Genomic DNA, 72,089 nt, shown 5'->3' with positions numbered 1-72,089 from the left:
AGTATACTTGACGACACAGAGGTAGGTAGAGCAGTGGCCTACTGTACCGTACTGCTATATATTATATACTGGTGGTCAACAAACTGTGCAAAACTGAAATGCACCACAGGTATGGATGGATAGTATACTTGATGACACAGAGGTAGGTAGAGCAGTGGCCTTCTGTACCGTACTCCTATATATTATATACTGGTGGTCAGCAAAATTATGCACTGTACTCCTACTATATACTACAATGCAGCACAGATATGGAGCGTTTTTCAGGCAGAGAACGTATAATACTGGTGGTCACTGGTCAGCAAAACTCTGCACTGTACTCCTCCTATATAATACTGCTGGTCCCCAGTCCCCACAATAAAGCAGTGTGAGCACAGATATATGCAGCGCGCTGAGCACAGATATGGAGCGTTTTTCAGGCAGAGAACGTATAATACTGGTGGTCACTGGTCAGCAAAACTCTGCACTGTACTCCTCCTATAATACTGCTGGTCCCCAGAATAAAGATATTTGCAGCCCCCTGAAAGTTCTGAAACAAAGTGAGAGGATGCCAGCCACGTCCTCTCACTATCATTTCCAATGCACGAGTGAAAAATGGCGGCGACGCGCGGCTCCTTATATAGAATCCGAATCTCGCGAGAATCCGACAGCGGGATAATGACGTTCGGGCACGCTCGGGTTAACCGAGCAATACTGGAGTATCCGAGTATGCCTCGGACCCGTGTAAAATGGGTGAAGTTCGGGGGGGTTCGGATTCCGGAGCGAAACCTCAGCCGGAGCGTATCAAAAAACTATATGGGTCACAATTCACAATTCCCTACCATGCTCCTGTGTAAGTCTTCTCACGACTTACGTATTTCAAATGTATCCGGTTTCACATAGATCTAAATGAATCTAGCAATAATCAATAATTTAAATGATATGATTCAGATTGGATAGCTGTCCTGCAGAACATACACTGATATAAATATACACATAATTATAATAATATTATATATATGTATCATTCACTGGTCTCCTATGAGACACCTTACCTCCTATTTACATATTAAAGCTATTTGGTTTTCACTGCAAAAAAAAAAAAAGCAGTTACACAGGTTAATTTGCATTTCAATGGCTATCCTCCCTAGTAAGCAGATTCTACAAGTCTTGGAAGGAAAAAAAAAACAAAACCAACTCTTTCTTTCCTTTTTCTATCTGTGTGCAACCCCCCACTTGATGTAAAGTAATTACGCACAGACAAGAAGGACAGAAAAAAAAACTTATCTCACCATTTACTCTCACTTGGCCCAACTGAAACTATTTGTAATTGACTATGGCATGGGTTAAATAAATGCATTGGTAACTCATAAATGGTGCTTGATGTGACAAGGGAAACTGATTGTTCTGAGCAGACTGAAAATCAGCTATTTAGAAAATGACCTTCCTAAAATGGCCACTGCTCCTCCCCCTTCCACATCCATGAGGTTTACACAAGATCGTGGACAGGCCATGTGGTTAGTCCAAAATGGAGGACAGACCATGCGGCTTCCTTTGTCACAAAGAAATCACACATTATACAAGCACCAGAAGTTATTTTAGGCCTGAGTTTAAAAAAAAAACTATATCAAGGCTATGCAGCAACTTTTAAATGTACTTTTAAATCTACTTAACAGATAAACAATCCAATCTGAATCAAACACAATATGACTTATTTGAACTTTGTTTTGCAACAATGTGAGAGGGTATGCAAAGTATCTGTGTCTTTTGTGTATGCTTTTTGGCGCCAAAAAATGTCACAGATTTTTTTAAATAGTTTTTTCCCCTGCGTTTTACGGTTTCTACCAGCACCCCTGCAGACCATACAGAGCAGACATCATCTAATCAGCACACAAGTAGGGTTTTCAGTGTATCCATCGACTAAGAAAAGGTTACGTAGGATACCTTCTTTCCACCCTTTGCTGATAGATTAAGTCTGCTGTGACCTGTTAGGCTGTGAGTATGTGGAAATCGGACGATGCCCCCAATTGTAAATGCTGATTTACATACAGGACTAAAACCAACACTTTAAAAAGACATTTCATACACTTTAAATGGAGCCGCTGCGGCCGCTGTACTTAATCCTCAACCTACGTACTTATTACACCATTACACCAGGAACGTGCAATCTTCTGCAAACCAACACCGGAATATTACCCTTAAAATACCCTACAGCTGGATACCAAACACCACCTTATAACTAGTGATGTGCACCGGACATTTTTCGGGTTTTGTGTTTTGGTTTTGGATTCGGTTCCGCGGCCGTGTTTTGGATTCGGACGCGTTTTGGCAAAACCTCCCTGAAATTTTTTTGTCGGATTCGGGTGTGTTTTGGATTCGGGTGTTTTTTTACAAAAACCCCTCAAAAACAGCTTAAATCATAGAATTTGGGGGTCATTTTGATCCCATAGTATTATTAACCTCAATAACCATAATTTCCACTCATTTTTAGTCTATTCTGAACACCTCACACCTCACAATATTATTTTTAGTCCTAAAATTTGCACCAAGGTCGCTGGATGACTAAGCTAAGCGACCCAAGTGGCCGACACAAACACCTGGCCCATCTAGGAGTGGCACTGCAGTGTCAGACAGGATGGCACTTCAAAAAAATAGTCCCCAAACAGCACATGATGCAAAGAAAAAAAGAGGCGCAATGAGGTAGCTGTGTGACTAAGCTAAGCGACCCAAGTGGCCGACACAAACACCTGGCCCATCTAGGAGTGGCACTGCAGTGTCAGACAGGATGGCACTTCAAAAAAATAGTCCCCAAACAGCACATGATGCAAAGAATAAAAGAGGCGCAATGAGGTAGCTGTGTGACTAAGCTAAGCGACCCAAGTGGCCGACACAAACACCTGGCCCATCTAGGAGTGGCACTGCAGTGTCAGACAGGATGGCACTTCAAAAAAATAGTCCCCAAACAGCACATGATGCAAAGAAAAAAAGAGGCGCAATGAGGTAGCTGTGTGACTAAGCTAAGCGACCCAAGTGGCCGACACAAACACCTGGCCCATCTAGGAGTGGCAATGCAGTGTCAGACAGGTTGGCACTTCAAACAAATAGTCCCCAAACAGCACATGATGCAAAGAAAAAAAGAGGTGCACCAAGGTCGCTGGATGGCTAAGCTAAGCGACACAAGTCAGGCAGGATGGCACTTAAAAAAAATAGTCCCCAAACAGCACATGATGCAAAGAAAAAAAGAGGTGCACCTAGGGCGCTGGATGGCTAATCTAAGCGACACAAGTGGCCGACACAAACACCTGGCCCATCTAGGAGTGGAACTGCAGTGTTAGGCAGGATGGCACTTCAAAAAAATAGTCCCCAAACAGCACATGATGCAAAGAAAAATGAAAGAAAAAAGAGGTGCAAGATGGAATTGTCCTTGGGCCCTCCCACCCACCCTTATGTTGTATAAACAGGACATGCACACTTTAACAAATCCATCATTTCAGCGACAGGGTCTGCCACACAACTGTGACTGAAATGACTGGTTGGTTTGGGCCCCCACCAAAAAAGAAGCAATCAATCTCTCCTTGCACAAACTGGCTCTACAGAGGCAAGATGTCCACCTCCTCCTCATTGTCCGATTCCTCACCCCTTTCACTGTGTACATCCCCCTCCTCACAGATTATTAATTCGTCCCCACTGGAATCCACCATCTCAGGTCCCTGTGTACTTTCTGGAGGCAATTGCTGGTGAATGTCTTCACGGAGGAATTGATTATAATTCATTTTGATGAACATCATCTTCTCCACATTTTCTGGAAGTAACCTCGTACGCCGATTGCTGACAAGGTGAGCGGCTGCACTAAACACTCTTTCGGAGTACACACTGGAGGGTGGGCAACTTAGGTAAAATAAAGCCAGTTTCTGCAAGGGCCTCCAAATTGCCTCTTTTTCCTGCCAGTATACGTACGGACTGTCTGACGTGCTTACTTGGATGCGGTCACTCGTATAATCCTCCACCATTCTTTCAATGGTGAGAGAATCATATGCAGTGACAGTAGACGACATGTCAGTAATCGTTGGCAGGTCCTGCAGTCCGGACCAGATGTCAGCACTCGCTCCAGACTGCCCTGCATCACCACCAGCGGGTGGGCTCGGAATTCTTAGCCTTTTCCTCGCACCCCCAGTTGCGGGAGAATGTGAAGGAGGAGCTGTTGACGGGTCACGTTCCGCTTGACTTGACTATTTTCTCACCAGCAGGTCTTTGAACCTCTGCAGACTTGTGTCTGCCGGAAAGAGAGATCCAACGTAGGTTTTAAATCTAGGATCGAGCACGGTGGCCAAAATGTTCAACAGATTGACCACCCGTGAATCCTGGTTATGCGAATTAAGGGCTCCATCCACAAGTCCCACATGCCTAGCGGAATCGCTCTGTTTTAGCTCCTCCTTCAATGTCTCCCGGCTTCTTCTGCAAAAGCCTGATGAGGGGAATGACCTGACTCAGGCTGGCAGTGTCTGAACTGACTTCACGTGTGGCAAGTTCAAAGGGTTGCAGAACCTTGCACAACGTTGAAATCATTCTCCACTGCGCTTGAGTCAGGTGCATTCCCCCTCCTTTGCCTATATCGTAGGCAGATGTATAGGCTTGAATGGCCTTTTGCTGCTCCTCCATCCTCTGAAGCATATAGAGGGTTGAATTCCACCTCGTTACCACCTCTTGCTTTAGATGATGGCAGTGCATGTTCAGGACTGTTTGCTGGTGCTCCAGTCTTCGGCACGCGGTGGCTGAATGCCGAAAGTGGCCCGCAATTCTTCGGGCCACCGACAGCATCTCTTGCACGCCCCTGTCGTTTTTTAAATAATTCTGCACCACCAAATTCAATGTATGTGCAAAACATGGGACGTGCTGGAATTTTGCCAGATGTAATGCACGCACGCACAATATTGCTGGCGTTGTCCGATGTCACAAATCCCCAGGAGAGTCCATTTGGGGTAAGCCATTCTGCGATGATGTTCCTCAGTTTCCGTAAGAGGTTGTCAGCTGTGTGCCTCTTATGGAAAGCGGTGATACAAAGCGTAGCCTGCCTAGGAACGAGTTGGCGTTTGCGAGATGCTGCTACTGGTGCCGCCGCTGCTGTTCTTGCTGCGGGAGGCAATACATCTACCCAGTGGGCTGTCACAGTCATATAGTCCTGAGTCTGTCCTGCTCCACTTGTCCACATGTCCGTGGTTAAGTGGACATTGGGTACAACTGCATTTTTTAGGACACTGGTGACTCTTTTTCTGAGGTCTGTGTACATTTTCGGTATCGCCTGCCTAGAGAAATGGAACCTAGATGGTATTTGATACCGGGGACACAGTACCTCAATCAAGTCTGTAGTTGCCTGTGAATTAACGGTGGATAACGGAAACACGTTTCTCACCGCCCAGGCTGCCAAGGCCTGAGTTATCCGCTTTGCAGCAGGATGACTGCTGTGATATTTCATCTTCCTCGCAAAGGACTGTTGGACAGTCAATTGCTTACTGGAAGTAGTACAAGTGGTCTTCCGACTTCCCCTCTGGGATGACGATCGACTCCCAGCAGCAACAACAGCAGCGCCAGCAGCAGTAGGCGTTACACTCAAGGATGCATCGGAGGAATCCCAGGCAGGAGAGGACTCGTCAGACTTGACAGTGACATGGCCTGCAGGACTATTGGCTTTCCTGTGTAAGGAGGAAATTGACACTGAGGGAGTTGGTGGTGTGGTTTGCAGGAGCTTGGTTACAAGAGGAAGGGATTTAGTGGTCAGTGGACTGCTTCCGCTGTCATCCAAAGTTTTTGAACTTGTCACTGACTTATGATGAATGCGCTGCAGGTGACGTATAAGGGAGGATGTTCCGAGGTGGTTAACATCCTTACCCCTACTTATTACAGCTTGACAAAGGCAACACACGGCTTGACACCTGTTGTCCGCATTTGTGTTAAAATAATTCCACACCGAAGCGGTGATTTTTTTTGTAATTTGACCAGGCATGTCAATGGCCATATTCGTCCCACGGACAACAGGTGTCTCCCCGGGTGCCTGACTTAAACAAACCACCTCACCATCAGAATCCTCCTTGTCAATTTCCTCCTCAGCGCCAGCAACACCCATATCCTCATCCTGGTGTACTTCAACAGTGACATCTTCAATTTGGCTATCAGGAACTGGACTGCGGGTGCTCCTTCCAGCACTTGCAGCGGGCGTGCAAATGGTGGAAGGCGCCACCTCTTCCCGTCCAGTGTTGGGAAGGTCAGGCATCGCATCCGACACAATTGGACTCTCCTTGGGGATTTGTGATTTAGAAGAACGCACAGTTCTTTGCTGTGCTTTTGCCAGCTTAAGTCTTTTCATTTTACATGAGTGCTTCCATCCTCATGTGAAGCTGAACCACTAGCCATGAACATAGGCCAGGGCCTCAGCCGTTCCTTGCCACTCCGTGTCGTAAATGGCATATTGGCAAGTTTACGCTTCTCCTCAGATGCTTTTAATTTTGATTTTTGGGTCATTTTACTGAACTTTTGTGTTTTGGATTTTACATGCTCTCTACTATGACATTGGGCATCGGCCTTGGCAGACGACGTTGATGGCATTTCATCGTCTCGGCCATGACTAGTGGCAGCAGCTTCAGCACAAGGTGGAAGTGGATCTTGATCTTTCCCTATTTTACCCTCCACATTTTTGTTCTCCATTTTTTAATGTGTGGAATTATATGTCAGTATCAATAGCAATGGCCTACTACTATATATACTGCGCACAACTGAAATGCTCCACAGGTATGGATGGATAGTATACTTGACGACACAGAGGTAGGTAGAGCAGTGGCCTACTGTACCGTACTGCTATATATTATATACTGGTGGTCAGCAAACTGTGCAAAACTGAAATGCACCACAGGTATGGATGGATAGTATACTTGACGACACAGAGGTAGGTAGAGCAGTGGCCTACTGTACCGTACTGCTATATATTATATACTGGTGGTCAGCAAACTGTGCAAAACTGAAATGCACCACAGGTATGGATGGATAGTATACTTGACGACACAGAGGTAGGTAGAGCAGCGGCCTTCTGTACCGTACTGCTATATATTATATACTGGTGGTCAGCAAACTGTGCAAAACTGAAATGCACCACAGGTATGGATGGATAGTATACTTGACGACACAGAGGTAGGTAGAGCAGTGGCCTACTGTACCGTACTGCTATATATTATATACTGGTGGTCAGCAAACTGTGCAAAACTGAAATGCACCACAGGTATGGATGGATAGTATACTTGACGACACAGAGGTAGGTAGAGCAGTGGCCTACTGTACCGTACTGCTATATATTATATACTGGTGGTCAGCAAACTGTGCAAAACTGAAATGCACCACAGGTATGGATGGATAGTATACTTGACGACACAGAGGTAGGTAGAGCAGTGGCCTACTGTACCGTACTGCTATATATTATATACTGGTGGTCAGCAAACTGTGCAAAACTGAAATGCACCACAGGTATGGATGGATAGTATACTTGACGACACAGAGGTAGGTAGAGCAGTGGCCTACTGTACCGTACTGCTATATATTATATACTGGTGGTCAGCAAACTGTGCAAAACTGAAATGCACCACAGGTATGGATGGATAGTATACTTGACGACACAGAGGTAGGTAGAGCAGTGGCCTACTGTACCGTACTGCTATATATTATATACTGGTGGTCAGCAAACTGTGCAAAACTGAAATGCACCACAGGTATGGATGGATAGTATACTTGACGACACAGAGGTAGGTAGAGCAGCGGCCTTCTGTACCGTACTCCTATATATTATATACTGGTGGTCAGCAAAATTATGCACTGTACTCCTACTATTTACAACAATGCAGCACAGATATGGAGCGTTTTTCAGGCAGACAACGTATAATACTGGTGGTCACTGGTCAGCAAAACTCTGCACTGTACTCCTCCTATATAATACTGCTGGTCCCCAGTCCCCACAATAAAGCAGTGTGAGCACAGATATATGCAGCACACTGAGCACAGATATGGAGCGTTTTTCAGGCAGAGAACGTATAATACTGGTGGTCACTGGTCAGCAAAACTCTGCACTGTACTCCTCCTATAATACTGCTGGTCCCCAGAATAAAGATATTTGCAGCCCCCTGAAAGTTCTGAAACAAAGTGAGAGGACGCCAGCCACGTCCTCTCACTATCATTTCCAATGCACGAGTGAAAAATGGCGGTGACGCGCGGCTCCTTATATAGAATCCGAATCTCGCGAGAATCCGACAGCGGGATAATGATGTCAGGGCGCGCTCGGGTTAACCGAGCAATACTGGAGTATCCGAGTATGCCTCGGACCCGTGTAAAATGGGTGAAGTTCGGGGGGGTTCGGATTCCGAGGAACCGAACCCGCTCATCACTACTTATAACCTTGTTCTGTCCCCTTCTATCCTGTAAAGGTGAATCCCTTTGTTCTGATACCATTTAAACTGTTGTAACTTGCTTATGTGGTGCAGGGAGACTATGTGTATATTGTGCACTATTTGGATTAATTTTGATAGCTTTTCCATGCGTCCACAAACTCTACTGTAAATACTCATACCACGCGCTAATGCACAGGACCGCGGGAGCGACCATACGCAAACTGCGAATATGCGCACGCACGGCAGAACAAGTACACACACGGAGGCCATCTGTGTGTAGTTTGTACGTGATGTGTGTACTGCAATATTTTTCGACTTTGACATAGCGGGGCTGATACAGAGCGCCCCCAGTAGTAGCGGCGTTGATGCACGACACCCCCAGTAGTAGCAGCGCTGATACAGAGCGCCCCCAGTAGTAGCGGTGCTGATGCACGACGCCCCCAGTAGTAGCGGTGCTGATACAGAGCGCCCCCAGTAGTAGCGGCGCTGATACAGAGCGCCCCCAGTAGTAGCAGTGCTGATACATGACGCCCCCAATAGTAGCGGTGCTGATGCACGACGCCCCCAGTAGTAGCGGTAACGATGTACGACGCCCCCAGTAGTAGCAGTGCTGATGCACGACGCCCCCCAGTAGTAGCGGTAATGATGTACGATGCCCCAAGTAGTAGCAGTGCTAATACATGACGCCCCCAGTAGTAGCGGTAATGATGTACGACGCCCCCAGTAGTAGCGGTGCTGATGCACGACGCCCCTAGTAGTAGCAGTGCTGATACATGACGCCCCCAGTAGTAGCAGCGCTGATACATGACGCCCCCAGTAGTAGCGGTAACGATGTACGACGCCCCCAGTAGTAGCAGTGCTAATACATGACGCCCCCAGTAGTAGCGGTAATGATGTACGATGCCCCCAGTAGTAGCAGTGCTAATACATGACGCCCCCAGTAGTAGCGGTAATGATGTACGACGCCCCCAGTAGTAGCAGCGCTGATACATGATGCCCCCAGTAGTAGCGGTAATGATGTACGATGCCCCCAGTAGTAGCAGTGCTAATACATGACGCCCCCAGTAGTAGCGGCGCTGATGTACGACGCCCCCAGTAGTAGCAGCGCTGATACATGACGCCCCCAGTAGTAGCGGTAATGATGTACGATGCCCCCAGTAGTAGCAGTGCTAATACATGACGCCCCCAGTAGTAGCGGCGCTGATGCACGACGCCCCCAGTAGTAGCAGCGCTGATACATGACGCCTCCAGTAGTAGCAGTGCTGATACATGACGCCCCCAGTAGTAGCGGTGCTGATGTACGACGCCCCCAGTAGTAGCAGCGCTGATACATGACGCCCCCAGTAGTAGCGGTACTGATGTACGACGCCCCCAGTAGTAGCTGCGCTGATACATGACGCCCCCAGTAGTAGCAGTGCTGATACATGACGCCCCCAGTAGTAGCAGTGCTGATACATGACGCCCCCAGTAGTAGCGGTACTGATACATGACGCCCCCAGTAGTAGCAGTGCTGATACATGACGCCCCCAGTAGTAGCAGTGCTGATACATGACGCCCCCAGTAGTAGCAGTGCTGATACATGACGCCCCCAGTAGTAGCAGTGCTGATACATGACGCCCCCAGTAGTAGCAGTGCTGATACATGACGCCCCCAGTAGTAGCAGCGCTGATACATGACGCCCCCAGTAGTAGCGGTACTGATGTACGACGCCCCCAGTAGTAGCAGCGCTGATACATGACGCCCCCAGTAGTAGCAGTGCTGATACATGACGCCCCCAGTAGTAGCAGTGCTGATACATGACGCCCCCAGTAGTAGCGGTACTGATGTACGACGCCCCCAGTAGTAGCAGCGCTGATACATGACGCCCCCAGTAGTAGCAGTGCTGATACATGACGCCCCCAGTAGTAGCAGTGCTGATACATGACGCCCCCAGTAGTAGCAGTGCTGATACATGACGCCCCCAGTAGTAGCAGTGCTGATACATGACGCCCCCAGTAGTAGCGGTGCTGATAGTAGTAGCGCCACTAATGCATAACATACCCAGCAATATATTATTATATTATTATGCCCCACGAGCCCGCACCCCTCCCACACACGCACACATATGCATACTCACTCAGAAAAACACACACACACACACACACACACACACACACACACACACACACACACACACACACACACACACTTTCTCATGCACTCTCCCCACACTTACCTACACTGTCTGGATGGCTGGATCTGGAGCAGCATGTCCTCCTCTACAGCAGTCTTGTGGTCCTGTTTAGCCCCGCCCCCTCAGTCCATTTAGCTCCGCCCCCTGAGTCCGTGTAGCTCAGGCCCCTTTCAAATGCCTAATGCCTGACGCTGTGTTGAGGGCGGGGGAGAGAGAGGAGGCTTGTTCATGCTGCCGACGCCGCTGCAGTGTGATAGGCGCAGCAGCAACAGCAAGGGATCTCAGCACAGGGATGCAGAGCAGGGACAGCGCCTCTCCCTCCTGGCGCCTACCTGCCCTGCATCCCTTTGCTGAGCGGCTTGCGCCGGGCCTGGGCCCAGTACTAACACTCAGGCCTGGTGTCTGTATTGTCTCACAGGCCTAGTGCCTGCCTAACTGATGACAACTAATTTTGGCCCAATGCCAAGATCACTATAAACAAAGGGGCCCAGTACTTCTAGCTAACCCTCAGGCCCAGGGTTTTCGGAGCCCAGGGCAAGATGAAGAGTGGCGCGCTCCCCCCCCCCAAAAAAAAACAAAACAAAAAAACACACACACACACAAAAAGAAGTATGTGCGCGCGCCAAAAGATGGGCGTGGTCACGCTCCGGAAGGGGTGTGACCACACACCAGAAGGGGTGTGGCCACTGCAAATGGGGCATGCCAACATGACTATCACCTATCCCCTGTGTCGCCTCTCAGCACACTATCACCTACCCCTTGTGTCGTCTCTCAGCACACCTTCATTCAATTTTTGCACAGTACGCATGCAGAGTCCCCTTTTTACACAGTGCCAGATACACAATTGCCCCACAGTGCCAGATACACAGTGCCCCACAGTGCCAGATACACAGTGCCCCACAGTGTCAGATCCACAGTGCCAGATACAGTGCCCCACAGTGCCAGATACATATTGCCCCATAGTGCCAGATACAATGCCCCACAGTGCCAGATACAATGCCCCACAGTGCCAGATACATGGCCCACTGTGCCAGATACAATGCCCCACAGTGCCAGTTACAATGCCCCACAGTGCCAGATACATGCCCCACAGTGCCAGATACAATGCCCCACGGTGCCAGATACATGCCCCACAGTGCCAGTTACATGTCCCATAGTGCCAGTTACATTGCCCCACAGTGCCAGTTACATGCCCCACAGTGCCAGTTACAATGCCTTACAGTGCCAGATACAATGCCCCAGAGTGCCAGATACAATGCCCCACAGTGCCAGATACATGCCCCACAGTGCCAGTTACAATGCCCCACAGTGCCAGTTACATGCCCCACAATGGGATCCGGTCTGAAGATCGACAGTGTCTAGGTCGACAATGTTTAGGTCGACCACTATAGGTCGACAGTCACTAGGTCGACATGGATGGAAGGTCGACAGGGTTTCTAGGTCGACATGTGCTAGGTCGACAGGTCTAAAGGTCGACATGAGTTTTTCAAATTTTTTTCTTTTTTTGAATTTTTTCATACTTAACGATCCACGTGGACTACGATTGGAACGGTAAAGTGTGCCGAGCGAAGCGGTAGCGGAGCGAAGGCACCATGCCCGAAGCTATGCGAGGGGACGCGGTGCACTAATTTGGGATCCCGGTCACTCTACGAAGAAAACGACACAAAAAAAAAAATCCTCATCTCGACCTTTAGACCTGTCGACCTAGCACATGTCGACCTAGAAACCCTGTCGACCTTCCATCCATGTCGACCTAGTGACTGTCGACCTATAGTGGTCGACCTAAACATTGTCGACCTAGACACTGTCGATTTGATGAACCCCCCCCCCCACAGTACCAGTTACAATGCCCCACAGTGCCAAATACAAGACCCCCCCCCCCCCCACCGCTTACTTCAGCCAGGATCCCGTCGGGCCGTCAGTCACCGCTGCCCTCTGCTATGTGAGGCGCCTCTCCTGCCCCTCAACGCTCCAGGTCTCCGTCGGCGGCTATCTTAAATGTGGCGCCGGTTCGTTAGCCAATCAGAGCTCGCGGACCGGCAGCCAATCAGGAGCTGGTCCGCAAGCTCTGATTGGCTAACACCGCCGGAGACCAGACAGACCCACAGCGCCACTGGCAGCGCGGCTGGCAGCGAGCACATTGAGGGGCAGGAGAGACGCTGCGCTCTCCTCCCCTCACATTGCAGCGGGACGGGGGCAGGTGGGCATGATGCCCTGGCCGCCGGCGGCACCCCCCTCTGCTGGGCCTGCCAAGGCGCCCAGGGCATGTGCCCCACTCACCCTACCTTAGTTACGCCTCTGCTCAGGCCTATTGCCTGTATGTACCCACAGGCCTATTGCCTGGCAACCCAGTGGTCTAGGGAGGATTTATGGTACGGTTGTGAGGGCCCAGGGCTGCCTACCAGACTCGATGGGAGAGGCTGCAGCGGGGAGCTTGATTAGCTCTTTTCTTCCCATACGCCGGTCTTCTTCCGCCGCTGGTTCCTCCATTTCCAGGCTTCTTAGCCCGTCGCTGGTTCTTTCCTCTCCGTAGCCGCTTCTTCTCTCTTCGCCTCCGAGTCTTCTGTCTTCTTCTCCTGGAGGTCTTCATTCTTCGGCGCCCGGTGCCCGACTGAGTTCCATCGCTTCTCAGCGTCTAATATTAGACGCTGGGAGGGGGCAGAGCTATGACGTGGCGGTTTCCCATTGTCTCGCTGTGGCGAGCTCCGATTGGCTCGCCGCGGCGGCTTCTCTTTGGACGCCAACCCGCGAGCGCAGGACTTGAATCCTTGAATCCTGATTGGAGGAACTTGAATCCTCTCAGATCCAAGTTCCTCTGTAGCTGCGCTCCGCTGCGGCTGCACTGCCCAGATAACGTCGTCGCTGACCGATGCAGGCTTGGGGAGGTGATAACCCCCACGGCTGCCATGTTCACACTGCTTTCACAATTTGATGTCTTATAGTACTGTGACGGGCTGCTGCATTTGAGTGAGATACAGTGCTGGATTAAACCCTGTGGAGACCCACAGGCAGTCGAATTCTTGGGGCCCCCCCTCGCAAATTATCTCTAATACGTTTGATCTGGAAACTGTAATGTGAATCTGATGTCTATGGTTTATGTACCTTAAGTTGTTAATGGATACATTACATTAATACAGTATTTTCTCTCTAGAGTCTTTAATATAAAGTTTTCGTTTCTTTGAGTTGATTAATTTTTTTCTATCTTTTGGAAACAAATTAGGAAAGCTTGATTGTCATTTTCTTTCAAGATCAAATCAATACTATTTTGATTGGTTGTCGCATATATGGTGCGGAGCCCACAGGCTGGTGCCTCCTCTGCCTATTAGTTATCCGGAACTGGTGAGATGAGGCGTTTCTTACTAAAAGACCCCTGCTAATCAAGATTCTAATGCATATATGAAATGTGAGTACCACGGGGCTGTTTCTGAATTGGGAACCAATTAAAAAATGCTAGTAACTTTGTATCAAGAATAAACCATGTTGTAATGTAATTGGTGCAAATACATTTATAATTTTTTGCAAGCAGGGTAAATACAGGCTGCTTTAGCATGTAGTCCACAAATGCTGGGCAGCTTTAGGGGGGTATTCAATTGATGTCAGATCCTTTCTGACGGAGAGGATCCGACATCTCAGTATTCAAATAGTGGCCAAATCCGAGTGGATTTGGCCGTTCTCGACAACGTCAATCCGACTTTTTTTTTAAGTCGGATTGACATTGTCAGAAAAGGGGCTAAAACCTGTCGAATTTGGCCGCGAATCCGACAAAATACGTGGATCCGTGGCTAATATGCCGATCCACATGTTTTCTGACAAGTCGGAATTGCCGACCTGTTGGAAAAATGGCAGCCCAATTGAATCGGTCGGAACACTATCCAACCTAAAAAAGTTGGAAACTGCCATCTTTCCGACAAGACGGCAGTTCCGACTGCCCCCTTATTCTTACACTACAATTCAGATTTGAGTTTGGAAACACCTTTTTCGTACCTAAACCTCTCTGCACGTTACATCTGCCCCAACTGCAGTGCAACCCGGTTTTATCCACATGCAAAGTTACATGCTTTCCGCCCCCCTTTACTACCCACTTTTGTACAATTTGAGGTCTTGCCTTTTTGTGTTAACAACGACATTTTGGCGTTGCGGAGCCTGTCGGAGGTGGATCACCTAAAGTATTTTCACTTCAAAGATTGAAACTGATACTTTGTAAGTGGCTACAGTACATGAGTAAATCTGAGGCATTTTACATGAGTCACTTCTGAATGTAGCTGCCACTAGGGAAAGTGAAACTCCAGTCTGCACAGAGGCGGAACTACCGCCAGTGCAACCAGTGCGTTGCACTGGGGCCCGCCTCTGTCCAGGGGCCCAAAGCATGTAATGAGTCAAACTGACTCATTACATGCCGCTGTGAGAGGAGAGGAGCGCACTGCAGCGGCACGGGGGAGAAGGAGGAGGAGGGAGGTGGAGGAGGGAGCCGCAGCAGCGCTTTGTTACTGGTTGAGGCGCTGCTGCTGCTGCTGCCCCTCTGCTTCACTATAGGCTGTCTTCCGAGAACAGCCTATAGTGAAGCAGAGGGGCAGCAGCGCCTCAACCAATAACACAGCGCTGCTGTGGCTCCCTCCTCCACCTCCCTCCTCCTCCTTCTCTCCTGCCCGGGAATCGTCAGAAGCTGCACCGAGGAGCCTGAGCCAGCGGAGAGGGTAAGTATAATTCTTCTTTCTTTCTTTCTTTCTTTCTTTCTTTCTTTCTTTCTTTCTTTCTTTCTTTCTTGGGACTGTCTGCCACAATGTGTAAAAAGAGGGAATCTGCCTGCCGCAATGTGTAAAAATGGGGAATCTGCCTGCCGCAATGTGTAAAAAGGGGGAATCTGCCTGCCGCAATGTGTAAAAATGGTAAATCTGCCTGCCGCAATGTGTAAAAAGGGGGAATCTGCCTGCCGCAATGTGTAAAAATGGGAATCTGCTTGCCGCAATGTGTAAAAAGGGGGAATCTGCCTGATGTAATGTGTAAAAAGGGGGAATCTGCCTGATGTAATGTGTATAAAGGGTGAATCTTTGCCGTAATGTGTAAAAAGGGGGAATCTGCCTGACGTGATGTGTAAAAAGGGGGAATCTGCCTGCCGCAATGTGTAAAAAGGGGGATCTGCCTACCGTAATGTGTAAAAAGGGGGACGGTGTCTGCCGTAATGTGTAACAAGGGCACGCTGTCTGCCGTAATGTGTAAAAAAGGGACGCTGTCTGCCGTTATGTGTAAAAAGGGCACGCTGTCTGCCGTTATGTGTAAAAAGTGTACGCTGTCTGCCGCTATGTTTAACAAGGGCACGCTATCTGCCGTTATGTGTAAAAAGTGCACGCTGTCTGCCGTAATGTGTAAAAAGGGGGACGTTGTCTGCCGTAATGTGTAAAAAGGGGACGCTGTCTGCCGTAATGTGTAAAAAGAGGAATCTGTCGGCCGTAAGGTGTAAAAGGGTCTCTACCTGGTGTAGTGGTGCTACTGTGCGGCGTAATTTGAATAATGGAGACTACTGTGCACCGTTTTATGAATTGGTATTATTTTGTGGCCATACCCCTTCCCCACGAAGCCACGCCACTATGTATTTTTGCATGCAGGGGTGGGGCTCCGATGCCGTTTCTTGCACACAGTGCCAAAATGTCTAGTTACGGCACTGTTGCTAGGTATCCATTTCTCTGGCCCTGAGCAGGTCCCCCTCACCAGATCCTCTCCAGGGGTGAGGGGGTGGACTTGGATGGGATGGGGGGGGGGGGGGGGGGGGCAAACATTTTGTCGCACCTGGGCCCACCGCTCGCTAGTTCCGCCACTGAGTCTGCAACTTCTGATTCATCTGCTATGGCTCTGTGATTTATTTATGTGTTATCTCCTAATCACTGTACAATTTAATTGCTTATTTATTCACATGTGCAGTGCATATTACAGTAAAAAAGAATATGCAGATGCACACTCTAAGTACTAAGAACTCTACCAATCAGAATAGTTATAATAAACCCTTCAATTAGGTTTTTAGCATTATTTTGGCCAAACATATGGGCCCACCTACTAAGGTCAGGTGACCTCATCAGGGGGGTCCCTAATATTCCTAAGGTTGATGTCCAGAGCAAGGGACCCCTCCGAGCCAGCACAACCCAAACAATCCAAGGCATCACACTAGTGAAAAGAAGCAGTTAAAGTGTTAGGTGTTAGATTATTAACCTTCCCTTGACCCACTGGCGTTTCTATAATGGGTGCAGTGTGTGCGGTGCACACGGGCCCCTGAGTCCAGAGGGGGCCCCCACCGCACACACTGCACCCATTTTTAAAATACTCACCCCTCCGAAGTCCAGCGCCGGCATCCACAGCGCTATTAGAACTAGAGATGAGCGGATTCGGTTTTACTCGGTTTTACTCGGTTCTCAAAACCGAATCTTATTGGCTATCCAAAACACGTGACATCCGTGAGCCAATAAGATTCGGTTTTGAGAACCGAGTAAAACCGAGTAAAACCGAATCCGCTCATCTCTAATTAGAACACAGTGAAAATGGCTCAGCGGCCAATTTCACAGAGTTCTGCGCATGAACATTAGAGAAATCTCAGGGAAAATGGCCGCCACGCCATTTTCCCGGAGATTTGTGCATGCGCAGTAGAGTCTGTTCCCTCTATTGCTCAGACTCTACAGCGCTCCGAGCAGACAGCAGGGGGCTCGAACGGAGGAGGCTGAACACAGGCCTCATCCTCTCTTAAAACGCCCATGCCTTGACCTACCTTGACACAGCCTATCTCACCAATTACCACACTATTTCTCTCCTCTTTGCTCCCAAATTCCTTTAGTGTACAACTGCCTGTCTTGCTTTCTATCCTCCCAACCCCTACTTCAATCTCTGCAATCAGACTTCTGTCCTTAATACTTCATAGAGCCTACACTCACAAAGTGATCAAGGATCTACTTATAACACAATCTAAGCATCACTTCCCCATTCTTACCCTCCTGGGCTTTTTTTGCTTAATTGACACCCCTGCTCATCTTCCCTACTCTGCTATCGCACGGGACCAACTGTCTCTACTATCTCCTCATCGATGTAGAAATGCCACCATAGCTTTGACATGTCCAAAATGGATTGTCATCTTCCCCCTTCCTGAGTACCCACCTCTCAAATGTGACTTCATCAACATCACCACAAGTCCCACAGTCTCCCAAGCCTACTGTCTTGGTGTTGCACTTGACCGTTTTCGTTACTCCTCACATTCAGGTTCCTGTCACCTACAGCTTCAAAATATAATAGGATTATGCTATATTTATTACACAACTCAAAACTCTTCATCTACCACCTAGACTATGCAGCCTCCACCTATCTGGCATTCACTTCACCCATCTAATTCTGTTTCTATCCATCCTAAATGTTCCTCTATCACTGCTACTCCCCGCAAACAACTCTTAAACTCCTCTAGATATCCTCCAGAATCCAATGAAAATGACTTACTTTCACCTGCAAAACCATCAAAAATAGCAACCTTTTATAAAGCTCAAATCGAATCTCTCATGCGTTCTTAGATCAGCATGTGACAGCAGCACCCAGGCTGTCTCTGATACACATCTTTCACTCCTACTACATCACTTTTCCTGTGCAGCTATCCAACTATCTGTCTGCAAATCTTTACACGCTCCCTGAAAATGATGATTAGAGCCACCTCTTTATTAGAGACTACCCTGCATCCAAGTATATGTGACCAGGGCCCAGGGCCGGCCCAAGCCTACATTTTTTGGTAAGCGAATATAGATTTTTGTGGCCCCCCCCCCCCCCAGTCTAAAAATAAGAATTTACTTACCGATAATTCTATTTCTCGGAGTCCGTAGTGGATGCTGGGGTTCCTGAAAGGACCATGGGGAATAGCGGCTCCGCAGGAGACAGGGCACAAAAAGTAAAGCTTTTCCAGATCAGGTGGTGTGCACTGGCTCCTCCCCCTATGACCCTCCTCCAGACTCCAGTTAGGTACTGTGCCCGGACGAGCGTACACAATAAGGGAGGATTTTGAATCCCGGGTAAGACTCATACCAGCCACACCAATCACACCGTACAACTTGTGATCTAAACCCAGTTAACAGTATGATAACAAAAGGAGCCTCTGAAAGACGGCTTCCTACAACAATAACCCGATTTTTGTAACAATAACTATGTACAAGTATTGCAGAATAATCCGCACTTGGGATGGGCGCCCAGCATCCACTACGGACTCCGAGAAATAGAATTATCGGTAAGTAAATTCTTATTTTCTCTATCGTCCTAGTGGATGCTGGGGTTCCTGAAAGGACCATGGGGATTATACCAAAGCTCCCAAACGGGCGGGAGAGTGCGGATGACTCTGCAGCACCGAATGAGAGAACTCCAGGTCCTCTTTTGCCAGGGTATCAAATTTGTAAAATTTTACAAACGTGTTCTCCCCCGACCACGTAGCTGCTCGGCAGAGTTATAATGCCGAGACCCCTCGGGCAGCCGCCCAAGATGAGCCCACCTTCCTTGTGGAATGGGCATTTACATATTTTTTGCTGTGGCAAGCCTGCCACAGAATGTGCAAGCTGAATTGTACTACAAATCCAACGAGCAATAGTCTGCTTAGAAGCAGGAGCACCCAGCTTGTTGGGTGCATACAGGATAAACAGCAAGTCAGATTTCCTGACTCCAGCCGACCTGGAAACTATATTTTCAGGGCCCTGACAACATCCAGCAACTTGGAGTCCTCCAAGTCCCTAGTAGCCGCAGGCACCACAATAAGCTGGTTCAGGTGAAACGCTGACACCACCTTAGGGAGAAACTGGGGACGAGTCCACAGCTTTGCTCTGTCCGAATGGACAATCAGATATGGCTTTGTGAGATAAAGCCGCCAATTCTGACACTCGCCTGGCCGAGGCCAGGACCAACAGCATGGTCACTTTCCATGTGAGATATATCAAATCCACAGATTTGAGTTGTTTAAAACAATGTGATTTTAGGAATCCCAAACTACGTTGAGATCGCCCAGTGCCACTGGAGACATCAAAAAGGGGTTGTATATGCAGTACTCCCTTAACAACTTCCGGACTTCAGGAACTGAAGCCAATTTCTTTCTGGAAGAAAATCGACCGGTCGAAATTTGAACCTTAATGGACCCCAATTTGAGACCCATATACACTCCTGCTTGCAGGAAATGTAGGAATTAACCTAGTTGAAATTCTTCCGTGGAGCCTTCCTGGCCTCACACCATGGAACATATTTTCACCTAAGCGGTGATAATGTTGTGCGGTCACCTCCTTCCTGGCTCTGACCAGGGTAGGGATGACCTCTTCCGGAATGCCTTTTTCCCTTAGGATCCGGCGTTCACCCGCCCTGGCGTCAACGCAGCTGCGGTAAGTCATGGAACAGACATGATTCTTGCTGAATCAAGATCCTTTCTAGTATCTCTTGAAGTTCCGGGTACCAAGTTCTTCTTGGCCTAAACCGGAACCACGAGTATAGTTCTTACTCCTCTCCTTCCTATCATTCTCCATACACTGGGTATGAAAGGCAGAGGAGGGAACACATACACCGACTGGTACACCCACGGTGTTACCAGAGCGTCCCAGCTATTGCCTGAGGGTCTCTAGACCTGGCGCTTCATGTGGGACGCCATCATAACCACCTTTGGTCTTTCCCAACGGTTTACAAACATGTGGAAACTTCCAGATGAAGTTCCCACTTTTCCGGGTGGAATTCATTTATGCTGAGGAAATCTTCCTAGTTGTCCACTCCCGGAATGAACACTGCTGACAGTGTTATCACATGATCTTTCGCCCAGCGAAGAATCCTTGCTGTCATTGCCCTCCTGCTTCTTGTGCCGCCCCGTCTGTTTACGTGGGCGACTGCCATGATGATGTCCTACTGGATCAGCACCGGTTGACTTTGAAGCAGAGGTCTTCCTAGGCTCAGAGCATCGTAAATTGCCCTTAGCTCCAGTATATTCATGTGGAGAGAAATCTCCAGACTTGACCACACTTCCTTGGAAATTTCTTCCTTGTGTGACTGTTCCCCAGCCTCTCAGGCTGGCATCCGTGGTCACCAGAACACAGTCCTGAATGCTGAATGTGCTGCCCTCTAGAAGATGAGCACTCTGCAGCCCCCACAGAAGAGACACCCTTGTCCTTGGAGACAGGGTTATCCGCTGATGCATCTGAAGATGCGATCCGGACCATTCGTCCAGCAAATCCCCCTGAAAAGTTTTTGCGTGAGATCTGCCGAATGGAATCGCTTCGTAAGAAGCCACCATTTTTCCCAGGACTCCTGTGCATTGATGCACTGATACTTGGCCTGGATTTAGGAGGTTTCTGACTAGGTCGGATAACTCCCTGGCTTTCCCCTCCAGGAGAAATACCTCTTTCTGGACTATGCCCAGAATCATTCCTAGGAACAGCAGACGTATCATCGGAAAACAGCTGCGATTTTTGGAATATTTAGAATCCACTCGTGCTGTCGTAGAACTACTTTAGATAGTTCTTTTCCGACCTCCAACTGTTCTCTGGAAACTTGTCCCTTTCAGGATATCGTCCAAGTAAGGGATAATTTAGATGCCTTTCTTCTTTTAAGAATCATCTTTTCGGCCATTACCTTGGTAAAGGCCCGGGGTGCCGTGGATAATTCAACGGCAGCGTCTGAAACTGATATTGACAGTTCTGTATCACGAACCAGAGGTACCCTTGTTGAGAAGGGCAAATTTGGACATGGAGGTAATCCTTGATGTCCAGGGACACCATATAGTCCCCTTTTTTCCGGTTCTCTATCACTGCTCTGAGTGACTCCATCTTGATTTGAACCTTTTTATGTAAGTGTTCAAAGATTTCAGATTTAGACTATGTCTCACCAAGCCGTCTGGCTTCAGTACCACAATATAGTGTGGAGGACTAATACCCTTTTCCTTGTTGTAGGAGGGGTACTTTGATTATCACCTGCTGGAAATACAGCTTGTGAATTTTTTCCCAATACTGCCTCCTTGTCGGAGGGAGCCGTTGGTAAAGCAGGCTTCAGGAACCTGCGAGGAAAAAATGTCTCGACTCTCCAATCTGTACCCCTGGGATAATACTTGTATGATCTAGGGGTCAACTTGCGAGTGATCCCACTGCGCGCTGAGACTCTTGAGACTACCCCCCCACTGGTGGAGGGCTTCTTTTCCTGGGAAGGGGCTGCCTGCTGCAGTCTACTTCCCTTTCCTCTATGTCTGGGCAGATATGACTGGCCTTTTGCCCGCTTGCCCACATGGGAACGGAAGGATTGAGGCTGAAAAGACAGTGTCTTTTTCTGCTGAGATGTAACTTGGGGTAAAAAAGGTTGGATTTCCCAGCTGTGGCCGTGGCCCCCAGGTCCGACGGACCGACCCCAAATAACTCCTTCCCTTTATACGGCAATACTTCCATGTGCCGTATGGGATCTGTATCACCTGACCACTGTCGTGTCCATGACATCTTCTGGGAGATATGGACAACGCACTTATCTTGATGCCAGAGTGCAAATATCCCTCTGTGCATCTCGCATACATATATATAGAATGCATCCTATTAAATGCTCTATATCAATAAAATATTTTTAGTCAGGGAATTCGACCAAGCGAACCCAGCACTGCATCTCCAGGCTGATGGCGATCGCTGGTCGCAGTATAACCACCGTCTGTGTGTATATACTTTTTAGGATATTTTTCCAGCTGCCTATCAGCTGGCTCCTTGAGGGCGGCCGTATTTGGAGACGGTAACGCCACTTGATAAGCGTGTGAGCGCCTTATCCACCCTAATGGGTGTTTCCCAACGCGCCCTAACTTCTGGCGGGAAAAGGTATAACGCCAATATTTGCTATCGGGGTAAACCCACGCATCATCACACACTTCATTTTATTTTATCTGATTCAGGAAAAACTACAGGTAGTTTTTTCACTTCCACATAATACCCTTTTTTGTGGTACTTGTAGTATCAGAAATATGTAACAGCTCCTTCATTGCCCTTAACGTGTGGCCCTAATGAGGAATACGTTTGTTTATTCACCGTCGACACTGGATTCAGTGTCTGTGTCTGTGTCGACCGACTGAGGTAAATGGGCGTTTTTTATAAAAAAACCCTGACGGTGTTTCTGAGACGCCTGGACCGTTACTAATTGTTTGTCGGCCGTCTCATGTCGTCAACCGACCTTGCAGCGTGTTGACATTCTCACGTAATTCCCTAAATAAGCCATCCATTCCGGTGTCGACTCCCTAGAGAGTGACATCACCATTACAGGCAATTTCTCCGCCTCCTCCAGCATCGTCCTCATACATGTCGACACACACGTACCGACACACAGCACACACACCTGGAATGCTCTGACAGAGGACAGGACCCCACTAGCCCTTTGGAGAGACAGAGGGAGAGTTTGCCAGCACACACCAAAAAACGCTATAATTACATAGGGACAACCTTATATAAGTGTTTCTCCCTAATAGCATCTTTATATATATATTTATATCGCCAATTTGTGCCCCCCCTCTCTGTTTAAACCCTGTTTCTGTAGTGCAGTGCAGGGGAGAGCCTGGGAGCCTTCTCTCCAGCCTTTCTGTGAGAGAAAAAATGGCGCTGTGTGCTGAGGAGATAGGCCCCGCCCCTTTTACGGCGGGCTCGTCTCCCGCTCTTTAGTGAAGTTTGGCAGGGGTTAAATATCTCCATATAGCCTCTGGGGGCTATATGTGAGGTATTTTTAGCCAGTATATAGGTTTACATTTGCCTCCCAGGGCGCCCCCCCCCAGCGCCCTGCACCCTCAGTGACAGCGTGTGAAGTGTGCTGAGAGGAAAATGGCGCACAGCTGCAGTGCTGTGCGCTACCTTTAGAAGACTGTCAGAGTCTTCAGCCGCCGATTCTGGACCTCTTCTAACTTCAGCATCTGCAAGGGGGCCGGCGGCGCGGCTCCGGTGACCATCCAGGCTGTACCTGTGATCGTCCCTCTGGAGCTAATGTCCAGTAGCCAAGAAGCCAATCCATCCTGCACGCAGGTGAGTTCACTTCTTCTCCCCTCAGTCCCTCGTTGCAGTGATCCTGTTGCCAGCAGGACTCACTGTAAAATAAAAAACCTAAGCTAAACTTTCTCTAAGCAGCTCTTTAGGAGAGCCACCTAGATTGCACCCTTCTCGGCCGGGCACAAAAATCTAACTGGAGTCTGGAGGAGGGTCATAGGGGGAGGAGCCAGTGCACACCACCTGATCTGGAAAAGCTTTACTTTTTGTGCCCTGTCTCCTGCGGAGCCGCTATTCCCCATGGTCCTTTCAGGAACCCCAGCATCCACTAGGACGATAGAGAAATAGGGTTAGTGCACGCCGAAGGCGCGCGTAAAAAGTAAGGGCCTCCTTGTTCACGGGGAAGGAGCGTGGCCACAGAATAGTACCAATTCACATTACACCACACAGTAGTGTCTGCAGGTCACATTACACCACACAGTAGTGTCTGCAGGTCACATTACACCACACAGTAGTGTTTGCAGGTCACATTACACCGCACAGTGGTGTCTGCAGGTCACATTACACCGCACAGTAGTGTCTGCAGGTCACATTACACCGCACAGTGGTGTCTGCAGGTCTCATTACACCGCACGGTAGTGTCTGCAGGTCACATTACACCGCACAGTAGTGTCTGCAGGTCACATTACACCGCACAGTAGTGTCTGCAGGTCGCATTACACCGCACAGTGGTGTCTGCACTCTGCAGGTCTCATTACACTGCACGGTAGTGTCTGCAGGTCACATTACACCGCACGGTAGTGTCTGCAGGTCACATTACACCGCACAGTGGTGTCTGCAGGTCACATTACACCGCACGGTAGTGTCTGCAGGTCACATTACACCGCACAGTAGTGTCTGCAGGTCACATTACACCACACAGTAGTGTTTGCAGGTCACATTACACCGCACAGTGGTGTCTGCAGGTCACATTACACCGCACAGTAGTGTCTGCAGGTCACATTACACCGCACAGTGGTGTCTGCAGGTCTCATTACACCGCACGGTAGTGTCTGCAGGTCACATTACACCGCACAGTAGTGTCTGCAGGTCACATTACACCGCACAGTGGTGTCTGCAGGTCTCATTACACTGCACGGTAGTGTCTGCAGGTCACATTACACCGCACGGTAGCGTCTGCAGGTCACATTACACCGCACAGTAGCGTCTGCAGGTCACATTACACCACACAGTAGTGTACGTCAGTCACATGACACCGCACAGTAGTGTCTGCAGGTCACATTACACCGCACAGTAGTGTACGTCAGTCACATGACACCGCACAGTAGTTCCCCTTATTCCATGTTAGAGCCCATTACACAAATTACACCACAGTAGAGCAGAGCCCCTTATACACATTGCACCAGGTACAGCCCCTTATACATAATATTAATTTTAAACATGCCCCAGCTGGCTGGCTTATAATAATAAGAGGAGATTACCATTGGTATTATAACCCAGCCAGCAAGGACATGTTTAAAATTGATATTAGTCAGTTTGGTGCACTCCTCTTGGTATTATAAACCAGCAGCAGGGACAATTTTAAACTCAATATGGAGCCACACCATACTGAATAAATATTAATTTTAAACATGTCCCTAGTGATGGCAGGTTTATACTGTATCAGTACATTACTGCAGTCAGTCAGTGTGAGTGTGACACTGACTCCAGAGCTCGGACGGCGGCAGCAGTTACAGAATACCTAAATTAGAAAAAGCTCCCCTCTTCTTGGAGTCCCTGGACTGGAGCTTGAGCGCGGCGGCGGGGCAGCGGGCTATCCGCGCAAACATCATCATGTCTACCCCTCTGCTCAGTCCCGCTCCTCCACTCCAGCCTCCGCCCTCCAGGCACGACAGTGGCGGGGCCGGCGTCCTGCCCCTGCACTACTTTTTGTGCATATTGTAATTAGCGATGGAGCATCATGGCGTCACGCCGCTCATTACATATGCATGATGCGGCGCCGACTTCACAGGGGGAAGGGGAGGCCGCATCTGAAGCAGGCAGCAGCAGCTCACAGAGCTTGCTGGCTCTCTCTAGTGCAAATCACGGCAGAGCACCCTCTATGTGCGGCGCCTTACTCAGCCGCGTACTTTGCTTATCTGTAGGGCCGGCCCTGCCAGGGCCAGTGCTAGGGTGTTCAGCGCCCCGCTGCAAATGATAAATTTAAGCCCTCCCACACTTTACAAAGGGACAGCGCACATAATGCCCCCTGTAACAATGGCGCTTTCACACGTAACACCCCCTGTAGCAGTGACGCATACACACGTAACGCCCCCTGTAGCAGTTATGCTTACACACGTAATGCCCCCTGTAGTGGTGACGCTTACACACGTCACGCCCCCTGTAGTGGTGACGCTTACACACGTCACGCCCCCTGTAGTGGTGACGCTTACACACATAACGCCCCCTGTAGTGGTGACGCTTACACACATAACACCCCCTGTAGCAGTGATGCTTATACATGTAACATCCTCTGTAGCAGTGATGCTTACACACGTAACACCCCCTGTACCAGTGGCGCTTGCACATGTAACGCCCCCTGTAGCAGTAACGCTTAGACACGTAATGCCCCCTGTAGCAGTGACGCTTACACACGTAACGCCCCCCTGTAGCAGTGACGCTTACACACATAACATCCCCTGTAGCAGTGATGCTTACACGTGTAACACCCTCTGTAGCAGTGATGCTTACACACGTAACGCCCCCTGTAGTAGTGCCGCTTACACACGTAACGCCCCCTGTAGCAGTGCCACAACATACACACAGATGCACACACTACATACACATATACATACACATACATACTGTACATACATTATACACATACAGTACACAGTCACATATCACATACACATACAGTACATATCACAGTTTCACTCACTCACTCTCTTTCCAGACACTTACCTAAGGAAGTCTGGCTGTCTGGAGCTGTAGCAGCTCATCCTCCTATGCAGCTTGGTCCCGTGTAGCTCCGACCCCTTATTCCAGTGTGCGCCCCTTTTAGGTCCCACACTGCTGCACTGTCACAGGGGATGGAGGGGAGAGGAGGCTGCCGCTGCCTGTCATAGAGTGTGACAGGTGCAGCAGCAGCAGGGGGCCATCAGCTCAGCACTGGGATGCAGAGCAGGGAGAGCACCTTTCCACCCTGGTGCCTACCTGCTTTGCATCCCTTTGCTGAGCGGCTAGTGCCGGGCCTGTATGTGACCCACACTCAGGGGTGGATTTAACAGTAACGGCCGCCCCCCCCCCCCCCCCCCACACCTGCATAATTGTATTATTTTTGTTGATTGATGATAGCCAATTTAATAGAGTAGTAAAAAGAGCCACTATGACATTTTTTAATTTTTTTTATTATGTATACATATTTACGAAGTGGGACAGTTTACAGGGGCAGCCTGTGCATGTCCTATCCATTTACACTCAGTACAGTAGAAATATTTTGAAGTTAGTGGTACTTTTGGGCTGACAGTACCAACACAAGTATCCAAGTGCCGCCCCTAAGCACATGCCTCACGTTCCTTATGGGAAATTCGCTACTGCCCGCACTGCTTGGCATATCCCACTAGAGGCAGTGAAGGGATTAATGGCAGTTTTAGAAGCTGATGTGGGAGGCTTGCCTGCACGCTGTGTTGTTGGCAGAGCAAGCCTTGAGGGTTCAAAAAGTCTGCCATGGGTTATGAGGGATGGAGAGTGAGGTAGGGGCAGATAGGGAGTGGGGGTGGAGAGTGGGATAGGGGCAGATAGGTAGTGGGGGTGGAGCGTGGGATAGGGTCAAATAGGGACTGGGGGAGGAGAGTGGGGTAGGGGCAGATAGGGACTGGGGGAGAGAGGGCGGGAGGGTTGGGGGGAGAATGCGGGCAGGGGGTTGGGGTCAATGGGGACTGGGAAGAGAGTGGAGTGGTAGGGGCAGATAGGGACAGTGGAGAGAGAGATGTAGATTTTTTAAATTTAGTATTACATGTCTGTATATACAGTATAAAAGGCTAATGCTGCACCTCACCTCTGTGGTGCCGCTGGAGGACGCTGGAGGGCGCCCGACGAAACACCATTCGGGACACCCACACCCCTATTTACACTGCACTCCCCACCATGTACCTTGCACCACCATCCTCTTCCATATTCTGCACCCCCACCATATATTACCCCTATATGCACACTGTACCTCCATACCCCTAGCGACGGGATGGTGCGAAAAATCCAAACGCACGGGCGTTCACAAGGAGATTGACAGGAAGAGGCCGTTTGTGGGTGGCAACTGACCGTTTTCCAGGAGTGTCCGAAAAAACGCAGGTGGGACCAAGTGTTTGATGGGCGGGTGTCTGACGTCAAATCCGGTCCCAAACAGCCTGATGTGATCGCAGCGGCTGAGTAAATTCTGGGCTGAGCAGAGACTGCAGAAATTGATGTTTGTGCAGCTCTGCTACAGAAGCGAACGCACACTTGCACAGCAAAAATACACTCCCCCTGTAGGTGGCGACTGTCTGATCGCAGGGCAGTAGAAAACGCAGCCCAGTGATCAGATCTGAATTACCCCCTGAGAAGGGTTCCTGAGATATAAAACAATTTTTTGGTTTACATTGTGTTTTATTCTTATACTACTGTAATTGCTGTTACATGATATCTGCTTTCTGAATTAGTATAGAGTTTTAGCTGTTCTCAGAGGATTGTCCTAAGCCTACTCCCAGGGAACAGAACCACTGAGGGTCGGGTGGAGGCACTCTATTACAAGTCTAAGTTACTATTATTTAGAAGATATCAGAGTTTAACTTTGCCCAGTTACATATTCATTTTGTCTACCTTGTATGTCTGTTTTATGAATGCCCTGATTCAGGGACGTGCGGTCACGTCACTGCCCTGATTACCCCACTGTCCAGCGTGGCAGAGCACAGAGGAACCTTAGAGAAATGCTGTTGAAAGCTGTTGTAATGTAAAGTGGATTTAAATGACAAAGTGTGGAGTTGCATTTATATCGCCACCTGCTGTTTCATGTTGGAATTTTGACGACAAAAAGAAATAAAATTACCTTTAGCTTGAGCTCTGGGATACTCCCCCCCCCCATCCCTCATAAACCTTAAAAAATAAACCGTGCCCTAAGTCCTAGAGGATGCTGGGGTCCACATTAGTAACATGGGGTATAGACGGGTCCACTAGGAGCCATTGGCACTTTTAAGAGTTTGAGAGTGTTGGCTGGCTCCTCCCTTTATGCCCCTCCTACCAGACTCAGTTTAGAAAATGTGCCCGGAGGAGCCGGTCACACCTAGGGGAGCTCTACAGAGATTCTCTGGAAAAGTTTAGTTTTAGAGTTTTTTATTTTACAGGGAGACTTCTGGCAACAGCCTCCCTGCTTCGTGGGACTAAGGGGGGGAGTAGTGTCCGCCCTGTGGGGTCTGAGCCACTGTCTTCGCTGACAGGACACTGAGCTCCTGAGGGAATCGAATGTGCCCCGCCACAGGGGATCGCTCATCACAGCAGCATGCCGCCACCCCCTTACAGAGCCAGAAGATCAGTGGCGAGTCAGTCACCGGCCCCCCTAGCAAGTGGGGAGTCGGTGTGAAAATGGCGGCAACAGGGTATGGAGCGCAGTACTAACTATGCTCCGGGGCTCAGCAGCACATAGTGCAGCGCTGTGAGGGGCGCCCTGAGCCAGCGCCTACACCCTACACTGACCACTAAGCCTGTCAGGGTCCCAGGATCTCTGCCAGCATGATTCCTCAGGCCAGTATAATCTCCAGAAGAACGGGAAGACAGCGCCATTAAGGGGGCGGAGCCTCTCCTCATAGCAAACCCAGCAGCGTTCAGCGCCATTTTCCTGCCTGCAGAAACGCTGTCAGTGAAGAGCAGTCCCTCCATATCAACTCCAGCTATCTCTTACGGTACCAGGGGGTTGTAGAAGGAGGGGGAGGCTGTGTACAGGCTGTGTAACCTATTAAGGTACACAGTCAGCGCTGGTTGGGATCTCCCTATACCTTGAAAGCGCTGTGTGTGGGTTGGCTCCAATCTCTGTGTCTCTCTTGCCATTCTTGGGGGTGAAACAATGTCTAGCCTCCCCTGTGTGTGTGTGGAGTGTTTGGGGTCTTCATTTAGCTATGTCCAGGGACTCTGTGTCATATGCTGCAGAGGATATGTCCTCTCAGGATTATCTCATTCCATGTAATCAGGATTGCACTGTTTTAGCGCAGATACCAGCAAGGTTATCTTCTATCAAATTACTTAGCTTTTATGAAACAGTAAATGCGAACCTTGATCAGGGTAAGGAGGTGGATGTAATCTTTTTAGACTTTGCCAAAGCTTTCGACACTGTACCACACATGCGTCTTATCTATAAGCTACAAGAAATAGGGCTAGGGAGCACAATATGCACTTGGGTCAGTAATTTGTTAGATAATAGGGAGCAGCACGTTGTGGTCAATGGATCATTTTCAAAATGGACTAAAGTACTAAGTGGTGTGCCACAAGGGTCTGTACTTGGACCACTTTTGTTCAACATTTTCATCAACGACCTAACAGTAGGTCTAGAGACCATGGTGTCAATTTTCGCAGACGATACCAAATTGTGTAAGGTTATAAATATGGAGGGGGATGCTGAGTCTCTTCAGAACGACTTAACTAAACTGGAAGCATGGGCAGCAAAATGGAGAATGAGATTCAACACAGACAAGTGTAAGGTAATGCACTGTGGGGGCAAGACCAAAAGTAACACCTACATACTAAATGAGGTAATATTAGGGGATTCTGTACTGGAAAAAGACTTAGGGGTTCACATAGATAACAAATTAAGCAGCAGTACCCAAAGTAGGAGTGCAGCAAAGAAGACTAATAAGATATTAGCATGCATAAAATGGGGAATTGATGAAAGGGACGAGAGTATTATACTCCCATTATATAAATCACTAGTGAGGCCATATCTTGAATACTGTGTGCAATTTTGGGCACCATATTACAAAAAAAGTATCCTGGAGCTAGAAAAGGTTCAGAGGCGGGCAACCAAACTAATCAAGGGCATGGAGACGCTGGAATACGAGGAAAGGCTTGCAAGGCTAGGCATGTTTACATTGGAAAAGAGGAGACTAAGAGGGGACATGATCAACATCTACAAATATATAAGGGGTCAATACACAGAGCTTGGGAGGGACCTGTTTTCTATAAGATCAGCACAGTAGACACGTGGTCACTCACTTAGGTTAGAGGAGAGGAGTTTCCGCACATTGAGGCGAAAAGGTTTTTTCACAGTAAGGACAATACGTGTCTGAGAGAGTAGTAATGGCGGACTCAGTCAACACCTTTAAGAATGGGTTAGATAAAATCCTATTGGATAAAGATATTCAGGGTTATGGTGCGTAGGCACGCATTATAGTTAATATAACTAGTCCTAACATAAAAATAACTAGTCCTATAATAAGACTGCATAGGAGACCACAAATAGGTTGAACTCGATGGACAATTGTCTTTTTTCAACCTTAGTTACTATGGCCCTCATTCCGAGTTGTTCGCTCGCTAGCCGCTTTTCGCAGCAGTGCACACGCTAAGCCGCCGCCCTCTGGGAGTGAATCTTAGCTTAGCTGAATTGCGAATGAAGTATTCGCAATATTGCGAAAAGACTTTTCTTTGCAGTTTCTGAGTAGCTCGAGACTTACTCTTCCAGTGCGATCAGTTCAGTGCTTGTCGTTCCTGGTTTGACGTCACAAACACACCCAGCGTTCGCCCAGACACTCCCCCGTTGCTCCAGCCACTCCCGCGTTTTTCCCAGAAACGGCAGCGTTTTTTCACACACTCCCATAAAACGGCCAGTTTCCGCCCAGAAACACCCACTTCCTGTCAATCACACTCCGATCACCAGAACGAAGAAAAACCTCATAATGCCGTGAGTAAAATACCAAACTTCTTAGCAAATTTACTTGGCGCAGCCGCAGTGCAAATATTGCGCATGCGCAGTTAGCGGAAAATCGCACCGATGCGAAGAAAAATAACGAGCGAACAACTCGGAATGAGGGCCTATGTTACTATGTTACTATGTAAATCTATGATTTCTCAGATTTCTACTAGAGCTGCACAGAATGAATCTGCAACTCAGGTTTTACAGAACTCTATGGCAGTTTGGTACGGTTCTGTTACCTCAGGGCCCCCTGTAGGTTCCCACAAATTTGCCCTTGCCCAGATTATGCAAGATGACACGGATACCGATTCTGACACGGCAGACGGTGATGGGGATATGCTCAGGGGGGCCGTATCTCTTGCTAAAGGGGTGCAGTTGATGATAGAGGCTATTAGGGATGTGTTGAATATTGCTGATACAACACCTGAGCAGGTTGAGGAGGCTCACTTCACTGACAATAAGAAAGCCTCGCTAACCTTCCCTGCATCCAATTTTTTTTATTATTTTTGAAAAAGCATGGGAAAACCCGGAGAAAAAAATTCCAGATCCCTCGAAGGATTCTGGTTGCTTTCCCCTTCCCTGAGGAGAATAGAAAAAAAAAGTGAAACCCCACCCATAGTGGACGCATCTGTATCCAGACTCTCGAAAAAGGTGGTTTTACCTGTTCCAGGATCTACCGCCTTAAAGGAGCTGGCTGATCGCAAAATCGATACTACGCACAAATCCATATACACGGCTTCAGGGGCGATACTATGTCCTACAATTGCCTGTGCATGGATTTCCAAAGCTATAGTAAAGTGGTCAGGCACATTACTTGAGGAATTGGATACAATGGATAAAAGTGATGGTGTTTTTACGTAACATTCACGATTCTGCAGGATTTATAGTGGAATCCATGAAGGACCTGGGTTCAATGGCTGCAGGAATTTCTTCAATGTCTGTCTCAGCTCGTCGAGGACAGTGGCTGCGCCAGTGGTCTGCCGACATGGAATCCAGGAGAGGTGTGGAGACCCTACCCTACACAGGTCAAACTCTCTTTGGGGAAGCGCTGGATGCGTGAATCTCCACGGCTACAGCGGGTAAGTCACCATTTTCTTACCTCAGCTGCACCTGCTATGAAGAAAACTTTTTCTTCAGTGGCATCACAGTCCTTTCGGGTTGCTAAAACAAGAAAGGCCAAACTGTCCAACACCTTCTTTAGGTGAGGTCGACCAAAATCCAAGAAACCTGCTGCTGTGGGTTCCCAGTAACAGAAACCAACTTCAGGTCCGCCAAAGTCCTCCGCATGACGGTGGACCGCGCGGCCTGGAGGTAGGGCCAGTGGGGGCGAGACTCAGACATTTAGTCATATCTGGATGTCGTCCGGCCTGGATCCCTGGGTACAAGATATTGTGTCCCAGGGGTACTGTCTGGAATTTCAAGATCTCCCTCCTCACCGATTCTTCATTTCAGGCTTGCCAGCTTTGCCGGCAGACAGGGCTATCCTACAGGGAGCCATCCAGAAGTTGGTGGAGGCACGGGTTATTGTACCAGTTCCTCCCCAGATGCAAAACAAGGGTTACTATTCTAACCTTTTCGTGGTACCGAAACCGGATGGTTCGGTCAGACCCATTCTGAACTTAAAATCACTAAACCCCTTTCTGAGGGATTTCAAGTTCAAAATGGAGTCTCTAAGGGCGGTGATATCAGGTCTGGAGGAGGGGGAATTCCTGGTATCCCTGGATATCAAGGATGTGTACCTCCACATTCCACTTTGACTGCCGCATCAAGCTTATCTCCGATTTGCACTGTTGGACTGTCATTTTCAGTTCCAGGCCCTGCCATTCGGCCTCTCCACAGCACCGAGGGTATTCACCAAGGTGATGGCGGAAATGATGGTCCTCCTCCGCAGACAGGGAGTGAACATAATTCCATATCTGGACGATCTGCTGATAAAGGCATCGTCCAAGGAGAAGCTGTTACGGTCCATAGCTCTCATGACCCAGCTTCTCAGGGAACATGGTTGGATCCTGAATCTTCCAAAATTACATTTGGAACCAACCAGGAGGTTGTCATTTCTGGGAATGATCCTCGACACGGAAGTGCAGAGGGTGTTTCTTCCAGAGGAAAAAGCGTTGGTGATACAAACAATGGTCTAGGATGTCCTGAAGCCAGCCTGGGTGTCGGTTCATCAGTGCATTCGCCTTCTGGGGAAGATGGTGGCCTCTTACGAGGCTCTGCAGTACGGGAGATTTCATGCTCGGTCCTTCCAACTGGATCTCCTGGACAAATGGTCGGTATCTCATCTACACATGCACCAGTGAATACGTCTGTCACCGAAGGCCAGAATCTCACTCCTCTGGTGGCTGCAATTACCTCACCTTCTGGAGGGCCGCAGGTTCGGGATTCAGGACTGGATCCTTCTAACCACGGATGTAAGTTTCCGGGGCTGGGGCACAGTCACTCAAGGGGAAACCTTCAAAGGAAGGTGGTCAAGTCTGGAAGCCGGCCTGCCGATAAACATTCTGGAACTAAGAGCCATCTACAACGGTCTTCTCCAAGCAGCCCATCTTCTGAGAAATCGGGCCATTCAAGTGCAGTTGGACAATGTAACAACAGTGGCTTACATAAACCGACAGGGCGGAACGAAGAGCAGAGCTGCAATGTCAGAGGTAACAAGAATCATCCTTTGGGTGGACAAACATGCGTTGGCGCTGTCGGCAATCTCCATCCGGAGGTGTTCACGGAGGTGACAAATCTTTAGGTGTACCTCAAATAGACATGATGGCCTCTCGTCTCAACACGAAGCTTCAGCGGTATTGTTCCAGGTCAACGGACCCGCAAGCCGTGGCGGTGGACGCCCTAGTGACTCCGTGGGTGTTCCGGTTGGTGTACGTGTTTCCTCCACTTCCACTCATTGAAACAACTCTATAACTCATAAGGAGAACAAGAGTTCAGGCAATCCTCATTGCTCTGGACTGGCCAAGAAGGGCTTGGTACGCAGATCTTCTGGATCTACTGCTAGAAGAGCCAAGGCCTCTTCCTCTTCGGGAGGACCTGCTGCAGCAGGGGCTGTTCACTTATCAAGACATACCGCGGCTACGTTTGAAGGCATGGAAGTTGAACGTCAGATATTAGCTCGGAAGCGTATTCCGAACAAGGTTATTCCTACCCTGATACAGGCTAGGAAAGGAGTAACGTCAAAACATTACCATCGCATTTGGAAAAAGTATGTGTCTTGGTGTGAATCCAAGAAGTTTCCTACGGTGGAGTTTAAACTTGGAAGATTTCTCCTCTTCCTCCAGGAAGGTGTGGATATGGGCCTGAGATTAGGTTCCATAAAGGTCCAGATTTCGGCCCTATCAAGTTTCTTCCAGAAACAGTTGGCTGCCCTCCCTGAGGTTCAGACCTTTTAGAAGGGAGTTCTGCACATCCAACCTCCCTTTGTGCCGCCTACGGCGCTCTGGGATCTTAACGTGGTGTTGCAGTTCCTCCAGTCGGACTGGTTTGAGCCTCTACAGGAGGTTGAGGTCAAGTTTCTCACGTGGAAGGCTGTCACTTTGTTGGCCTTGGCTTCTGCTAGACGTGTGTCGGAGATGGGAGCTTTGTCATGTAAAAGCCCCTACTCAGGGCCGTTTCTTGGGGCAGGCGAGCAGTGCAACCGCACTGGGCGCCCGCCGCGGCATTAGCTGTGGCTCCCTGCTTCTGCCTCCGTAACCCGCTCGGGGGGCGGAGTTTCATGGAATGACGCGGTCACAACGCAACCCCGTCACTCCGCGTACCCCCCCCCCCCCCCGAGCGGAGTACAGAGGGGGATCCAAGTTAGGAAGAGGGAAAGGCCGGCGCGAGGAGCGACCTGTGAGGCGGGCTGAAGAGCGGTAATCGCCTCTGTAAGTATTCTCTCTCTCTCTCTCAATGTGTAAAATGGGGACACCTGCCGTAATGTGTGAAATGGGGACTCTTGCCTGCCGTAGTGTGAGGATTTAATGTATCAAGGGCATTGCGGTGTGGCATAATATGGTGCAGGGGGCATTACTGTGTGGGGCTTAATATGGTAGAATTTTTTTTTCCTGTGGTGGTGGTGATCTGTTGGAGCAGGGTCAAAAACTGGATTGTGAGGTAGTCTTTTCAGACGAGGCCACACCCATTTAGATGAGGTCACGCCCCCTTGTCGGATGCGCGCGCAAGTTTGTTTTTTTAATCTAGGTGTGTGTGGGGGGGGGGGGCACATTTTTTTATGTCCTGGGGGGGCGCATTTTTAAATCTCGCACTGGGAGCCAAATTGGCTAGAAACAGCCCTGCCCCTACTTGATTTCCATGAAGATAGAGCTGAGCTCCGGACGCGTCCGCAGTTCCTTCCGAAGGTTGTGTCAGCATTTCATATCAACCAACCTATTTTGATGCCAGTTGCTACTGACTCCTCAGTTTTATCAAAGTCCTTGGATGTTGTAAGGGCTCTGAAAATCTTTGTGAAGAGGAATGCTCGTCACAGAAAATCGAACTCTCTGTTTGTCCTGTATGATCCCAAGAAACTTGGGTGTCCTGCTTCTAAGCAGACAATCTCTTGCTGGATCAGGTTCACTATCCAGCATGCGTATTCTCAGGGCCGGCGCTACCACTAGGCAGCTTTAGGCAGCTGCCTATGGGCGGAGGCCATTGGAGGGCGGTACCTCATGCTGCCGAAAAATGCTTTCCTTAGCTGCTGAGCTCCTCTTCCTTTACCAGAAGAGCAGGGATGCCGCGGCCGCCCAGAAGCACTGAAGGTGCTCGCGTAAAGTAAGTTTTGTGAAGTACAAATATACATCCCGCCCTGGCACTGCTCCCACCGCGACAACATCCAACCTTCCCGCACCGCACCACACCATAGCAACAGAGTGCCGTAATGTCTCCCTGTATGATACCCTCCCACTGTTAGCATGTTATCCTCTCTGAACACCCCCTCCGTGATTACAACCCGCACACACAGTATCCTCTACCCCCCCCCCCCGCGATTGCATCCCGCTCATATAGTATTACATCCTCTCCCCCCTCGCGATTGCATCCCGCACATATAGTATCACATCTTCTCCCCCCCCCCCCCGCGATTGCATCCCGCACATATAGTATTACATCTCCCCCCCCCCCCCCGCGATTGCATATCACAACACCCCCCCCCCCCCGACACTCCGCTACCCCCCCTAAATCCCCCCCCCCGCGCAATACTTCACGCCCTGTGATCGCATGCCCCGCAGGAAGGGTGAAAGAGTGTACTGTAATATATATATATATATATATATATATATATATTGCTGCTGTGCTTTTAGAGGTCCAATATATGTTGAAAGAAAATCAGGCAGCACTCCACAGACTTACAATGTATAATATTTATATATATATTTATATATATTATATATATGTGTGTATACACACACACACACACACACACACACACAGTATGTGTGTGTGTGTGTGTGTGTGTGTGTGTGTGTGTGTGTGTGTGTGTGTGTATATATATATATATACATATTGCACACTGTAAGAATGAAGGATGCTGATTACTTTGTTTGTAAGTCTGTGGAGTGCTGCCAGATGTTTTTTTTTTTACATATATTGGACCTCTACAAGTCCTAGGAGGGCACACCAGCTCCGTTGCCTTCCAGGAGTTAAAAACCCTTGACATGTGAACAAGTTGGTGGCACTCAGAGACTTTAATTTTAAAGTGCGGCCTGGTTGGCTGGACGTTCTCTGATGACATCATGGCAGGGACGGAGCAGCATTCCCGCTGCACGGACTGGTTGATGCCAGCGCCCGGGGGAGGAAGCCCAGCTGTGGCCGATCAGGTAATCATCTGTATGTATGTGCGGGTATGTATATATATATATATATATATATATATATATATATATATATATTTATATACACAGTGGTCGAAGTGGGGCGATATACGGCGGTATGGTATACCGCCACTTCTTCCACTGACTCGGAAACGAGGAACTGAAAGTGCAGCAGGAGGCGAAGGAAGTGGCCATCCTGCTGCACATGTTGCTCCCCGTCCCTGCGCGGCTGCCGGCGACTGTGTAGAGCGCTGCACTAGCTCACAGCTGTCCGCCGCCAGCCACCCACCATACGCCGCTCACCGCCAGCCACCAGCCGCCCGCCGCCAGCAGCCCACCGCTCATCGCCGCCAGCCACCAGCAACAAATGAGGTAATGTTCTACTGCTGTCACCTCTCTCCCTGTCGTTACCGTCCCTGTCCCCAGGGCCGGATTAACAATGGGGCGGATGGAGCTGCAGCTCCAGGCCCCCCATTGAAAATAGGCCCAGAGGACCCCCAATCCGGCCGGCCGAAGTCCCGACCAACCCAACTACCTGTTTGTCCTGAATCTGCATGAGGCTCCGCCTCCGGATCCCGTCCTAAGCTCCGCCCCTGTACCCGCACAGACAGTGCTGTAGGCGGCCGCGTCGCTGGCAGGAGGAAAAAGCAGCATGTCACACACAGCAACCTCTGTTACTATGTGGCTGGGACTACACATGGTAACTTTGTTTACAGATGATCAAAGTGCCTCCCGCAGCCTGTACGTGGCTGCAAGGCAGTTAGGTCTGGCCCATTTGATGCAGCCTCAATCTCTACTGCTGCCGGGTGGGCAGGGATAAACAGCACCTCCAGACAGTTCTTGCAGCTCTCGGTGGGCGGAGCCAAGTCCCGGCAGCACTCAGCAGTCTTCCAGAGAAGTGTCAGAGTGGGGGATTCAGAGCTCATCCTGGCAATTTGAGAGGAGACCTTGCTCCCTGCTGAGATGGAGAGGGGACAGAAGTCCTGTACAAGTAAGAAAGGACAGGAGTTTGAGAGGAAGGAGACCAGTGTTCGTGATAGGTAAAATAACATGAGCTGTGCAGACTAATGAGTAACAAATGTAGGGGTAATGGGATTGAGGGGGTGCAAGTAACTTTGTACAGTGGGAAAAAATGTGGGATTTCATAAGGAAAAAGTTACTGATGTTGGGCTGGAAGAGGAATGTGACCCTCCAGGCACTCAGGTCCAAACTATCATGTGTGGCACTCCACATTCTCCAGAACCTGCTAAGTTACCCCCACCCCCCATTTGAAATAACTGCCCACCCCTGCACTGGCTGTAAAATAAGCAACAGGAGTGGCCTTGAAGGTAGCAAGCATTAGAAGCTGCAGGCAGTGCATTGGTGCAGGGAGTGCTGTTGCTACAGGGCCCACACTGCCTCTGGGGCCCGCCTTTCCCCCTGCACCCAATCACACATCATAGTGTTGCCCAAACGCCCCTTCCCTCACTGACGACCATCCACCACTCTGTGCCGCATTTGACTGACACCTACTCCCAAATCCCCCCACTGAATCACACTGCAATGAGAGTCCCATACAAGGTGAGCTACATCGGGCAGCATGCCAATGGAACTACTTTTGTGCAAGCTGAAATTGAATCTTGCCCTATGTGTATGTGTGCTATATGTATAAATACAGTATATGTATACTATGCACCATGGCCGCAACTAGGGGGGGGCTAAGGGGGCGTGCGCCCCGGGTTTAGAATTGGAGAGGGTGTAGAGATAGGTACTTTGCCTCCTCTCCTTCCTCTCAGCCCTAAGAGGTTACCTTCTGCGGGGTCCCAGGACCCTCGCTGCAGGTCCCCGCTCCCCAGTACCACCAATGTGGACTCCTGGGAAACCAACCCCCCAGGCAAATAGAAGACTTATGAATGGGGCGGAGTGGCTGTTCACACACTCCTATGTCTGCCCTTGGCCCTGTTCCTCAGGGCCTCCCCCTTGCTGCACGGCCGCTCCACCAGAAAAGGACAGGGCGAGAGGAAGCAGCAGCGGCCGATAATCTGGGCACTGAGGTGAGGTCTCTATACGCCAAAACAGCTGCTGCCCCCCAAAGTATGTTCCAAGGTCCCAACTGGCATACAGGGCTTTGTAGTCATACAGCAGTTGGCCAGTTGGAGTCATATCCCCCCCCCCCTCCCATGTATGTGATACAGTGATTGCATGGCTTACTGTATATCAGGTTTATAACACCAGCCAGTCCTAGGGACTCCTCTCTACAACCAGGATAATCCACATTGTGTCCCCTTTCTCCAGAAAATTGGTACTCTTCCTTAATTGGTCCTAGGTCTTGACTGGCATACTGGGTTTGTATTCCTACAGCAGTTGGCCAGTCAGAGTCCCCCACAATACTGTATCTGAGGCGCATGTTAGTTTTCTTGTGTTCCTATCCATTTTTATAGGGAATGTGTGCTGGATGCACCCCGACGGTGCTGGTTGTCACTTTGCCAACTATTAATTACTGTGTTTTTTACATGGTTCCAAAATGTGTGTGAATGGGGGGGGGGGGGGGGGGGGGCGCCAAATTACTGCCTTGCCCCGGGTGCCAAAAATCCTAGTTTCGGCTTTGCTATGCACTAATGCATGCATGCTATGTATTCTTTATATACTATGTGTATGTATGCATACTGTACTATGGGCCTGATTCAGAGTTTGATGCAGCTCTTGCGCCGCACGCAGATTCCTGATTATCGGGAATCAGCGGCTGCGCAAGATCCATTCTGCACATGTGCACAACAAGCCTTCCAATCTTACCTGCACTTCCCCTCCGCTGCTGCCTGATTGCCAGGCAGTGCATTGAGGGGTTGGGCAAGGGGCTGGGGGGAGGCCAGTGTTCCCCTGCTTTCTGGGAGGTGAGAGCCAGGGGTCTGCGTGAGTTCCTGGCCTCGCAGTCCCTGCATCTATCGGTAAGCTGAGTAAGCTGGAGCTTAGCTGTCCGTCTGCATGGTACATTGCGACCGAGAGTGCTTAAGAACGCAATCATCAGGTGTTTCAGCCCCCCTAGCCATTAGTTCAGAGACCCTCTCACATGATGGTCTTTTTTAAACTACTACACATAACTGGGCACAGGCAGCCTATGGCACTTATTAGGATGATCTATGGGAGCTTTGTATTGTCCCTCCATTTATTTCACCCCTACACCCTGTCCCTACATCCAGGTACCCTCACCCCTACACCCTGTCTCTGCATCCAGGTACCCTCACCCTACACCCTGTCTCTGCATCCAGGTACCCTCACCCTACACCCTGTCTCTGCATCCAGGTACCCTCACCCTACACCCTGTCTCTGCATCCAGGTACCCTCACCCTACACCCTGTCTCTGCATCCAGGTACCCTCACCCTACACCCTGTCTCTGCATCCAGGTACCCTCACCCTACACCCTGTCTCTGCATCCAGGTACCCTCACCCTACACCCTGTCTCTGCATCCAGGTACCCTCACCCTACACCCTGTCTCTGCATCCAGGTACCCTCACCCTACACCCTGTCTCTGCATCCAGGTACCCTCACCCTACACCCTGTCTCTGCATCCAGGTACCCTCACCCTACACCCTGTCTCTGCATCCAGGTACCCTCACCCTACACCCTGTCTCTGCATCCAGGTACCCTCACCCTACACCCTGTCTCTGCATCCAGGTACCCTCACCCTACACCCTGTCTCTGCATCCAGGTACCCTCACCGAACACCCTGTCTCTGCATCCAGGTACCCTCACCCTACACCCTGTCTCTACATCCAGGTACCCTCACCCTACACCCTGTCTCTGCATCCAGGTACCCTCACCCTACACCCTGTCTCTGCATCCAGGTACCCTCACCCTACACCCTGTCTCTGCATCCAGGTACCCTCACCCTACACCCTGTCTCTGCATCCAGGTACCCTCACCCTACACCCTGTCTCTGCATCCAGGTACCCTCACCCTGTCTCTGCATCCAGGTACCCTCACCCTACACCCTGTCTCTGCATCCAGGTACCCTCACCCTACACCCTGTCTCTGCATCCAGGTACCCTCACCCTACACACTGTCTCTGCATCCAGGTACCCTCACCCTACACCCTGTCTCTGCATCCAGGTACCCTCACCCTACACCCTGTCTCTGCATCCAGGTACCCTCACCCTACACCCTGTCTCTGCATCCAGGTACCCTCACCCTACACCCTGTCTCTACATCCAGGTACCCTCACCCTACACCCTGTCTCTGCATCCAGGTACCCTCACCCTACACCCTGTCTCTGCATCCAGGTACCCTCACCCTACACCCTGTCTCTGCATCCAGGTACCCTCACCGAACACCCTGTCTCTGCATCCAGGTACCCTCACCCTACACCCTGTCTCTGCATCCAGGTACCCTCACCCTACACCCTGTCTCTGCATCCAGGTACCCTCACCCTACACCCTGTCTCTGCATCCAGGTACCCTCACCCTACACCCTGTCTCTGCATCCAGGTACCCTCACCCTACACCCTGTCTCTACATCCAGGTACCCTCACCCTACACCCTGTCTCTGCATCCAGGTACCCTCACCCTACACCCTGTCTCTGCATCCAGGTACCCTCACCCTACACCCTGTCTCTGCATCCAGGTACCCTCACCCTACACCCTGTCTCTGCATCCAGGTACCCTCACCCTACACCCTGTCTCTGCATCCAGGTACCCTCACCCTACACCCTGTCTCTGCATCCAGGTACCCTCACCCTACACCCTGTCTCTGTATCCAGGTACCCTTACCCCTACACCCTGTCTCTGCATCCAGGACCATTACCCTTTAATCCTGTCCATGTATCCAGGACCATTACCCTTTAACCCTGTCCATGCATCGAGGGACCGTTACCCTTTCATCCTGTCCATGCATCCAGGGACTGTTACCATTTCACCCTGTCCATGCATCCTGGGACCATTTCCCTTTCACCCTGTCCATGCATCCTGAGACGTTACCCTTTCACCCCGTCCATGCATCCAGGGACCGTTACCCTTTAATCCTGTCCATGCATTCAGGGACCATCATCTCTACAGTCTGTCCTTTCATCCAGAGACCCTCACCCCTACACAGTGTCCCTTCATCCTGAGACCTGCTCACATCCATAGCAGCAACCAGTCTCCACATAGTCATCTCCTCTTAGTCTTACCCCGCACTGCCATGTGTCACACACCCTGGCTGTGATGTCCTCTGTAATTTATATTGGTCGTTGGAGTTCTCTTTATAATATAGCATTTATTGCAATGTTCTTTGTAGTGTGTGGAGATCACTTGGATGCTTGGTGTATTATATAGCACCAAGCATGCAATGCTCTCTGTATCATATGGCAAACCCTGCAATGCTCTCTGTATTAGATGGTGGTCACGGAGATACTCTCTGCGTCATATGGCAGTTATTGATGGCTCTGCATTATATGTTGGTCACAAACTTTTTCATGTTATAGCTCCACCTATTAAGTATTTGAAGGTAGGCACTATTTATAACCTCCATGGAGATAGTCACACCCATGGCACAGGCCACACACCCTATGTAGACCACACCCACACCACACTGGTCTCACCCCCACATCGTTTGTCACACCTCCTGCCGAGGCACACAATAGGCCCTTCATAAATAGCAGCTCCAGGCCCATGTGGACCTTAATCTGGCACTGCCTGTCCCTACTGTCACTCTCTCTCTCCCAGCTGTCACTGTCGTCACTCTCTCTCTCCCTGCTGTCACTATTGTCACTCTCTCTCTCCCTGTCATCACTCTTTCTCCCTGTCGTCACTGTGATCACTCTCTCTCCCTGTTGTCACTCTCTCTGCTGTCATCACTCTTTCTCCCTGTCGTCACTCTTTCTCACTGTCGTCACTCTCTCTCCCTGTTGTCACTCTCTCTCCCTGTCATCACTCTTTCTCCCTGTCGTCACTCTCTCTCCCTGTCGTCACTCTCTCTCCCTGTTGTTACTGTCGTCTCTCCCTGTCGTTACTGTCGTCACTCTCTCTCCCTGTCGTCACTGTCTCTCCCTGTCGTCACTCTCTCTCCCTGTCATTACTGTCGTCTCTCCCTGTCGTCACTCTCTCTCCCTGTCGTCACTCTCTCTCTCTCCCTTTCGTCACTCTCTCTTCCTGTCGTCACTCCCTCTCTCTCCCTGTTGTCACTCTGGCTGTCCCTGCTGTCACAATTTCGGGTCATTCAGTGTGCTACAATGTGAATTTCGGCTCATTCAGTGTGCTACAATGTGAATTTCGGCTCATTCAGTGTGCTACAATGTGAATGTCGGCTCATTCAGTGTGCTACAATGTGAATTTCGGCTCATTCAGTGTGCTACAATGTGAATGTCGGCTCATTCAGTGTGCTACAATGTGAGTTTCGGCTCATTCAGTGTGCTACAAGGTGAATTTCGGCTCATTCAGTGTGCTACAAGGTGAATTTCGGCTCATTCAGTGTGCTACAATGTGAATTTCGGCTCATTCAGTGTGCTACAATGTGAATGTCGGCTCATTCAGTGTGCTACAATGTGAATGTCAGCTCATTCAGTGTGCTACAATGTGAATTTCGGCTCATTCAGTGTGCTACAATGTGAATGTCGGCTCATTCAGTGTGCTACAATGTGAGTTTCGGCTCATTCAGTGTGCTACAAGGTGAATTTCGGCTCGTACCGTATGCTATAAGGTGAAAGGGGCACCAGTACTAGATAGTATTATGGGTTCTACTACATTGGTCATGCCCCCTTTTTGGGTGACCACACCCCCTTTTTGGGTGACCACGCTCCCTTTTCTGGAGCGCATAATTACGTCCTTGACTTTTGCATACCCCCACTTCAAAATTTCCATTTCAACCACTGTGTATATATATATATATATATATATATATATATATATATATATATATAGCCGTTTGTGGTGCGAATCCGCTCATCACTAGGTGCCACCGCTAGACAGCTGTAGTAGAGGCCAGCTACTTATCAGAGTTATATGGCGTGGTATACGGACTGCACTGCAACTTCCTGTCTGTACGCTCCGCCCCTCTCGGTATGCAAAAGTAGGCAGACACTACACTGTCCGCCTACTTCTGTGACAATGCAAGTTGTTATTATTATTATTAACAACAACAACAACAACAACAACAACAGATTCTTATATTCTGTTGCACTTTACAAACAGTGATAGAACAAAGCTAGGTAATTACAGACAAAGCAGTAGGAACAGGGTCGGCTCTAGGACGCTATGATCTGGGGGGTCTGCTTATCATAAAATTAAGGATAACTGTGAGAGATGCATCCTTGTTTAACTTAACGCAGACTATGGCGTTTGAACTTATAAGATGTCACCTCCAGACTTTCACCTGAAGGGCTGGATAGTAGGTACTGGTGTGTGGTTTGGGAATGAAGGAGGGGGCAGCATGCTGAAGTTTTGCCTAGGGCGTCGAGAAACCTTGCACCGGCCCTGCGTATTCTATGGCAGGATTGCTGTGTCCTACGTCTGTAAGGCCCACTCTACTCGTAAGGTGGGTTCTTCCTGGGCGGCTGCCCGGGGTGTCTCGGCTTTACAGCTTTGCCAAGCGGCTACTTGGTCTAGGTCAAACACGTTTGCAAAGTTCTACAAGTTCGATACTTTGACCTCTGAGGACCTCGAGTTTGGTCAGTCAGTTCTGCAGGAGCCTCCGCGCTCTCCCTCTCGTTCTGGGAGCTTTGGTACATCCCCATGGTACTAATGTGGACCCCAGCATCCTCTAGGACGCAAGAGAAAAAAGGATTTTAATTACCTACCGGTAAATCCTTTTCTCGTAGTCCATAGAGGAAGCTGGGCGCCCGCCCAGCGCTTCGTGATTCTGCAGGGGTTATTTAGTTCAGTACTGCTTAGTTCTAGGTTAAGTACTGTTTTGTTACTTGGTAAGTAATCTTGTTCAGTCGTTGCTGATGTTTCAAGCTAGTTAGCTTGGTTTGCCTTGTGTGTGAGCTGGTGTGAATCTCGCCACTATCTGTGTAAAATCCTTCTCTCGAAGATGTCCGTCTCCTCGGGCACTGTTTCTAGAGTCTGGTAGGAGGGGCATAGAGGGAGGAGCCAGCCCACACTCTCAAACTCTTAAAGTGCCAATGGCTCCTAGTGGACCCGTCTATACCCCATGGTACTAATTTGGACCCCAGCATCCTCTACGGACTACGAGAAAAGGATTTACCGGTAGGTAATTAAAATCCTACTTTCTGCAGCTGGGTCACTAACAGATGGGGCGGCACTAGGCAGCCCTGAAAAGAGCTTTTTAAGAAGACTTCAAGGGCCTCAGCACTGTTTATGTCATTCTGACATTCTGTGCTGCGGCTCCATCACCTCCCCAGCAGCGCTGCATACTCCCGCGGCCGGGTTCCCGGGTACTTCAGGCACACCACCACTGATACTCTCCTGGATCGCGTGGCTGCACTTAAGGGAGGAGGTAAGATGGTCTCCCAGGTGGGACCCGCCGGTAAATCGCGGTCTGGTTGCGGTCCCAGGAGATGGGCCGCGCCACTGGCGTGGACACTGTACTGCATAGGGACCCCACTATATCCATCAGGTCGGATTTACTAAAATCCGTTTTACATAGGCTCCACAGTACCGGGTGGTGAGGACCAGCATAGGGGATAAGGCACTGACCTCTAGCCCCTCCCCCAGCTCCGGGCGCCATTTCCTGCGGGTGTTCCCGCCCTGGAGCTTCATTTTACTCTCCCACACTCCCTGACAGAGATTTTGGCTCCATCTTTACATAAGCAGCTGGGCTGATCTCCGGAACTGCAGGGCACTGCCTCCTCTGTAAAGTCGCCTGTCTCATCAGCGCTGTGCATTTACAGGCACTTAAGTGTTCTACATGTCATTTTAGACAGTGTTAGTTAAGAACAAGTGTACTGTGCTACCTGAATATTTAGTAAAAATATTCTGTGATATACATCCAGTATCTACTGTGCATTGTTATATCTATATATATATATATATATATATATATATATATATATATATATACTAGTGATGTGCACCGAAAATTTTTCGGGTTTTGTGTTTTGGTTTTGGATTCGGTTCCGCGGCCGTGTTTTGGATTCGGACGCGATTTGGCAAAACCTCCCTGAAAATTTTTTGTCGGATTCGGGTGTGTTTTGGATTCGGGTTTTTTTTACAAAAAAACCCTCAAAAACAGCTTAAATCATAGAATTTAGGGGGTCATTTTGATCCCATAGCATTATTAACCTCAATAACCATAATTTCCACAAATTTTCAGTCTATTCTAAACACCTCACACCTCACAATATTATGTTTAGTCCTAAAATTTGCACCGAGGTCGCTGGATGGCTAAGCTAAGCGACACAAGTGGCCGACACAAACACCTGGCCCATCTAGGAGTGGCACTGCAGTGTCAGGCAGGATGGCACTTCAAAAAAATTGTCCCCAAACAGCACATGATGCAAAGAAAAAAAGAGGCGCACCAAGGTCGCTGTGTGACTAAGCTAAGCGACACAAGTGGCCGACACAAACACCTGGCCCATCTAGGAGTGGCACTGCAGTGTCAGACAGGATGGCACTTCAAAAAAATAGTCCCCAAACAGCACATGATGCAAAGAAAAAAAGAGGCGCAATGAGGTAGCTGTGTGACTAAGCTAAGCGACCCAAGTGGCCGACACAAACACCTGGCCCATCTAGGAGTGGCACTGCAGTGTCAGACAGGATGGCACTTCAAAAAAATTGTCCCCAAACAGCACACGATGCAAAGAAAAAAAGAGGCGCAATGAGGTAGCTGTGTGACTAAGCTAAGCGACCCAAGTGGCCGACACAAACACCTGGCCCATCTAGGAGTGGCACTGCAGTGTCAGACAGGATGGCACTTCAAAAAAATAGTCCCCAAACAGGACATGATGCAAAGAAAAAAAGAGGCGCACCAAGGTCGCTGTGTGACTAAGCTAAGCGACACAAGTGGCCGACACAAACACCTGGCCCATCTAGGAGTGGCACTGCAGTGTCAGGCAGGATGGCACTTCAATAAAATAGTCCCCAAACAGCACATGATGCAAAGAAAAAAACAGGCGCACCAAGGTCACTGTGTGACTAAGCTAAGCGACACAAGTGGCCGACACAAACACCTGGCCCATCTAGAAGTGGCACTGCAGTGTCAGACAGGATTGCACTTCAAAAAAATTGTCCCCAAACAGCACATGATGCAAAGAAAAAAAGAGGCGCACCAAGGTCGCTGTGTGATTAAGCTAAGCGACCCAAGTGGCCGACACAAACACCTGGCCCATCTAAGAGTGGCACTGCAGTGTCAGGCAGGATGGCACTTCAAAAAAATTGTCCCCAAACAGCACATGATGCAAAGAAAAAAAGAGGCGCACCAAGGTCGCTGTGTGACTAAGCTAAGCGACACAAGTGGCCGACACAAACACCTGGCCCATCTAGGAGTGGCACTGCAGTGTCAGACAGGATGGCACTTCAAAAAAATAGTCCCCAAACAGCACATGATGCAAAGAAAAAAAGAGGCGCAATGAGGTAGCTGTGTGACTAAGCTAAGCGACCCAAGTGGCCGACACAAACACCTGGCCCATCTAGAAGTGGCACTGTAGTGTCAGACAGGATGGCACTTCAAAAAAATAGTCCCCAAGCAGCACATGATGCAAAGAAAAAAAGAGGCGCACCAAGGTCGCTGTATGACTGAGCTAAGCGACACAAGTGGCCGACACAAACACCTGGCCCATCTAGGAGTGGCACTGCAGTGTCAGACAGGATGGCACTTCAAAAAAATAGTCCCCAAACAGCACATGATGCAAAGAAAAAAAAGAGGCGCACCAAGGTCGCTGTGTGACTAAGCTAAGCGACACAAGTGGCCGACACAAACACCTGGCCCATCTAGGAGTGGCACTGCAGTGTCGGACAGGATGGCACTTCAAAAAAATAGTCCCCAAACAGCACATGATGCAAAGAAAAAAAGAGGCGCACCAAGGTCGCTGTGTGACTAAGCTAAGCGACACAAGTGGCCGACACAAACACCTGGCCCATCTAGGAGTGGCACTGCAGTGTCAGGCAGGATGGCATTTTAAAAAAATTGTCCCCAAACAGCACATGATGCAAAGAAAAAAACAGGCGCACCAAGGTCACTGTGTGACTAAGCTAAGCGACACAAGTGGCCGACACAAACACCTGGCCCATCTAGAAGTGGCACTGCAGTGTCAGACAGGATTGCACTTCAAAAAAATTGTCCCCAAACAGCACATGATGCAAAGAAAAAAAGAGGCGCACCAAGGTCGCTGTGTGATTAAGCTAAGCGACCCAAGTGGCCGACACAAACACCTGGCCCATCTAAGAGTGGCACTGCAGTGTCGGGCAGGATGGCACTTCAAAAAAATTGTCCCCAAACAGCACATGATGCAAAGAAAAAAAGAGGCGCACCAAGGTCGCTGTGTGACTAAGCTAAGCGACACAAGTGGCCGACACAAACACCTGGCCCATCTAGGAGTGGCACTGCAGTGTCAGACAGGATGGCACTTCAAAAAAATAGTCCCCAAACAGCACATGATGCAAAGAAAAAAAGAGGCGCAATGAGGTAGCTGTGTGACTAAGCTAAGCGACCCAAGTGGCCGACACAAACACCTGGCCCATCTAGAAGTGGCACTGTAGTGTCAGACAGGATGGCACTTCAAAAAAATAGTCCCCAAGCAGCACATGATGCAAAGAAAAAAAGAGGCGCACCAAGGTCGCTGTATGACTGAGCTAAGCGACACAAGTGGCCGACACAAACACCTGGCCCATCTAGGAGTGGCACTGCAGTGTCAGACAGGATGGCACTTCAAAAAAATAGTCCCCAAACAGCACATGATGCAAAGAAAAAAAAGAGGCGCACCAAGGTCGCTGTGTGACTAAGCTAAGCGACACAAGTGGCCGACACAAACACCTGGCCCATCTAGGAGTGGCACTGCAGTGTCGGACAGGATGGCACTTCAAAAAAATAGTCCCCAAACAGCACATGATGCAAAGAAAAAAAGAGGCGCACCAAGGTCGCTGTGTGACTAAGCTAAGCGACACAAGTGGCCGACACAAACACCTGGCCCATCTAGGAGTGGCACTGCAGTGTCAGGCAGGATGGCATTTTAAAAAAATTGTCCCCAAACAGCACATGATGCAAAGAAAAAAAGAGGCGCACCAAGGTCGCTGTGTGACTAAGCTAAGCGACACAAGTGGCCGACACAAACACCTGGCCCATCTAGGAGTGGCACTGCAGTGTCAGACAGGATGGCACTTCAAAAAATTGTCCCCAAACAGCACATGATGCAAAGAAAAAAAGAGGCGCAATGAGGTAGCTGTGTGACTAAGCTAAGCGACCCAAGTGGCCGACATAAACACCTAGCCCATCTAGGAGTGGCACTGCAGTGTCAGACAGGATGGCACTTCAAAAAAATAGTCCCCAAACAGCACATGATGCAAAGAAAAAAAGAGGCGCACCAAGGTCGCTGTATGACTGAGCTAAGCGACACAAGTGGCCGACACAAACGCCTGGCCCATCTAGGAGTGGCACTGCAGTGTCAGACAGGATGGCACTTCAAAAAAATAGTCCCCAAACAGCACATGATGCAAAGAAAAAAAGAGGCGCACCAAGGTCGCTGTATGACTGAGCTAAGCGACACAAGTGGCCGACACAAACACCTGGCCCATCTAGGAGTGGCACTGCAGTGTCAGGCAGGATGGCACTTCAAAAAAATTGTCCCCAAACAGCACATGATGCAAAGAATAAAAGAGGCGCACCAAGATCGCTGTGTGACTAAGCTAAGCGACGCAAGTGGCCGACACAAACACCTGGCCCATCTAGATGTGGCACTGCAGTGTCAGACAGGATGGCACTTCAAAAAAATTGTCCCCAAACAGCACATGATGCAAAGAAAAAAAGAGGCGCACCAAGGTCGCTGTGTGACTAAGCTAAGCGACACAAGTGGCCGACACAAACACCTGGCCCATCTAGGAGTGGCACTGCAGTGTCAGACAGGATGGCACTTCAAAAAAATTGTCCCCAAACAGCACATGATGCAAAGAAAAAAAGAGGCGCACCAAGGTCGCTGTGTGACTAAGCTAAGCGACCCAAGTGGCCGACACAAACACCTGGCCCATCTAAGAGTGGCACTGCAGTGTCAGGCAGGATGGCACTTCAAAATAATTGTCCCCAAACAGCACATGATGCAAAGAAAAAAAGAGGCGCACCAAGGTCGCTGTGTGACTAAGCTAAGCGACACAAGTGGCCGACACAAACACCTGGCCCATCTAGGAGTGGCACTGCAGTGTCAGACAGGATGGCACTTCAAAAAAATAGTCCCCAAACAGCACATGATGCAAAGAAAAAAAGAGGCGCAATGAGGTAGCTGTGTGACTAAGCTAAGCGACCTAAGTGGCCGACACAAACACCTGGCCCATCTAGGGGTGGCACTGCAGTGTCAGACAGGATGGCACTTCAAAAAAATAGTCCCCAAACAGGACATGATGCAAAGAAAAAAAGAGGCGCACCAAGGTCGCTGTGTGACTAAGCTAAGCGACACAAGTGGCCGACACAAACACCTGGCCCATCTAGGAGTGGCACTGCAGTGTCAGACAGGATGGCACTTCAAAAAAATAGTCCCCAAACAGCACATGATGCAAAGAAAAAAAGAGGCGCACCAAGGTCGCTGTGTGACTAAGCTAAGCGACACAAGTGGCCGACACAAACACCTGGCCCATCTAGGAGTGGCACTGCAGTGTCAGACAGGATGGCACTTCAAAAAAATTGTCCCCAAACAGCACATGATGCAAAGAAAAAAAGAGGCGCAATGAAGTAGCTGTGTGACTAAGCTAAGCGACACAAGTGGCCGACACAAACACCTGGCCCATCTAGGAGTGGCACTGCAGTGTCAGACAGGATGGCACTTAAAAAAAATAGTCCCTAAACAGCACATGATGCAAAGAAAAAAAGAGGCGCACCAAGGTCGCTGTGTGACTGAGCTAAGCGACACAAGTGGCCGACACAAACACCTGGCCCATCTAGGAGTGGCACTGCAGTGTCAGGCAGGATGGCACTTCAAAAAAATTGTCCCCAAACAGCACATGATGCAAAGAAAAAAAGAGGCGCACCAAGGTCGCTGTGTGACTAAGCTAAGCGACACAAGTGGCCGACACAAACACCTGGCCCATCTAGGAGTGGCACTGCAGTGTCAGACAGGATGGCACTTCAAAAAAATTGTCCCCAAACAGCACATGATGCAAAGAAAAAAAGAGGCGCACCAAGGTCGCTGTGTGACTAAGCTAAGCGACCCAAGTGGCCGACACAAACACCTGGCCCATCTAGGAGTGGCACTGCAGTGTCAGACAGGATGGCACTTCAAAAAAATTGTCCCCAAACAGCACATGATGCAAAGAAAAATAGAGGCGCACCAAGGTCGCTGTGTGACTAAGCTAAGCGACCCAAGTGGCCGACACAAACACCTGGCCCATCTAGGAGTGGCACTGCAGTGTCAGACAGGATGGCACTTCAAAAAAATAGTCCCCAAACAGCACATGTTGCAAAGAAAAAAAGAGGCGCAATGAGGTAGCTGTGTGACTAAGCTAAGCGACCCAAGTGGCCGACACAAACACCTGGCCCATCTAGGAGTGGCACTGCAGTGTCAGACAGGATGGCACTTCAAAAAAATAGTCCCCAAACAGCACATGATGCAAAGAAAAAAAGAGGCGCACCAAGGTCGCTGTGTGACTAAGCTAAGCGACCCAAGTGGCCGACACAAACACCTGGCCCATCTAGGAGTGGCACTGCAGTGTCAGACAGGATGGCACTTCAAAAAAATAGTCCCCAAACAGCACATGATGCAAAGAAAAAAAGAGGCGCACCAAGGTCGCTGTGTGACTAAGCTAAGCGACACAAGTGGCCGACACAAACACCTGGCCCATCTAGGAGTGGCACTGCAGTGTCAGACAGGATGGCACTTCAAAAAATTGTCCCCAAACAGCACATGATGCAAAGAAAAGAAGAGGCGCAATGAGGTAGCTGTGTGACTGAGCTAAGCGACACAAGTGGCCGACACAAACACCTGGCCCATCTAAGAGTGGCACTGCAGTGTCAGGCAGGATGGCACTTCAAAAAAATTGTCCCCAAACAGCACATGATGCAAAGAAGAAAAGAGGCGCACCAAGGTCGCTGTGTTACTAAGCTAAGCGACACAAGTGGCCAACACAAACACCTGGCCCATCTAGGAGTGGCACTGCAGTGTCAGACAGGATGGCACTTCAAAAATATTGTCCCCAAACAGCACATGATGCAAAGAAAAAAAGAGGCGCAATGAGGTAGCTGTGTGACTAAGCTAAGTGACCCAAGTGGCCGACACAAACACCTGGCCCATCTAGGAGTGGCACTGCAGTGTCAGACAGGATGGCACTTCAAAAAAATTGTCCCCAAACAGCACATGATGCAAAGAAAAAAAGAGGCGCACCAAGGTCGCTGTGTGACTAAGCTAAGCGACACAAGTGGCCGACACAAACACCTGGCCCATCTAGGAGTGGCACTGCAGTGTCAGACAGGATGGCACTTCAAAAAAATTGTCCCCAAACAGCACATGATGCAAAGAAAAAAAGAGGCGCAATGAGGTAGCTGTGTGACTAAGCTAAGCGACCCAAGTGGCCGACACAAACACCTGGCCCATCTAGAAGTGGCACTGTAGTGTCAGACAGGATGGCACTTCAAAAAAATAGTCCCCAAACAGCACATGATGCAAAGAAAAAAAAGAGGCGCACCAAGGTCGCTGTGTGACTAAGCTAAGCGACACAAGTGGCGACACAAACACCTGGCCCATCTAGGAGTGGCACTGCAGTGTCAGACAGGATGGCACTTCAAAAAAATAGTCCCCAAACAGCACATGATGCAAAGAAAAAAAGAGGCGCACCAAGGTCGCTGTGTGACTAAGCGAAGCGACACAAGTGGCCGACACAAACACCGGGCCCATCTAGGAGTGGCACTGCAGTGTCAGGCAGGATGGCACTTTAAAAAAATTGTCCCCAAACAGCACATGATGCAAAGAAGAAAAGAGGCGCACCAAGGTCGCTGTGTGACTAAGCTAAGCGACACAAGTGGCCGACACAAACACCTGGCCCATCTAGGAGTGGCACTGCAGTGTCAGACAGGATGGCACTTCAAAAAATTGTCCCCAAACAGCACATGATGCAAAGAAAAAAAGAGGCGCAATGAGGTAGCTGTGTGACTAAGCTAAGCGACCCAAGTGGCCGACACAAACACCTAGCCCATCTAGGAGTGGCACTGCAGTGTCAGACAGGATGGCACTTCAAAAAAATAGTCCCCAAACAGCACATGATGCAAAGAAAAAAAGAGGCGCACCAAGGTCGCTGTATGACTGAGCTAAGCGACACAAGTGGCCGACTCAAACACCTGGCCCATCTAGGAGTGGCACTACAGTGTCAGGCAGGATGGCACTTCAAAAAAATTGTCCCCAAACAGCACATGATGCAAAGAATAAAAGAGGCGCACCAAGGTCGCTGTGTGACTAAGCTAAGCGACGCAAGTGGCCGACACAAACACCTGGCCCATCTAGAAGTGGCACTGCAGTGTCAGACAGGATGGCACTTCAAAAAAATTGTCCCCAAACAGCACATGATGCAAAGAAAAAAAGAGGCGCACCAAGGTCGCTGTGTGACTAAGCTAAGCGACACAAGTGGCCGACACAAACACCTGGCCCATCTAGGAGTGGCACTGCAGTGTCAGACAGGATGGCACTTCAAAAAAATTGTCCCCAAACAGCACATGATGCAAAGAAAAAAAGAGGCGCACCAAGGTCGCTGTGTGACTAAGCAAAGCGACCCAAGTGGCCGATACAAACACCTGGCCCATCTAGGAGTGGCACTGTAGTGTCAGACAGGATGGCACTTCAAAAAAATAGTCCCCAAACAGCACATGATGCAAAGAAAAAAAAGATGCGCACCAAGGTCGCTGTGTGACTAAGCTAAGCGACACAAGTGGCCGACACAAACACCTGGCCCATCTAGGAGTGGCACTGCAGTGTCAGACAGGATGGCACTTCAAAAAAATTGTCCCCAAACAGCACATGATGCAAAGAAAAAAAGAGGCGCACCAAGGTCGCTGTGTGACTAAGCTAAGCGACACAAGTGGCCGACACAAACACCTGGCCCATCTAGGAGTGGCACTGCAGTGTCAGACAGGATGGCACTTCAAAAAATTGTCCCCAAACAGCACATGATGCAAAGAAAAGAAGAGGCGCAATGAGGTAGCTGTGTGACTGAGCTAAGCGACACAAGTGGCCGACACAAACACCTGGCCCATCTAAGAGTGGCACTGCAGTGTCAGGCAGGATGGCACTTCAAAAAAATTGTCCCCAAACAGCACATGATGCAAAGAAGAAAAGAGGCGCACCAAGGTCGCTGTGTTACTAAGCTAAGCGACACAAGTGGCCAACACAAACACCTGGCCCATCTAGGAGTGGCACTGCAGTGTCAGACAGGATGGCACTTCAAAAATATTGTCCCCAAACAGCACATGATGCAAAGAAAAAAAGAGGCGCAATGAGGTAGCTGTGTGACTAAGCTAAGTGACCCAAGTGGCCGACACAAACACCTGGCCCATCTAGGAGTGGCACTGCAGTGTCAGACAGGATGGCACTTCAAAAAAATTGTCCCCAAACAGCACATGATGCAAAGAAAAAAAGAGGCGCACCAAGGTCGCTGTGTGACTAAGCTAAGCGACACAAGTGGCCGACACAAACACCTGGCCCATCTAGGAGTGGCACTGCAGTGTCAGACAGGATGGCACTTCAAAAAAATTGTCCCCAAACAGCACATGATGCAAAGAAAAAAAGAGGCGCAATGAGGTAGCTGTGTGACTAAGCTAAGCGACCCAAGTGGCCGACACAAACACCTGGCCCATCTAGAAGTGGCACTGTAGTGTCAGACAGGATGGCACTTCAAAAAAATAGTCCCCAAACAGCACATGATGCAAAGAAAAAAAAGAGGCGCACCAAGGTCGCTGTGTGACTAAGCTAAGCGACACAAGTGGCGACACAAACACCTGGCCCATCTAGGAGTGGCACTGCAGTGTCAGACAGGATGGCACTTCAAAAAAATAGTCCCCAAACAGCACATGATGCAAAGAAAAAAAGAGGCGCACCAAGGTCGCTGTGTGACTAAGCGAAGCGACACAAGTGGCCGACACAAACACCGGGCCCATCTAGGAGTGGCACTGCAGTGTCAGGCAGGATGGCACTTTAAAAAAATTGTCCCCAAACAGCACATGATGCAAAGAAGAAAAGAGGCGCACCAAGGTCGCTGTGTGACTAAGCTAAGCGACACAAGTGGCCGACACAAACACCTGGCCCATCTAGGAGTGGCACTGCAGTGTCAGACAGGATGGCACTTCAAAAAATTGTCCCCAAACAGCACATGATGCAAAGAAAAAAAGAGGCGCAATGAGGTAGCTGTGTGACTAAGCTAAGCGACCCAAGTGGCCGACACAAACACCTAGCCCATCTAGGAGTGGCACTGCAGTGTCAGACAGGATGGCACTTCAAAAAAATAGTCCCCAAACAGCACATGATGCAAAGAAAAAAAGAGGCGCACCAAGGTCGCTGTATGACTGAGCTAAGCGACACAAGTGGCCGACTCAAACACCTGGCCCATCTAGGAGTGGCACTACAGTGTCAGGCAGGATGGCACTTCAAAAAAATTGTCCCCAAACAGCACATGATGCAAAGAATAAAAGAGGCGCACCAAGGTCGCTGTGTGACTAAGCTAAGCGACGCAAGTGGCCGACACAAACACCTGGCCCATCTAGAAGTGGCACTGCAGTGTCAGACAGGATGGCACTTCAAAAAAATTGTCCCCAAACAGCACATGATGCAAAGAAAAAAAGAGGCGCACCAAGGTCGCTGTGTGACTAAGCTAAGCGACACAAGTGGCCGACACAAACACCTGGCCCATCTAGGAGTGGCACTGCAGTGTCAGACAGGATGGCACTTCAAAAAAATTGTCCCCAAACAGCACATGATGCAAAGAAAAAAAGAGGCGCACCAAGGTCGCTGTGTGACTAAGCAAAGCGACCCAAGTGGCCGATACAAACACCTGGCCCATCTAGGAGTGGCACTGTAGTGTCAGACAGGATGGCACTTCAAAAAAATAGTCCCCAAACAGCACATGATGCAAAGAAAAAAAAGATGCGCACCAAGGTCGCTGTGTGACTAAGCTAAGCGACACAAGTGGCCGACACAAACACCTGGCCCATCTAGGAGTGGCACTGCAGTGTCAGGCAGGATGGCATTTTAAAAAAATTGTCCCCAAACAGCACATGATGCAAAGAAAAAAAGAGGCGCACCAAGGTCGCTGTGTGACTAAGCTAAGCGACACAAGTGGCCGACACAAACACCTGGCCCATCTAGGAGTGGCACTGCAGTGTCAGACAGGATGGCACTTCAAAAAATTGTCCCCAAACAGCACATGATGCAAAGAAAAAAAGAGGCGCAATGAGGTAGCTGTGTGACTAAGCTAAGCGACCCAAGTGGCCGACACAAACACCTAGCCCATCTAGGAGTGGCACTGCAGTGTCAGACAGGATGGCACTTCAAAAAAATAGTCCCCAAACAGCACATGACGCAAAGAAAAAAAGAGGCGCACCAAGGTCGCTGTATGACTGAGCTAAGCGACACAAGTGGCCGACACAAACACCTGGCCCATCTAGGATGGCACTGCAGTGTCAGGCAGGATGGCACTTCAAAAAAATTGTCCCCAAACAGCACATGATGCAAAGAATAAAAGAGGCGCACCAAGGTCACTGTGTGACTAAGCTAAGCGACACAAGTGGCCGACACAAACACCTGGCCCATCTAGGAGTGGCACTGCAGTGTCAGACAGGATGGCACTTCAAAAAAATTGTCCCCAAACAGCACATGATGCAAAGAAAAAAAGAGGCGCACCAAGGTCGCTGTGTGACTAAGCTAAGCGACACAAGTGGCCGACACAAACACCTGGCCCATCTAGGAGTGGCACTGCAGTGTCAGACAGGATGGCACTTCAAAAAAATTGTCCCCAAACAGCACATGATGCAAAGAAAAAAAGAGGCGCAATGAGGTAGCTGTGTGACTAAGCCTTGCGACACAAGTGGCCGACACAAACACCTGGCCCATCTAGGAGTGGCGCTGCAGTGTCAGACAGGATGGCACTTCAAAAAAATAGTCCCCAAACAGCACATGATGCAAAGAAAAAAGGAGGCGCACCAAGGTTGCTCTGTGACTAAGCTAAGCGACACAAGTGGCCGACACAAACACCTGGCCCATCTAGGAGTGGCACTGCAGTGTCAGGCAGGATGGCACTTCAAAAAAATTGTCCCCAAACAGCACATGATGCAAAGAAAAAAGAGGCGCACCAAGGTCGCTGTGTGACTAAGCTAAGCGACACAAGTGGCCGACACAAACACCTGGCCCATCTAGGAGTGGCACTGCAGTGTCAGGCAGGATGGCCCTTCAAAAAAATTGTCCCCAAACAGCACATGATACAAAGAAAAATGAAAGAAAAAAGAGGTGCAAGATGGAATTGTCCTTGGGCCCTCCCACCCATCCTTATGTTGTATAAACAGGACATGCACACTTTAACAAACCCATCATTTCAGCGACAGGGTCTGCCACACGACTGTGACTGAAATGACTGGTTGGTTTGGGCCCCCACCAAAAAAGAAGCAATCATACTCTCCTTGCACAAACTGGCTCTACAGAGGCAAGTCCACCTCCTCCTCATCGTCCGATTCCTCACCCCTTTCACTGTGTACATACCCCTCCTCACAGATTATTAATTCGTCCTCACTGGAATCCACCATCTCAGGTCCCTGTGTATTTTCTGGAGGCAATTGCTGGCGAATGTCTCCACGGAGGAATTGATTATAATTCATTTTGATGAACATCATCTTCTCCACATTTTCTGGAAGTAACCTCGTACGCCGATTGCTGACAAGGTGAGCGGCTGCACTAAACACTCTTTCGGAGTACACACTGGAGGGGGGGCAACTTAGGTAAAATAAAGCCAGTTTCTGCAAGGGCCTCCAAATTGCCTCTTTTTCCTGCCAGTATACTTACGGACTGTCTGACGTGCCTACTTGGATGCAGTCACTCATATAATCCTCCACTATTCTTTCAATGGTGACAGAATCATATGCAGTGACAGTAGACAACATGTCAGTAATCGTTGGCAGGTCCTTCAGTCCGGACCAGATGTCAGCACTCGCTCCAGACTGCCCTGCATCACCGCCAGCGGGTGGGCTCGGAATTCTTAGCCTTTTCCTCGCAGCCCCAGTTGCGGGAGAATGTGAAGGAGGAGCTGTTGACGGGTCACGTTTCGCTTAAATTGACAATTTTCTCACCAGCAGGTCTTTAAACCTCTGCAGACTTGTGTCTGCCAGGAATAGAGATACAACGTAGGTTTTAAATCTAGGATCGAGCACGGTGGCCAAAATGTAGTGCTCTGATTTCAACAGATTGACCACCCGTGAATCCTGGTTAAGCGAATTAAGGGCTCCATCCACAAGTCCCACATGCCTAGCGGAATCGCTCTGTTGTAGCTCCTCCTTCAATCTCTCCAGCTTCTTCTGCAAAAGCCTGATGAGGGGAATGACCTGACTCAGGCTGGCAGTGTCTGAACTGACTTCACGTGTGGCAAGTTCAAAGGGTTGCAGAACCTTGCACAACGTTGAAATCATTCTCCACTGCGCTTGAGTCAGGTGCATTCCCCCTCCTTTGCCTTTATCGTAGGTAGCTTGAATGGCCTTTTGCTGCTCCTCCATCCTCTGAAGCATATAGAGAGTTGAATTCCACCTCGTTACCACCTCTTGCTTCAGGGCAGGTTCAGGAGTGTTTGCTGGTGATCCAGTCTTCGGCACGCGGTGGCTGAATGCCGAAAGTGGCCCGCAATTCTTCGGGCCACCGACAGCATCTCTTGCACGCCCCTATCGTTTTTTAAATAATTCTGCACCACCAAATTCAATGTATGTGCAAAACATGGGACGTGCTGGAATTTGCCCACATGTAATGCACACACAATATTGGTGGCGTTGTCCGATGTCACAAATCCCCAGGAGAGTCCAATTGGGGTAAGCCATTCTGCGATGATGTTCCTCAGTTTCCTTAAGAGGTTGTCAGCTGTGTGCCTCTTATGGAAAGCGGTGATACAAAGCGTAGCCTGCCTAGGAACGAGTTGGCGTTTGCGAGATGCTGCTACTGGTGCCGCCGCTGCTGTTCTTGCTGCGGGAGGCAATACATCTACCCAGTGGGCTGTCACAGTCATATAGTCCTGAGTCTGCCCTGCTCCACTTGTCCACATGTCCGTGGTTAAGTGGACATTGGGTACAACTGCATTTTTAGGACACTGGTGACTCTTTTCCTGACGTCTGTGTACATTTTCGGTATCGCCTGCCTAGAGAAATGGAACCTAGATGGTATTTGGTACCGGGGACACAGTACCTCAATCAATTTTCTAGTTCCCTGTGAATTAACGGTGGATACCGGAAACACGTTTTTTACCACCCAGGCTGCCAAGGCCTGAGTTATCCGCTTTGCAGCAGGATGACTGCTGTGATATTTCATCTTCCTCGCAAAGGACTGTTGGACAGTCAATTGCTTACTGGAAGTAGTACAAGTGGTCTTCCGACTTTCCCTCTGGGATGACGATCGACTCCCAGTAGCAACAACAGCAGCGCCAGCAGCAGTAGGCGTTACACTCAAGGATGCATCGGAGGAATCCTAGGCAGGAGAGGACTCGTCAGACTTGACAGTGACATGGCCTGCAGGACTATTGGCTTTCCTGTCTAAGGAGGAAATTAACACTGAGGGAGTTGGTGGTGTGGTTTGCAGGAATATGGTTACAAGAGGAAGGGATTTAGTTGGCAGTGGACTGCTTCCGCTGTCACCCAAAGTTTTTGAACTTGTCAATGACTTCTGATGAATGCGCTCCAGGTGACGTATAAGGGAGGATGTTCCTAGGTGGTTAACGTCCTTACCCCTACTTATTACAGCTTGACAAAGGCAACACACGGCTTGACACCAGTTGTCCGCATTTCTGTTGAAATAATTCCGCACCGAAGAGGTGATTTTTTTTGTAATTTGACCAGGCATGTCAATGGCCATATTCGTCCCACGGACAACAGGTGTCCCCCCGGGTACCTGACTTAAACAAACCACCTCACCATCAGAATCCTCCTTGTCAATTTCCTCCCCAGCGCCAGCAACACCCATATCCTCATCCTGGTGTACTTCAATAGTGACATCTTCAACTTGACTATCAGGAACTGGACTGCGGGTGCTCCTTCCAGCACTTGCAGGGGGCATGCAAATGGTGGAAGGCGCCACCTCTTCCCGTCCAGTGTTGGGAAGGTCAGGCATCGCAACCGACACAATTGGACTCTCCTTGGGGATTTGTGATTTAGAAGAACGCACAGTTCTTTGCTGTGCTTTTGCCATCTTAACTCTTCTAAGTTTTCTAGCAGGAGGATGAGTGCTTCCATCTTCATGTGAAGCTGAACCACTAGCCATGAACATAGGCCAGGCCCTCAGCCGTTCCTTGCCACTCCGTGTCGTAAATGGCACATTGGCAAGTTTACGCTTCTCCTCAGACAATTTTGATTTAGATTTTTGGGTCATTTTACTGAACTTTATTTCTCTAACGTCCTAGTGGATGCTGGGAACTCCGTAAGGACCATGGGGAATAGCGGGCTCCGAAGGAGGCTGGGCACTCTAGAAAGATTTAGGACTACCTGGTGTGCACTGGCTCCTCCCACTATGACCCTCCTCCAAGCCTCAGTTAGATTTCGTGCCCGGCCGAGGTTGGATGCACACTAGGGGCTCTCCTGAGCCCTTAGAAAGAAAGTATAATTTTAGGTTTTTTATTTTCAGTGAGACCTGCTGGCAACAGGCTCACTGCAGCGAGGGACTAAGGGGAGAAGAAGCGAACTCGCCTGCTTGCAGCCGGATTGGGCTTCTTAGGCTACTGGACACCATTAGCTCCAGAGGGATCGACCGCAGGCCCAGTCCTTGGTGTTCGGTCCCGGAGCCGCGCCGCCGTCCCCCTTACAGAGCCAGAAGCAAGAAGAGGTCCGGAAAATCGGCGGCAGAAGACATCAGTCTTCACCAAGGTAGCGCACAGCACTGCAGCTGTGCGTCATTGCTCCTCATGCACACTTCACACTCCGGTCACTGAAGGTGCAGGGCGCTTGGGGGGGGGCACCCTGAGCTGCAATAAAAACACCTTGGCTGGCAAAAATACCACAATATATAGCCCTAGAGGCTATATATGTGGTAAATTCCCCTGCCAGAATCCAGAAAAAAGCGGGAGAATAGGCCGCGGAAAAGGGGCGGAGCTATCTCCCTCAGACACACTGGCGCCATTTCTCCTTCACAGATCCGCTGGAAGGAAGCTCCCTGGCTCTCCCCTGCAGTCTACACTTCAGAACAGGGTAAAAACAGAGAGGGGGGGCACTAAATTTGGGCGCACTACATATATAATATAAAAAGCAGCTATAGGGGACATAACTTAGTTAGTCCCTGCATTATATAGCGCTCTGGTGTGTGCTGGCATACTCTCACTCTGTCCCCCCAAATGGCTTTTGTGGGTCCTGTCCTCATTCGGAGCATTCCTTGTGTGTGTGCGGTGTGTCGGTATGGCTGTGTCGACATGTTTGATGAGGATAATGATGTGGAGGCGGAGAAGATGCCTTTAGAAGGGATGTCACCCCCTGCGGGGCAGACACCTGAGTGGATGGGCTTATGGAAAGTAATGAGTGCACGTATAGACTCCTTATATAAGAAAATCGACGACATGCCAAATGTGGGACAGCCGACTTCTCAGCTCGTGCCTGCCCAGGCGTCGCATGGGTCGTCAGGGGCTCTAAAACGCCCGCTACCTCAAGCAGACCCAGATTTCGACACGGATACTGACACCAGTGTCGACGACGATGAGTCAAACCTGATGCCCACTAAGGCCATTCACTGTATGATTGAGGCAATGAAAGAGGTGTTAAACATTTCTGATATAACTAAAAAGGGTATTATGTTTGGAGAGAAAAAACTACCCGTAGTTTTTCCCCATCAGATGAATTAAATGAAGTGTGTGAAGAAGCGTGGGCTTTCCCTGATAAAAAATTGGTAATTCCTAAGAAGGTACTAATGGCGTTCCCTTTCCCGCCAGAGGATAGGTCACGTTGGGAAACACCCCCTAGAGTGGATAAAGCGCTCACACGTTTGTCTAAAAAGGTGGCACTACCGTCTCTGGATACGGCCGCCCTCAAGGAACCTGCTGATAGAAAGCAGGAGGCGATCCTGAAGTCTCTATATACACACACAGGCATTATACTTAGGCCAGCTATTGCGTCAGCTTGGATGTGCAGTGCTGCCGCTGCGTGGTCAGATAAACTGTCAGAAAATATTGACACATTAGACAGAGACACGATCCTGTTAACCATAGACCATATAAAAGACTCAGTCTTATATATGAGAGATGCACAAAGGGAAATCTGCCGATTGGCATCTAAAGTAAGTGCATTGTCCATTTCTGCTAGGAGAGGCTTATGGACTCGCCAGTGGACAGGAGATGCAGATTCAAAAAAGCACATGGAAGTGTTACCATATAAGGGTGAGGAATTATTTGGGGATGGTCTCTCGGACCTAGTTTCCACAGCAACGTCTGGAAAGTCAGCATTTTTACCCCATGTCCCCTCACAGCCTAAGAAGGCGCCGTTTTATCAGGTTCAGTCCTTTCGGACCCAGAAAAACAGGCATGGAAAAGGCGGGTCCTTTCTGTCCAGAGGCAGAGGTAGGGGAAAAAGACTGCAACAAACAGCAGGTTCCCAGGAGCAAAAGTCCTCCCCCGCTTCTTCTTCCAAGTCCGCCGCATGACGGTGGGGCTCCACAGGCGGAGCCAGGTACGGTGGGGGGCCGCCTCAAGAATTTCAGCGATCAGTGGGCTCGCTCACAGGTGGATCCCTGGATCCTTCAAATAGTATCTCAGGGGTACAAACTGGAATTCGAGGCGTCTCCACCCCACCGGTTCCTAAAATCTGCCTTGCCGATTGCTCCCTCAGACAGGGAGGCGGTGCTAGCGGCAATTCACAAGCTGTATTCCCAGCAGGTGATAATCAAGGTACCCCTACTTCAACAAGGCCGGGGTTACTATTCCACACTATTTGTGGTACCGAAACCGGACGGTTTGGTGAGACCCATTTTAAATTTGAAATCCTTGAACACATACATAAAAAAATTCAAGTTCAAGATGGAATCGCTCAGGGCGGTTATTGCGAGCCTGGACGAGGGGGATTACATGGTATCCCTGGACATCAAGGATGCTTACTTGCATGTCCCCATTTACCATCCTCACCAGGAGTACCTCAGATTTGTGGTACAGGATTGCCATTACCAATTCCAGACGCTGCCGTTTGGACTGTCCACGGCACCGAGGGTATTTACCAAGGTGATGGCGGAAATGATGATACTCCTTCGAAAAAAGGGAGTTTTAATTATCCCGTACTTGGACGATCTCCTAATAAAAGCGAGGTCCAAGGAACAGTTGTTGGTGGGAGTAGCACTATCTCAGGAGGTGCTGCACCAGCACGGCTGGATTCTGAATATCCCAAAGTCACAGCTGGTTCCGACGACACGACTACTGTTCCTGGGCATGATTCTGGATACAGTCCAGAAAAAAGTGTTTCTCCCGGAGGAGAAAGCCAGGGAGTTGTCATCTCTAGTCAGAGACCTCCTGAAACCAAAACAGGTATCAGTGCATCGCTGCACGCGGGTCCTGGGAAAGATGGTGGCTTCTTACGAAGCAATTCCCTTCGGCAGGTTCCATGCCAGAATCTTTCAGTGGGACCTGTTGGACAAGTGGTCCGGATCGCATCTTCAGATGCATCGCTTGATAACCCTGTCTCCAAGAACCAGGGTGTCGCTACTGTGGTGGCTGCAGAGTGCCCATCTTCTAGAGGGCCGCAGGTTCGGCATACAGGACTGGGTCCTGGTGACCACGGATGCCAGCCTTCGAGGCTGGGGGGCAGTCACACAGGGAAGAAACTTCCAAGGACTATGGTCGAGTCAGGAGACTTCCCTTCACATAAATATTCTGGAACTAAGGGCCATCTACAATGCCCTAAGTCAAGCAAAATCCCTGCTCCTACACCAGCCGGTGCTGATCCAGTCAGACAACATCACGGCAGTCGCCCATGTAAATCGACAGGGCGGCACAAGAAGCAGGATGGCGATGGCGGAAGCCACAAGAATTCTCCGATGGGCGGAGAATCATGTACTAGCACTGTCAGCAGTGTTCATTCCGGGAGTGGACAACTGGGAAGCAGACTTCCTCAGCAGACACGACCTCCACCCGGAGAGTAGGGACTTCATCCAGAAGTCTTCCAGATGCTGGTAAACCGTTGGGAAAAACCACAGGTGGACATGATGGCGTCCAGCCTCAACAAAAAGTTAAAAAGATATTGCGCCAGGTCAAGGGACCCTCAGGCGATAGCTGTGGACGCTCTAGTGACACCGTGGGTGTACCAGTCGGTTTATGTGTTCCCTCCTCTGCCTCTCATACCAAAGGTATTGAGAATAATAAGAAAGCGAGGAGTAAACACCATTATCGTGGTTCCGGATTGGCCAAGACGAGCGTGGTACCCGGAACTTCAAGAGATGCTCTCAGAGGACCCGTGGCCTCTACCGCTCAGACAGGACCTGCTACAACAGGGGCCCTGTCTATTCCAAGACTTACCGCGGCTGCGTTTGACGGCATGGCGGTTGAACACCGGATCCTAAAGGAAAAGGGTATTCCGGAAGAAGTCATTCCTACGCTTATTAAGGCCAGGAAAGATGTTACGGCAAAGCATTATCACCGCATATGGCGGAAATATGTTGCATGGTGCGAGGCCAAAAAGGCCCCAACAGAGGAATTTCAACTAGGTCGATTTCTGCATTTCCTGCAAGCAGGAGTGAATATGGGCCTAAAACTAGGCTCCATTAAAGTACAGATCTCGGCTCTGTCGATTTTCTTTCAAAAAGAACTAGCTTCAGTACCTGAAGTTCAGACATTTGTGAAAGGAGTGCTGCATATTCAGCCCCCATTTGTGCCTCCTGTGGCACCTTGGGATCTCAACGTGATGTTGAGTTTCTTAAAATCACATTGGTTTGAGCCACTAAAAACCATGGATCTGAAATATCTCACGTGGAAAGTGGTCATGTTATTGGCCTTGGCTTCAGCCAGGCGAGTGTCAGAATTGGCGGCTTTATCATGTAAAAGCCCTTATCTGATTTTCCATATGGATAGGGCAGAATTGAGGACTCGTCCCCAGTTTCTCCCTAAGGTGGTGTCAGCGTTTCACCTGAACCAGCCTATTGTGGTGCCTGCGGCTACTAAGGATTTGGAGGACTCCAAGTTGCTAGACGTTGTCAGGGCCCTGAAAATATATGTTTCCAGGACGGCTGGAGTCAGAAAATCTGACTCGCTGTTTATCCTGTATGCACCCAACAAGCTGGGTGCTCCTGCTTCTAAGCAGTCTATTGCTCGCTGGATTTGTAGTACAATTCAGCTTGCACATTCTGTGGCAGGCAGGCCACAGAAAAAATCTGTAAATGCCCATTCCACAAGGAAGGTGTGCTCATCTTGGGCGGCTGCCCGAGGGGTCTCGGCTTTACAACTTTGCCGAGCAGCTACTTGGTCAGGGGCAAACACATTTGCAAAATTCTACAAATTTGATACCCTGGCTGAGGAGGACCTGGAGTTCTCTCATTCGGTGCTACAGAGTCATCCGCACTCTCCCGCCCGTTTGGGAGCTTTGGTATAATCCCCATGGTCCTTACGGAGTTCCCAGCATCCACTAGGACGTTAGAGAAAATAAGAATTTACTCACCGGTAATTCTATTTCTCGTAGTTCGTAGTGGATGCTGGGCGCCCATCCCAAGTGCGGATTGTCTGCAATACTTGTAAATAGTTATTGTTAACTAAAGGGTAATTATTGAGCCATCTGTTGAGAGGCTCAGTTGTTATTCATACTGTCAAACTGGATATAGTATCACGAGTTGTACGGTGTGATTGGTGTGGCTGGTAAGAGTCTTACCCGGGATTCTAAATCCTTCCTTATTATGTCTGCTCGTCCGGGCACGGTGTCCTAACTGAGGCTTGGAGGAGGGTCATAGTGGGAGGAGCCAGTGCACACCAGGTAGTCCTAAATCTTTCTAGAGTGCCCAGCCTCCTTCGGAGCCCGCTATTCCCCATGGTCCTTACGGAGTTCCCAGCATCCACTACGGACTACGAGAAATAGAATTACCGGTGAGTAAATTCTTATTTTTTTTGGATTTTACATGCTCTCTACTATGACATTGGGCATCGGCCTTGGCAGACGACGTTGATGGCATTTCATCGTCTTGGCCATGACTAGTGGCAGCAGCTTTAGCACGAGGTGGAAGTGGATCTTGATCTTTCCCTATTTTACCCTTCACATTTTTGTTCTCCATTTTTTAATGTGTGGAATTATATGCCAGTAATATATCAATAGCAATGGCCTACTACTATAAATACTGCGCACAAAAATGTAAATGCACCACAGGTATGGATGGATAGTATACTTGACGACACAGAGGTAGGTAGAGCAGTGGCCTACTGTACCGTACTGCTATATATTATATACTGGTGGTCAGCAAAATTATGCACTGTCCTACTACTATATATATACTGCGCACAACTAAAATGCACCACAGGTATGGATGGATAGTATACTTGACGACACAGAGGTAGGTAGAGCAGTGGACTACTGTACCGTACTGATATAATTCTGGTGGTCACTGGTCAGCAAAATTCTGCACTGTCCTCCTACTATATACTACAATGCAGCACAGATATGGTGCGTTTTTCAGGCAGAGAACGTATAATACTGGTGGTCACTGGTCAGCAAAACTCTGCACTGTCCTCCTACTATATAATACTGGTGGTCCCCAGTCCCCACAATAAAGCACACTGAGCACAGATATTTGCAGCACACTGAGCACAGATATGGAGCGTTTTTCAGGCAGAGAACGTAGATATTTGCAGCACACTGAGCACAGATATTTGCAGCACACTGAGCACAGATATTTGCAGCACACTGAGCAAAGATATTTGCAGCACACTGAACACAGAAACTGAGAGAACGCCAGCCACGTCCTCTCACTATCATCTCCAATGCACGAGTGAAAAATGGCGGTGACGCGCGGCTCCTTATATAGAATACGAATCTCGTGAGAATCCGACAGCGGGATGATGACGTTCGGGCGCGCTCGGGTTAACCGAGCAAGGGGGGAAGATTCAAGTCCGCCTCGGAACCGTGTAAAATGGGTGAAGTTCGGGGGGGTTCGTATTCCGAGGAACCGAACCCGCTCATCACTAATTCCTAGTAATGCCCCTAGTCAAGATGAGCTCGGAAATGTTTGTTGGACCATGTACAGACCCTTATTACGGGATGAGAAGGATTGAATGAATACTTTGCATGACCTAGAAGCTTGTTAAACTATTTTTTTTTTGTCTTTTGCAGTAATAGAAAACTCTCCATCTGGATAAGACCACTGGTAAACACTAATTCGGCAAATGGGAGGTGGCTGTCTCTGTGCAAATGGACGGGCTCAATAAGGCATTGAGTGTCAGGGTGCAGACTTCTTTGCAAAATTGGAAAGGGGTCACAGTAGCTAATCTTAGATAATGTGCTATTGAACATCACAAGAATAGTGCTAGGCGCAGAGAACAACAGGTGGAGAGGTTGAGGACGGTAAGTATACTGGCACATACAGGAAAGACCCATCAGTCCAAACCCCAGATCCCTAATGGTCAATAATAAGATTTTACTCACCGGTAAATCTATTTCTCGTAGTCCGTAGTGGATGCTGGGCCTCCGTAAGGACCATGGGGATTAGCGGCTCCGCAGGAGACTGGGCACAACTAAAGAAAGCTTTAGGACTACCTGGTGTGCACTGGCTCCTCCCACTAAGACCCTCCTCCAGACCTCAGTTAGGATACTGTGCCCGGAAGAGCTGACACAATAAGAAAGGATTTTGAATCCTGGGTAAGACTCATACCAGCCACACCAATCACACCGTATAACTCGTGGTACTATACCCAGTTAACAGTATGAAATATAACTGAGCCTCACTAACAGATGGCTCATAACAATAACCCTTTAGTTAAGCAATAACTATATACAAGTATTGCAGACAATCCGCACTTGGGACGGGCTCCCAGCATCCACTACGGACTACGAGAAATAGATTTACCGGTAGGTAAAATCTTATTTTCTCTGACGTCCTAAGTGGATGCTGGGACTCCGTAAGGACCATGGGGATTATACCAAAGCTCCCAAACGGGCGGGAGAGTGCGGATGACTCTGCAGCACCGAATGAGCAAACTCTAGGTCCTCCTCAGCCAGGGTAACTTGTAGACTCTTACAAAAATGTTTTAACCCGACCAAGTAACAGCTCGGCAAAGTTGTAAAGCCGAGACCCCTCGGGCAGCCGCCCAAGAAGAGCCCACTTTTCTCGTGGAATGGGCTTTTACAGAATTAGGGTGCGGCAGTCCAGCCGCAGAATGTGCAAGTTGAATCGTGCTACAGATCCAGCGAGCAATCGTCTGCTTAGAAGCAGGAGCACCCAGCTTGTTGGGTGCATGCAGGAGAAATAGCGAGTCAGTTTTCCTGACTCCAGCTGTCCTGGAAACATATACTTTTCAGGGCCCTGACTACATCCAGTAACTTGGAATCCTCCAAGTCCCAAGTAGCCGCAGGCACCACAATAGGTTAGTTCACATTAAAAAATTATACCACCTTAGGAAGGAATTGGGAACGAGTCCTCAATTCCGCCTTATCCATATAAAATACAGATAAGGGCTTTTGTATGACAAAGCCGCCAATTCTGATACACGCCTGGCCGACGCCAAGGCCCACAGAATGACCACTTTCCACGTGAGGTATTATAGCTCCACGGATTTAAGTGGCTCAACCCAATGCGACTTCAGGAAATCCAACACCACGTTGAGATCCCACGGTGCCACTGGAGGCACAAACGGGGGCTGACTATGCAGCACTCCCTTAACAAAAGTCTGAACTTCAGGCAGTGAAGCCAGTCCAATTTTGGAAGAAAATCGATAGAGCCGAAATCTGGACCTTAATGGAACCCAATTTTAGGCCCATAGTCACCTCTGACTGTAGGAAGTGCAGAAATCGACCTAGCTGAAATTTCTCCTTTGGGGCCTTCCTGGCCTCACAGTACGCAACATATTTCCGCCATATGCGGTGATAATGGTTTGCGTTCACTTCTTTCCTAGCTTCAAATAGCGTAGGGATAACTTCCTCCGGAATTCCCTTTTCCTTCAGGATCCGGCGTTCAACCGCCATGCCGTCAACGCAGCCGCGGTACGTCTTGGAACAGACAGGCCCCCTGCTGCAGCAGGTCCTGTCTGAGCGGCAGAGGCCATGGGTCCTCTGAGATCATTTCTTGGAGTTCTGGTTACCAAGCTCTTCTTGGCCAACCCGGAACAATGAGTATAGTTCTTACTCCTCTCCTTCTTATTATTCTCATTACCCTGGGTAAGAGAGGCAGAGAAGGGAACACATACACCGACTGGTACACCCACGGTGTTACCAGAGCGTCCACAGCTATCGCCTGAGGGTCCTTGACCTGGCGCAATATCTTTGTAACTTTTAGTTGAGGCGGGACGCCATCATGTCCACCTGTGGCCTTTCCCAACGGTGTACAATCATTTGGAAGACTTCTGGATGAAGTCCCCACTCTCCCGGGTGGAGGTTTCTTAGTTGTCCACTCCGGGAATGAACACTGCTGACAGTGCTAACACATGATTTTCCGCCCATCGGAGAATCCTTGTGACTTCTGCCATCGCCATCCTGCTTCTTGTGCCGCCCTGTCGGTTTACATGAGCGACCGCCGTGATGTTGTCTGACTGGATCAGCACCGGCCGGTGTTGAAGCAGGGGTCTAGCCTGACTTAGGGCATTGTAAGTTCCTTCCCTGTGTGACTGCCCCCCAGCCTCGAAGGTTGGCATCCGTGGTCACCAGGACCCAGTCCTGTATGCCGAATCTGCTGCCCCCTAGAAGATAAGCACTCTGCAGCCACCACAACAGCGACACCCTGACCCTTGGAGACAGGGTTATCCGCCGATGCATCTGAAGATGCGACCCGGACCACTTGTCCAACAGATCCCGCTGGAAAATCCTTGCATGGGACCTGGCGAATGGAATTTCTTCGTAAGAAGCTACCATCTTTCCCAGGGCTCGCGTGCATTGATGCACCGACACCTGTATACGTATTAGGAGGTCTCTGTCTAGAGACAACAACTCCTTGGACTTCTCCTCCGGGAGAAACCCTTTTTATCCTGTTCTGTGTCCAGAACCATACCCAGGAACAGTAGACGCATCGTAGGAACCAGCTGCGACTTTGGAATATTCAGAATCCAGCCGTGCTGTTGTAGCACTTCCCGAGATAGTGCTACTCCGCAGTGACGTGCGGTGAGGTCAATGGCTGGGGAGGCACTGGCTACTCCAGTGCATCCCCAGCAGTATATTATATATATATATATATATATATATATATATAAAAAATCTGGGAACATTAAACAGAGGGTGCTCACCATAGTGCAGATACTTCTTTTAATTAAAGACAAAGCTTTAAAAACTGGAAACCTTGGCACACAAATACAACTGGTATAACATTTCTCACCACTGTAGAGACACTCTCAGGGGCATGACAGGTGACATATTATTCTTGTCCTGGCTTGGACCTCATAGGACATATGGAGATGGCGTCCCGGCATGCTGCGGCTTGCGGTGTCTGGTCCTGACACGGAGGCACCAGGGCCAAACGCAGGATTTTTGGGGGGGTTCCAGATGTGTGTAAATATGAAGGGTGGGAGAGAGTGAGAGAGAGATATAGTGAGAGAGAGAGAAAGAGACATGGTGAGAGAGGCATGGGGTGGGAGAGAGAAAGCGAGACATGGCACGAGAGATGGCGAGAGGAAGAGACATGGTGAGAGCAAGAGACAGACATGGCGAGAGAGACAGACATGGCTAGAGAGAGAGAGATGGAAAGGAGAGAGAAATAGAGCGCTAAATAGAGGTAGAGCACTAGATGGAGAGAGAGCGCTACATGGCGAGAGAGAGAGCTACATGGATAGAGAGTGCTATATGGGGAGAGAGAGTGCTACATGGAGAGAGAACGAGCTACAGTACATGGAGAGAGTTACATGAGAGAGAGAGCTAAATGAGAGAGCTACATGAGATAGAGAGAAAGAGAAAGCTAAGTGGAGATTATTCCCACCACAGAACCCCCCCCCCCTTCCTTCCCTCTTCATCATTCCCACCCGAGCACCCATGGCCCCTCCATAGACAGCAGCACAAACGCAATCAAGCCTCACCCTAACCCACCCCACTCCCTGGCTCCCGCTACCCACTCATGGTGGTCAGAGAGCATAATTTATTAGAGGGTGGGGATGGCATACCTGCACGCAGGCTCACCCCTTAGGCTGAGGACAGCGCAGCTACCACACAAGCTGGCCACTCGATGACAGCCTGAGAGGAGCTGCTCTCCTTACATGCCAGCAGCCAGCCTCAGTGTGACTCAGAGCTGCTGCAAAAGCGGCTGAGCTCCGGCGTTCGGGACTGCACATAAATAAATCACTCACCTGCGTGCGCGTATGGGCACCAGGACAGTGTTCATGCTTGCCGCGGAGCAGAAGAATCTTGTGGGGGAGGAGGAGAGCGCCGGCTGCCGCTGCCACTGCACTATTCTCTGGGCTTCCCAGGCCACCTGCGCTGGCCCCGCAGATTAGCTGCTGCTAGCTGCGGGGTAACG

Source organism: Pseudophryne corroboree, chromosome 4, assembly GCF_028390025.1.
Source record: "Pseudophryne corroboree isolate aPseCor3 chromosome 4, aPseCor3.hap2, whole genome shotgun sequence".
NCBI classification, from domain to species: Eukaryota; Metazoa; Chordata; class Amphibia; order Anura; family Myobatrachidae; genus Pseudophryne; species Pseudophryne corroboree.
The sequence above is the reverse complement of the archived record's forward strand: the minus strand, read 5'-3'. Positions refer to the sequence as shown.